The sequence below is a fragment of the Bos indicus x Bos taurus genome, chromosome 1 (assembly GCF_003369695.1).
Source record: "Bos indicus x Bos taurus breed Angus x Brahman F1 hybrid chromosome 1, Bos_hybrid_MaternalHap_v2.0, whole genome shotgun sequence".
In the NCBI taxonomy this organism is placed as follows: Eukaryota; Metazoa; Chordata; class Mammalia; order Artiodactyla; family Bovidae; genus Bos; species Bos indicus x Bos taurus.
In genome coordinates, this window is record NC_040076.1 from 82,286,259 (window position 1) to 82,356,456 (window position 70,198).

The 70,198-nt window shown below is 53.0% G+C and overlaps 1 protein-coding gene and 1 long non-coding RNA gene across 3 annotated transcripts; one reads left to right on the forward strand and one right to left on the reverse strand.

Annotated features, from left to right (window-relative positions):
• Positions 1–27,123: 27,123 nt before the first annotated feature.
• On the forward strand, positions 27,124–40,226 carry LOC113891292. 2 transcript variants are annotated; one of them, XR_003510715.1, is made up of 4 exons: positions 27,124–27,223; positions 29,135–29,261; positions 39,201–39,284; positions 39,985–40,226. It is a non-coding gene; the product is annotated as an uncharacterized LOC113891292 (long non-coding RNA). The 2 variants fall into 2 exon arrangements; XR_003510717.1 differs by lacking the exon at positions 27,124–27,223 and adding an exon at positions 28,127–28,216.
• Positions 40,227–48,531: 8,305 nt separating this feature from the next.
• On the reverse strand, positions 48,532–69,568 carry EPHB3 (EPH receptor B3). Its single transcript, XM_027539154.1, has 16 exons — positions 68,997–69,568; positions 59,622–59,686; positions 57,855–58,527; positions 55,166–55,321; positions 54,043–54,384; positions 53,754–53,878; positions 53,435–53,594; positions 53,245–53,353; positions 52,822–52,874; positions 51,350–51,472; positions 50,989–51,236; positions 50,308–50,523; positions 50,047–50,196; positions 49,762–49,955; positions 49,516–49,671; positions 48,532–49,411 (listed from the first exon to the last, which is right to left on the reverse strand). Exons 1-16 carry the CDS (start codon positions 69,109–69,111, stop codon positions 49,303–49,305), a joined length of 2,994 nt encoding a protein of 997 aa, XP_027394955.1. The 5' UTR covers positions 69,112–69,568; the 3' UTR covers positions 48,532–49,302.
• Between the last annotated feature and the right edge of the window lie 630 nt (positions 69,569–70,198).

Genomic DNA, 70,198 nt, shown 5'->3' on the forward strand with positions numbered 1-70,198 from the left:
CCTACCCGCTTCCTGTCCTCTCTGCCTCCCTCCCTTTTTGTCTCTCTGTTTGTCTGTCTCTGACTCTCTTTCTATGACCCCATTTCTCTATTAGAATCTGTCTGCCTCTCTTGTGGTGTCTGCCTCTCTGTCCCTCTTCTATCGCTGTGTCTCTCTCTCACTCCCAGAGGCCTCTCAGTGTCTGTCTCTGGTTCTCTCCTGCGGCTCTCTCAGCCCTTCCTGCTCTGAACCTCTCTCTCCTGCATGCTCACAGGCCAGTGTCAGAGCCGGAGGCTACCCAGTGGCCCCTGCCTCCGACACCACTGCTGGGGACAGGCTCTGCCCACGGCTGCCAGGCGAGCACAGGCCTTGCCTCGTGTCCCCAGCCCTGCTCCTGAGCCAGAGTTCCAGGGGGATGCAGCCAACACTCACCCAGCACCTGCTGAGACCCTTTCCCCATCTTCCCACCCCCCCACTTTTCTCCCAGACTCAAACAGTCCTTGAGTGCTAACTGTGAGCCCAGCACCACTCAGAGCTCCCCGGGGCCCCCTGGCAGGAACTCTACCCCACACCCTGCAGGAGCTCACAGGCCAGCAGGGTGACCCCACACCCACACGTGGAAAGCAGTGTGGACAACACGGGGCAGAAAAGTCTGGGACCAACCATAGGCCACAGGATGGAAAATCCCAAAGGAAGGGAGAGGTGAGGCTGCAGATGGAGAGGGCACGAGACGACGCTCAGATGAAAGGACCTGAACTGGCAAAGGCCTCGAGGGAGAAATAATTAAGGGACCTTGAGGGGCAATGGTTTAAGGGCTAAAATTAAGGCTTGTGTAAGTGCTGGGGAGAGAGAGAAGATGAAAGCTAGCCATGTGATGGTAGGTGAGGGGAGACAGATATTTTCAAAGCAGATGATGACATCCGAGTTGGATTCTCATTCACCCAAGGTGACGAGGAGGGACAAGTCTCCACGGGCTGAGGAACCAGCGTGTGCCGAGACAGAAGGCACGGGCTGGCCCGCATACTGGGGAGGAGCTGGCTCCAGACGGTGTGATGGATGGTGCAAGGGGCCTGCTGTGCCATCCTCGGACTCTCTGCCCCTCCTGTGGGCTGCCAGGGAAGGGCTGGGAGCAGGAGAGTGACGTCGTCAGAGCTTATTGATTTTTACTTTTTATTAAATCACCAGCAGCTGTTTGGAGGATGGACTGGCAGAAGAGGAGACTGAGGGTTAGGAGACCAGCAAAGACCTGGCAAGAGCGTAGGACAGGCCAGTCAGGGCTGCGGTGCGACGGTGGGCACCAGAGGATGCTCGGTGGGTGCGGGGCAGCACCTTCTGCCCACCATCCAGAAAAGGAAGAAGTAGTGTGACCTCTGAAGTTTCCAGCTTCGGAAACACAAGGGAAGAAGGAGACATTTAGAGGATAAGACCAAACGTTGCGGGTGTGTCTGTGGGACCTCCTAGGGGTAGGACGCCCTCCCCCCAGCTCTTGGCAGGTGTGAAGGCCTAAAGGCCCAGAGCCGGCAGCCCTGGGGTTAAGCAGAAGCTGAGCTGGGTCTCATCTATTTATGGCTGGTTGCCGCCCCCAAAGCAAGAAAGGGGGAAGAAATGACTCAGGAGAGACACTGCCTGGTGTTCCCTCATGAGTCCTGCTTCCTTGGTGTCTTCTCACCCACACCTCCTACTGTGCCTGCACCCTACACACACACAGAGACACACACACACACCCCGAACTGGATCAGCAATGGCGCCAAATGTTTCAGGCCAACCAACAAGTATTTTCAAATGCAAATTCCCTCCCTTCCACCAGGTCCCTCACACAACTGCTCTCTGAGCAGCTGGAGGCAGAGTCGGGTAGGGGGGTGCAGCAAAAATAAATCCCATTTTCTGCTCCTTTTCAGTATTGGGCTGCAATCCCCTACTGCCGCCCCGCCCTCTCCACAGATGGGGGATTAGCTGGGCCTCAGGTTCGGCTCTGTCTCGAGGGGAGGGTGACGGGCAGGGCAGGGACTGAGTTGGGGGGGTCGCGGTGGAAGGCTTCAGTGACAGGGCTAAGAATAACAGCTTCCATCAGGCCTGACACCCTCTCCCACTTGCCATCGCTCAAGTTGTTCCGGGTGTGCGGGAGACAGACAGACAGATACAGCGTGTCTGCATGGGGCTGTGTGTATTTATGCATGAGACAAAGACCGAAGCTGGGGTGGGGGGTCAGGGGGAGCTGACAGGAGAATGGCGTGGATGTGATGGGGAGAGGCTGGAGACAGAGCAGCCCTGTGTGACAGTGAGGCGGTGAGGGAGAGAGGAGAGACCAGGGGAGACTACGTTCCATGTGCTTGAGAGAGAGAGACAGTGTGCGTGTGTGTGTGTGTGTTAGAGGTTGTAGGGGGGACATACTGTGGTGAGAGAGGCTGCTGATGTGTGGGAGAGAAGCCCAGACAGGCGGTGGGGGCGGGGGGCGCTGGGCCCAAGCGTGCGGTCATTGTCAGGCCGCACCTTAGTGGCCTGGGTGGGGCTGCAGAGGGCTTGGCACGAGGCCTCACTCTCCCTGGGGCCACCAGGCCCTCTCCCTTCAGAGGGACAACTGCAAAGGGATCGTGTGTGCGTACAGGGGTGTGTCTGAGGCTGTGGAGTCTGTGCATTGCATGTAAAGGTGTGTCACACGTTAGTGTCTGTGCAGCTGTATGTCTGCATATGACAGTGTGTGTTAGAATGTGTGTCTCTGGGTATAAGTGTATGGTCTACTTTTGGCTGTATGTATGGTCTGTTTATGAGTCTGTGAACGAATATGTCTGTGAGTGAGCATGTATATATGTGTGCCAGAATGCATCTGTGTGAGTGTGTGTCTATGTGAGTGTTTCTCTGTGTGTCTGTGTGGGTGTCTATATGAGTGTGTCTGTGTGTCTGAGTGTGTGTCTGTGTCTCTGTGAGTGTGTCTGTGTCTGCACATCTGAATGTGTGTGTCTGTGTAAGTGTGTTTGTGTGTGTGTCTGTATGTGTGTGTCTGTGTGAGTGTGTTTGTGTGAGTGTGTGTCTGTATATGTGTGTCTGTGTGAGTGTGTGTAGACAGATGATGGGATCCATAGGCCCTCAGCCTGCCCTGCTGCCCTTGTTGCCTCCAGCTCCCAGCAGATGTTAAGGGAATCCTGCATGTCGGTCTTTAAATGTCTCCAGGTTTCCGTGTGGAGTGAACTAAAGATCAGGCTGGGTTGGGTGGGGGGTGCGGTAAGAGACTGCGGCACTCCTCGCCCTGCCTAGGAAGGGGCAGGAAGGACCAGCACTGGTATTCGCCTTATCACAATGCTTACGCCCATTCACCTCCACCCTAGCTGGCAGTTGGCAGGGCAGCGATGCCTCAGTTCACCAAAAGTACGTGTTGGGGGAGGGGGACATCTAATCTGAATTTCTGTATATGAATCCCAAATGCCATGAGAGGTGCTCAGAACAGACTAACGGTGCATTCCTTGTCAGGCTGGCACTTCACATGGCATGTGGCACCCCAGCCCAGTCCCGGCAGCTGTCTGAGCCCCAGACCTTGACTTTAACAGCTGGGAGGGTCCATGTGGCACAGGTACCCATCCATCTAGCACATCACCTAGAGGGGTTCTTTAATTCAGAACTTTATGAAGCCAACGAAATGGTTCATTGAAAATGACTAAACTCAACCTTGGAAAGAAAATCATAAACATTTTACTACCTAGCTAAGCCAAGCATGATTGCATATGGAAACTATGGACGCTACTCAGCGGGATTTTGATATTAATTTCCAATTTCCTCTTCACCGAGGAACTGATGAAAACCCAGTCTCTGCTGCTCTCCAGGCTAGAATCAACATCTTCGTTCACTGTCCATCCCAACTTTGCTGCTTCTCACCCCAACTGTTTGTCACTGCCCCTCCCCAGTACCACACTGGCTACACCAGAGTTTTGCCTTGACCATTAGTTTCCAAGATACATACACTCAGAGTCCATTTAAGTGCAACTTCTGTCGGTTGTATCAAGGACAGCTGCCTCTTCTCTCTGATCAGGCAAGGTCTGCTGTCTCCGGGGAGGGCCTCCCTCCACGGGCACCATGCTGGTCCTCCGCTCTTCATCCTGTGCCCGGCGCCATATGTCTGCTTGTTCTGGCCTGTCCCTCCTGCTCCACACTGGGGCGTCACCTTCTGCCCCAGTGGGATAAAGGGAACTGAGTATTATTCCCTGCTTTGAGCAGGAAGCCGAGAACAGCTTCCCCCATCAGGCAGGTACAAGACACCTCAAGGCTTCCTGCATCGTACCCTTGCCATCCCTGCTGGCAGAAGGAGCTGTCACTCCACGTGCAATGTCATGGCGATGCCACTTAACCCCCACATTGCATGGAACAAGTAGCTTCAAGTGGGAAATAACTCTGGGGAGGGGCCCAGAACAGAGCTTGGAGACAGGCCAACTCAGTTTGACTCTCATCCCTGGCCCCATGTGACTGGGCAAGTCAGTTATTCTCTCTGTAACTAGGGTACATTCATAGGGTTCTCACAGGTATGAGAATGTAAATGAAATCATGTATTCATTCAGAAAGCCGTGGTACCCAGCAGGCATTCTGTAAATGATACTTATCACTATTAAGCACTCCATGGACCGAGGGGATCTTGAAGAACATCCAACCTTTCTGCATCAGTCACCTGGGAAGCTACATAAAAATGCAGATCCCGGGGCCCAGGGCCTTTGCCTCAGTGGGCCAGGCCTCAGGGCCTGCATCTGCCCCAGATTCAGAGTGCCAGGCGGTCTGTGGAAAAGGCTGAGCTATTCCAGCCTCCCACTCTACTTGCATTTCAGAGCTCCCGTGGCCCCAACGTGCGCCGGCTCCAGGGGTCACCTTGCCAGGTGAGGCCCCAATTGAGTCTGACATTGTCTTCACCTGAGAGCACCCTGGCGGCCACTTTGGTTTTGATCACAGGCAGCCCGGCACAGGGCAGCCGCGGCCTATTCACCTGAACTGCCAGCCTGCGGCCCAGATGCTAACAACACAGGTAAGTACTTACAGATTTCCCAGGAACAACAGAGATAATTTGTCTGCTGCATGGTTTGTTAGGAGGGAAACTAGGCTCTGGTGACTGGGTGGCTTGTAGACTAGGCCCATGGCCTTTCACCTCATCCTGCTCTTGCCTGCTGGTTCTCCCAGCCATGCCGATTAGAAGCGGGAGAAATTAAGATCTCCCCCTCGCCGCCCACCGCCATAGGCTGCAGGAGGTGAGGCGAGGGATGGGGACCCGGCTGCAAGGCTAGGCAAGGCTGAGGACATCCACAGAGTGGGGGTACCGGCCACCTAGCCTGGCACATGTGGAGACAGGGCGGAGAGTGGGCAGGAAGCAGGGTGTCTCTCTGCATCTCCATCTCCTCTAGGGTCACGCCGAGCACTGAGGCCATTGTGACATGCAGTGTCAATAAGCCACCTGAGCAAGCAGGGGAGGGATGAGGGGGTTCACAAGCAAGGGCTGTGAGAGCTGGAGATGGAGCTTCCTGGGGTTCCACAAGGAGTGGCAAGAGGGTGAGACACCCCTGATGTTGGTCTTGACTGTTACAGAGTATGAGAGAGTGTCCTATCCAGCTAAGAACAGGGTCTCGCCAGGACCCTGGGCCTGAACAGATTTATGTAAGAAGAAAGGCAACGTAGATTTGGCAGAGCCAGTCTCCCTAACAGCAATGTGAGTGGTCCCTGATCAATCAGGCTTTGGGGCTGAAAGGGCCTCTCTCCTTGCTTCCTTCTGCCTGGGGGGATGAGAAGAAGGGGATAATTACTATGATTATTATGAACGTCGGTATCCCTTATACTTTTGTGTGTTGTAAAGGCACTAACAGTTACCATTTATCAGTGGCCTACTGTGCACCAGACAATGAAATAGGTGCTCTGTGTATTTGATCAGGCCTATAAGAGAGGCCGTGAGGTCCAGATTACAGATGAGGAAACTGACACTCATTCCCTTGACTAAGGCCACATAGTAAGATGCAGAACAAGGATTTGCGCCCAGGGCCCCACGTCGTTCCCTGGGCGCAGGTGACAAGCTGTCCCTCAAGGGGCTCCTCCCATGGTCGCTCCTTTACCACAGAAGCAGGATGCAGGCCTTGCCTACCCAGGCATGTTATTTTCTCAGAGAGCCTTGTGCCTGGGGCAGTCTGGGGGGATGAGCTGTGTGTCCCCTAAGACAAGTGTGAGCAGACCTACAGGGGATTCCAACCTTATTCTGGACCAGTGCAAACTCCATCAGGATAACATTGCTGCACACCCTGGGCCACCCACCCCTCCCTCCATTCCCTCCCCCCATTCCCTCCCCCGGCCCTCTCCCTCTGTCCAGTAGGTTGCAGGCAACTTTGAAGGTAGGCGGAAACTGTCCATGAGGGGATGGGAACCTAGTCTCCCCCTAGCGCGGAGGCCAGCCTGGCGTGGGTGATCACACAGGTGAGTCTGCAGTGGGGCTGGAACAGGAGCTGCTTGGCTGGCAAGTTGTGTGTGCGGTGGGGGGTGGGGAGTGGGGAGCTGGGTAGGGGGTGCAGTTGATGAGTAAAATGACAATGCCACCCCTTTGATCACCTGCTCTCTGATCCCTGGATTTGCTCACACTGCATCCATTTACATCTTTTCATTCCAGTTTCACTAATCATCATCTCTTTTCATCCCCTTTAAAATTTGTTGAAAAGCTGCTAGTTTGGAAGAATTTGTTCAAAGCAAGGAACTTCTGCCCACAGTCATCCCTTCCATCTCTCCACTTCTACCCTTGGGCCTAAGACTTCACTGCCTCAGCTGTTGAGGAGTAGACTTCTCTTGACATCATTAATGTGCCCAAGATGCCCTGTTTGCACATATTTGTGTGCCTTCCAATTAAAATGATTCATTAAACCTCTGGTGGAGTTCATTTTTATTCTGCAATAAGAACACTCAAATAAATACATTCAGCCATGGAAAGAATCCTTTGAGCAAGCCCATGTCCTAATTTTGGTTTGGGGAATCTAGTCCTGAAGTTGTCATCTGGGAATGTGCTGAAGAGACTGGAGGCCAGTTTTGCAAGGGAGCTGAGCAGGCCGACCTGACTCTGGCTACTTGGAGTGGGGCTGAGCAGCTTGGCTCTGTCCGGCCCTGGGGACAGCATGGCAGCTCCTGAGGACTCCGCAGGCCCTGCAGCCCTGTGGCCCAGAAGCAGGGGCTCCCTCTCTCCTTTGGGAGATCGTTGTGGAATGTAGTTAACATCAGCCTCAGCAAACACCACACTCCGCATACCGTGATGCTGCCTGGGGACAACCCGCAGCTATAGTTTCCATCCTGAGTGACTGGGAAGTAGCATGTGTCACTCCCAACCGTGGGTCTCCACAGAGGAGGCCAAGTGGCTACTGGATGCACCTGGATGGGGCTCACGCCCAGTCTGTTCCGGGCTCTGTGACCTGATGATTTGGGGGTCCTTGATGCCCCTCTGAGTTGCAGTTGTTTTCCAGTGGAAGACATCTCTCAGAAACCTACCATGCTACCCAATTTGTATTTCTAAATCTTGCCAGCAATCCCACTCATTCCTGTTTTACAGACAAGGAGATTGTTGCTCAGAGAGATTCATTGACTTGACCAAGAGCACATGACTGGTAAGGGAAAGTGTCCAGAAACAAATCTAGGACCCATGACTTGGGATTCTCCTGAGACCTCAAAGGCAGCCAATGATCGATGTACCCTGAACCCAAGGTCCTGGCTGCTCCTGAGAAAACAGACAGGGTTTAGGGACTATAGGAGCTGGGCTTAGACTTTGAGGTCAGCTAGGAGTACAGAGCCTAGAGAAAGAAATGGCAACCCACTCCAGTATTCTTGCCTGGAGAATCGCAAGGACAGAGGAGCCTGGCGGGCTACAGTCCCTGAGGTCACAAGATACAGACCCGACTTAGTGACTAAAACCATCCCCAACCAGGGATTAAACCCAAGTCCCCTGCATTCGAAGGCAGATTCTTAACCACTGGACAACAGGGAAGTCTTCTCAATTAGTTTTAGATGGTCATCTTCTAAGCCTATTAGGTAGAAAGTGCAGCCAAACCAAAGGGAAAAACCAAACCACACTCTACCTTTGGACACTGAGTTTCTAATGCTACACTGTAGACACAATGCCAATATTTTTTAAGTTAATCCTGTCCACAGCCCTTTAAGAAAGCTTTATTATCTACATTTTATATTTAGATTAGGATACCAAGGGACAAACATTTTAAATAACTAGTTTGAGATTGTAAAGCTGACTATGTAAAACTGCTACGTAAATCTGTAACTGTGTAATCTACCAAAGAATTCTACGTTGTGGTCATATTGTGGCCTTCGAGGGATAAATCACAGAAGTCTGTACTGGTCAATGCTCCTTCACACATGCTGCTTCCTGGAATTGGGACCCCCATCCCACTCCTACACCTCTCATATTTGCCTAACAAAGCCTTCAGTGTATTCTGGAACTATACTTTTTTAGAAGCAATTTGGCAACATGTTTCAAGGGCCATAAAAGTGTTCATAAATTTTGACCCAGTATTTCCACTTCTAAGAATGCATTTGTTCCAAGGAAATAACCCAAAAGGGGGGAGAAAAACCCTATACGCTCAAGGATGTTCATTACAGCTTTAAAAATAAGAAACAACCTAAAAATCCAACAATAGGGGAACAGGTAATTAAATCGTGGTCTACTCACTGAATGACGTATCGCACAACCATTAACAGTAGTAATGTGAAAAACGGCTATGATATAATACTATATTAAAACAACAAAATATATCAAACACATTATTAGATTGCATACTTGTGTTAGACTTCTCAGGTTGTCATAACAAAATACTATAGACAGGGTGGCTTCAACAACTGAAATTTATCCCTCACAGATCAAGGTGCCAGCAGGGTCCACGTGAGGGCTTTCTTCAGCTTGCAGATAGCTGACCTCTCATTGTGCTCTTGCATGATCTTAGTGCATGCACAAAGAGAATGTGCTCCAGTGGCTCAACCTTCTCATTAGAGCACTGATCCTACCATGAGAGCCCCACCTTCACAACCTCATCTAAACCGGCCGCTGCTGCTGCTGCTGCTAAGTCGCTTCAGTCGTGTCTGATTATCTTCCAAAGGCCTCTATCTCCAGATACTATGACATTCAGTTAGCACTTCAACGTAAGAATTTTGGTAGAACACAATTCAGTTCATAGCAATATTTAAATATATATGTGCCTTGGGGAAAAGACTTGAAGGGAATTTGCAAAAGTTATTGGCTTAGGGTGATGGATTATGCAGGTGGTTTGTCCCTGGTATCCAAATTTTCTCTAATGGTGTTATGCAATTTTCAACAGAATTTGGGGTGAGATTAGAATAAAAATGATCCATCTTTCAAGACTCAACTCAAATGCCACCTCCTCTAGGAAGCCTTCCTTGGTTTTTCCAACCACATCTTTTCTGAAGTTCTTATTTTACTGGATCATGTGCTCTTCTGGAGCTAAGGCTATGAGCAATTCTCCTTTGTTCCTGAATTATAGGCAAGTGTCACAGATCGAGAACTGACGAGGAGCCCAGTGCAGTAGAGGTGATGAACACTGGGGGATGTGTGCGGTCGGGACTCAGGGATGCGATCTAAGCAACAGGTCCAGGGCACCAGCAGATGCAGGGCTTGGAAAGTAGGGGCATAAATTGCTGGCCATTGAGTAAGAGCTGGTCTTTCTAGTTATTTTCAATGTGTTGTTATTATATAGGTAATACATGCATACACACTCATTATAAAAGAAACTTAAATAGCTCAGTTAAAGCCCTCCTTGGCTCCTACACAGGCCCACTCCCCTCCCCAGGGATTGTCAGTTTGATAGGTATACTTTCAGAATATTCTTCCTCATGCACATAATTTCAAAGCCTGCATCCCTGTTTATAAAAATAAAGCCAGAATATCCTGTGTCTTATCACCAGGCCTCTCTGGTAATGAGGCCTTGTCACTTCAGGATGCAGATGTCTACCTCGTTTGTTTGAGCCTCAGAAAACCTGTGGGTTTCCCAGGTGGCGCTAGTGGTAAAGAACCCACCTGTCAATGCAGGAGACAGAAGAGATGCAGGTTCGATCCCTGGGTCATGAAGATCCCCTGGAGGAGGCACGGCAACCCGCTGCAGTGTTCTTGCCTGGAGAATCCCATGGACAGAGGAGCCTGGCGAGCTACAGTCCATAGGGTTGCAAAGAGTCAGAAACGACTGAAGCGACTTAGCACGAACACACCCAGAAAACCATTACTGATGTGGATATTCAAAAATGTGTTTAGCCCTTTGTCTACTAATGGACACTTGGGTTGTGTCTGATTGTCTCATTTCCACTGCTGTCACCAACGCTCCCTGTGGTCGAGCTTTGTGCACTTGGAGCATTTCTCCAGCCAGAGATGTGGACTCACTGTGGTGGACAGTCTGGGCCCTTCGCTTTCCACAAGCACTGCCAGATCAAGTTCTACAAACACCACAACACACTCCATTCTCGCCAACAGTGGAAAAGGTGTTTGTGCCCTTAAATTGCTGCCAACAGTAGCTATCATGAATCTTTTTAAAATTTTACAAATCTGATGAGTAAAAAATGTTAGCTTGGTTTATATGGCTTGCATTATTTTGCTGACTAGCAAGGCTGAGCTGTCTTCATTGTTATCAGCCATCTGCAGTTCCGAACTATTACTTGATTTTTCTTTTGAGTGGTTTATCTTTTACTTACTATTTGTAGCCATTCGTTATATATCCTGAATACTAATCCTTTCCGTTTGCATATGTTGCAGATAACTTCTTCCAGGCTGTCACTTGTCTTTTAACAGTATTTATGGTGTCTTTTTTTTCTTTTAGATTTGAATGTAATCAAATTTAGCAATCTTTTCCTTTATGGTTTCTGTGTTTTATGTCTTGCTAAAGAAAGCCTTTCCTCCTCCAAGGTTATAAACAAATTCTCCTATATTTTCTTTTAATAGTTTCATAGCTTTGTTTTTTTTTTTTTTTTTACACTTAGCTCTCTAATCCATCTGGAATGTATTTTGTGAATGGTGTGAAGCAGGAATCAACTTTGTTTTTTCACAAGGAGAGCCAATTGTCTCTACACTATTTTTTGAAGAGTTCATCCTTTCCATACTGTTTCTACTGAAATCCTCTTTATTCAAGAATCCTCTTTAAACTCCCTGTTCTGTGACCTTGATCCATTCATTCGTCCTGTCCCGTGCCAGCACACCGCCATTTTAATTAGCGCAGCTTGGCAGTGTTTTGTTATCTGATAGGCAAGTCGTCCCTCGTCATTCTTCTTCAAATATTTCTTGGCAATTCTGACATAGTTACTCTTCCAGCTTAGCTTTAGAATTGGCTTGTTAAATTTCACACACACACACACACACACACACATCTTGTTGTCATTTTGATTGGCATTACGTTGAATTTATAGAATTCTTGGGGCAAAACTAACATCTTCACTGTATCAAGTATTCTAACCCAAGCGGCTCTGTGTATTTACCTAGGGCTTCTCCTGTGTCTCAGGCCTGACTCTGAAGCCAACTCCACTGCTTACCAGCTCTAGGGTGATCTAGGGTGGGGCTCAGCCTCTTGGAGCCCGGGTTTCTCTGTCATTTTTGATGTAGGAATAGCATGTCCTTTCCCAGAGCTGATGGAACAAATGTGTGGAAGCCCTGGATGCTGAGCTCCTAGAGGGCAGGCCTTAGCCTCACTTAATCTGCCAACCCAGGACAGTCAGCTCTCTGTCGAAAGAGCAGAGTGCAGTGCTTTCATTTAGGGAGATTCAGGGGGTTGGCCCATCACTGTGTTAGGTATTTTGCATGTATTATCTCATTTGCCCTCAAAACAAGCCAGTGAGGTACCTTCTATCATTTCCTTTCTATAGCTGAGAAAAATGAGACTCAGGGACCTGTCTGTACTCAGATGCAGGGCTCTAATGAGCCACAACCCACACCCTCTGTCCTGCTTAGTTTGGGAGCCAGGGCGGGCCTCTCTTGCTCATAAAGCTAAAGCTTCTAGATGATCTGCTGCTCTCCTGTCTGAGGTCTAATGAGCCTAGGCAGACCTGGCCCCAAATATCCACTTGAGCATTCAACTCTCAGCACAAGGTCTAGCACATACTAGGAGCTTGTTGAATCAGATCGGAACCAAGTCCAAACATCACACTATGAATGCCCCAGATAGTACAGAAAGTGTTAGAAAAGCTCAGAGGAAGAAAGGGGCTCTGTGGACTGGGGAAATCACGGAAGGCTTCCAGGTGGTGGTGAGACATGGAGAGGATTTAGACAAACATAACACAGCATTCCAGAAGCAGAGTTAGCAGGGCCAAGCAGGTGAACTAATTGGCTGGATAAGCAGTGAGTTTGAACAGAGAAAGGCATTTCTCCATGACCAAGAGCTTGGCTGAGCTGGGCAGCATCTCCAGGCTGGAGCAAGACTGGAAGGCTGGAAGGTCTGGTATCTTCTAGACCCTTCTAGCTTAGCTCCCCACAATGTCCTAAGGTTAAACTTTACTTTTTACGAGCAGCCTGTTGCCATGGCACCAAAACACACAGACCAGCCGTGGGAAGTTGGCTGGGAGGGGCAGGAAGGGGCTGCTTTCCTCATGCCCTCTGCCTGCCCCGCACCGCGTCCTGACCCTGTCTCTTCACTCTGACTTTGTCTCCCCACTCCGTGCATAGCATGTAGATGTGTGGGCACTTGGGCATGAGCTGTATGCCCTTAGGTGAGTGCCTCAGCTTCTCTGAACTCAGGAGATAATAATTTCCAGGTATGCACATATTCTCCAGGGGAGTCTACCTTGCTCCCATTAGAATAGTGGCAGAGCCACAGTTAAGACCTTCACACACTCTGAAAGGAAAAGAGAAGAGAGCAACAGTGCAGGCCAGGTGTCCTGTACACAGGAAGCCAGACTGACTTTGGGGGTTTAACAAACCAAAGCACATTGGTTCAGGTCCTCTGAGAAGCCATACCCCAGATGGGATTAGATTTGCAAGAGAGTTATTTGCCGAAGCATCTGTGAGAGAAAAAGGAAGCGAACCAGAACTGTCAGACGGTGTTGTGGGTCTGAGCCCTGTGAGGGACAGAGGGAAGGATGGAGCTGGGATGGGTACAGTCTCAGACAGCAGTGTAGTGGGGTGTTTTTTTTTGGTAATATTATTTATTAATATTTACTTATTTATTTGGCTGCACCAGGTCTTAGTTTGGAGAAGGAAATGGCAACCCATTCCAGTGTTCTTGCCAGGAGAATCTCAGGGATGGCAGAGCCTGGTGGGCTGCCATCTATGGGGTTGCACAGAGTCAGACACGACTGAAGCAACTTAGCAGCAGCAGCAGCAGCAGCAGGTCTTAGCTACAGGGATCTTTAGCTGTGGCAAGTGGGATCTAGTTCCCTGATCAGGGATTGAACCCAGACCCCCTGCATTGGGAGTATAGAGTCTTAGCCACTAGACCATCAGGGAAGTCCCTGAAGTGTAGTTCTTAGGAGGGTTCAGCCAAGCCAATAGGAAGTTTGTGAGCTAAAGAGAACTCTCGGGAATAGGCTTGTCTTAGGAACCCTGTCGTGCTCAGCGTTGGGCAAAAGGAGCAGCCCTCGGGAAGTGAGTCCTGAGCAACAACGCACAGCAGCTGGGGCCCTGGGTCAGTCACACTCCCCGAAGTAGGAGATCTAATCAGTGCATTTTCACAGCCACCACCCAAAGCAACGTGGAACTACCACCTACTTCATAGCCCAAGAAAGTCTAGGGTTTGAGGTAAAGACAATGAGTTTGGGCAGAGTTCACTGTGAGGCTCCTTCACTTACTATGTGATGCCAATTAGGTTTCTCACTAGCTTGATTTTCAACTTTTCCCAAAAAATAAGGTAACAACATTTTTCTTGGGTTGTTACAAAGATAATCTAGGACCCAAAACCCTCCCTCCCCAGCTCCAGTCGGGGGAAAACTAGATGGAACTGACTGGCTGAGAGTCTCGGTCAGAAGTCCAGAGGAGGAAAAACATGGAGAGAAAAGAAAGTCACCCTGAGGCCCACTCAAGGTAGACGTGGCACAGTCCCTTGAGGGGAAGCACAGACTGTTCTGCACCGTCTAGACGAGAAGTGCTTCATAATCTCGTAAAAAATGTATAGGTTCTACAAGTATCTCCAAAAGTTTGTGGATAAAAAGTGTATTCACAAAATTTATCCGTTAAGAATGTCTTTAGTTGCAGAACACCCAACTAATTGTGTCGTAAGGGAATTCCCTGGCAGTCCAGTGGTTAGGACTTGCTGCTTTTACTGCTATGGCCCAGGTTCAATCCCCGGTCCAGAACTAAGATTACCCCCAAGCCATTATTTATTTAATAATAAATAATTTTGTCTTAAGCAGTAAAGTCATTGAATTACCTCACACAATAAGAAGTTTGAAAGTAGAGAGATCTGGGGTTAGTTTAACGCCAGTTGCTGGATCCCTGTCTCTGTTGTCTTGGCCCTTGCCTTGTGGTCACAAGGTGGATGCCATATCTCCAAATATCACACCCTCATACAAAAGTGTCCCAAAGAAGAAAGAGGAATATATAAAAGTGGGTATTTACCTCTCATTTTTTTCTTTTCAGGGAGAAAAACCTTTCCCAGAAGCCCCCTGAAATGAGTCCTTTAAGTCTCATTGGCCAGAACTAGACCACTCCCCAAGCAGTCACTGCCAGAATGATCTCTGGACACATAGATGCTTGAAAAAGAGCAAGATCTGTTAGCAAAACAGACTGAAGGAATGTCTCTTGAGAAGGCAACAAGAGCATCTTCCGTAGGAAAAATTTCTGGGAAGAGAATGAATCTTTCCATATTTCTGAGCATAGCTAAGGAGTTACACAAGCCCATAAATACATACAGTGTAATGGGAACAATGATAAATAATGTACAAGACACAGGAATCAGGCTAAGAAAGACATGTATTCAATCAATGAAGGGTGGGGACTCAGGGGTGCCTAGATAGTGGACACAGTCCATTATAGTGGAGATGACAGACTCTTTGTCCTGGGGGTGGGAACAGGTCAGAGAAACTGTCACAGAATCTACGTCTGAACGAGTGCTGCCAGATGAGTAGGAGTTCACAGCTAAACTGTTTTGGAGATGAGCAGACTCACCCACGAAGAGCTATGTTTGTGCAGGTGAACAAACGGTTCAGTATTCTGAAAGGCTAAGGTCAAAGGATGGGGAGTATTGGAGAGGAGGTCAGATCACGCCGGGGCCAGGAATTGGATAATGGGTAGCTGTTGAAAAGTTGTAAGCAGGAGACTCAATTAAATAAGTGTTCACTATTGAATGATTACAACATGGAAAGAATTTCAAAAACATGTTGCCAAGCAAAAGAGTACAAACTATATGATTTCACTGATGTGAAGTTTTATAGAATAGGCAGAACTAATCTACGATGCACAGTATCAGAGCAGTACTTCCCCAGGGGAACAGGGATTGACCGAAATGGATCACGAGGAACATTAAGGGATGATGGAAAACGTCTCTCTCTTCATTGGAGTGGTGGTTATGTTTATTAAATGTAATATGTTCATTAAAATTGTAATATTTTATTAAAATTTGTCAGATTGCATACTTAAAATATGTGCTTTCACTATACGCAAACTGTATCTCAAATTTTTACAAAGTATTGGTAAGAAGTATCCTGACGGGTGGACTATGGGAGAATCTGAAGGCGGGGAACCAGTGAGAATGCTGCAGGCACAGTCTAGGAGGAGCATCCCACGGCCTGACCTGGGGCAGGTGCGGAAACAGAGGAGGGATGGGGCTGAAGAAGGGACAAGGCTGGCTTTGGGAAGGAAGGTGAGAGACAGGGAAGACTCAAGATGACTTCTGGCTGGGGTGAATGACATGGGTCACTGAGACAGGAACTCTGAGAGGAGGTATGAGTTGGGAGGAAGGAGAAATGAGCTCAGATGTGGAAACACTGAGTTTGTGATGGAGATGTTTCTTGGGCTATTGAACATGTGGATCTAGATGTCAGGAGAGGGAAAGATGGGCCGGAGAGAGCTTAGTCCTCAAAATATGGAACTAGATGGGTCATCCAAAAGGAACAAACCGAGTGAGAAGAGGTAGGCAGAGGCAGGAGGGGAGAGGGCCCTGGGGGGTTTCAACAACTAAGTGCTGGTCAGAAGAAAAGGCGCCTGCTCAGGAAACTACGAAGGAAAGATAAGACGAGAGAAGAGCCAGGATGTAGGGTGTCCTCACAGGGGACAGAGGAAAGAAAGAGGGCAAGAAGGGGAAAGTGGGGACTTCGCTGATGGTCCAGTGTTGGAGACTCTGTGCTTCCACTTCAGGCAGCATGGGTTCCATCCCTGGTCAAGGAACCGAGATCCCGCATGCCATGCAGTGTGGCCAAAAATAAATCAATGAATGAATAAAAACTAACCAAAAAGAAAAAAATGAGAAAATTCTGAACAGAAAATATTAAAAAGAAGAAGAAAGGATCATGGAGTTCCTACTGTTAGAGACATTAGGAAAGGGAAGGGGTGAGGCCCCAAGCCTCCTGCCAGGGGTGCAGGGACACAGAGAAGCCAGGCTGGATGGAGAAAGTCTTCACTGTGAAGGCAAGTTTAGAGATGATAACACATGACTGGGAGCGCTGGGGCCTCTTGGAGAGGTCTTGAAAAAGGCCTTGGCAGGGCTGCCTGGACATGATTCAACCAGACCAGAGGAGGGTTGGGGAAACCACAGGCTTCATGGAGTCTGGGGGTTCAGCTTGTCCCACGTAGCCCTCTCTGCCCCGAATGCCCTACAACGCTCTTCCTGGCAAATACCTGCCTAACTTTGAACACCCTCAGATATGGCTTTCTTGGAGAAGCCTCCCCTAGCACAGAGGCAGAGCACATCACACACACGCTATTGTCTTCATGCCTTGCAACTGCTACCTTCTATGTCATTAACCTGATTTCAGGTCTGTGTACCTTACCAACTGGTGTGTTCCTCCAGGCCATTATCAACCTGACTGTCAGGAAGACTCACCCGCCCTGTGAGCCCACAGCTGGCAGGGCCCCAAACAAAGAGATTCTAGAGGAGATGAAGGCGTCCAAGAACAGCAAATGGGTCTGTGCATGAAGAGATCCCCACACAATAACCAAACACTCCAGTGAGGACTCCCCTCAGTCCAGTGTGGGCACCAGTGACCAGACCCAGGTGCTAGATGCCTCCCTAGGTGGTCACCCCAGCATGTGTCCGGGGGACCAGGTGCCAACTAGGTGTGACAGTCACACACTAAAAGCCCTGGAGAAGGAAGGGTTTTGAGAAAGGGGACCACCACCTGAGAGAAAGGAAGAAAAGCAGGAACTTAAACAAGATTCCGAAATTGGCCTTTCTGAAAGCTTTCTGCACCAAGCTTTGAGAACCAAGATGAAAAGCACAAAAACTGAATTTAAGAATGAAAAGCACCCTCTAAGGAGAATGGGCCATTTCCACATAAGGCAACAAAATTAGGAGAAGAGAATGAAACTCTCCTGATGCATAAAACAGCTCAAAGGGACCCAGAGATTACTCATTAGTTATGCAGAAAGCTTCTCAGAGAACTAAAATGACTACTACGGCCGTGCCAAAGAAAGTGGAAATCAGGCCAGGTTACAAAGGAGGGGTACATACAAAGAAATAACAAAAGGCTGTGGAGATAAAATCAGAAGAGTCGTTCAGAAAAAGAAATGAGATATAACTTGTACAAGGCAGCAAAAGAATGAGAAAAACATTTTCTAACTCTAACAGGCCAACAAAAGGGGATAAGGGGATTGCTGGCTCATTTTGAGTTGGGGAGAGAAAGCCTATAAGCAATGACACTAAAAACGCAGAGGCTTTTAATTTTTTCTTAGCTTAAAAAGGTCAGCTGTGATCTAAAAGCTAAAAGAGGCACCGCATGGGATCATGAGAAGGCAGAAAGCCAAGGGGGAATGAGGGAAGAACTTGTGTATTCACATCCACGGTCCTGATGACTTACATGCTTAGGTACTTAAAGAATTGGCCCAAGGTGGAATCAGATCACTAGCTCTCACTCTAAGGGGATTTATGGGGAACTGGTGAGGGGCCTGGAGACAAGAGGGAGACCCAGGCAGCCTGTTCCTGCCTCTCTTTAAACCTGGGGGAAAGCAGATGCCTCTGCAAGTGCTGGGCCCATCAACCAAGCTGCTATAATAGAAAACTACTGGGACACGTCGTCAAAAAATCAATCTGCAAACACTAGGTCATAAGGAATTAGGTAATAACCAGCACTGCTTTCCAAAGAACACATTTTGTCAGAGTAATCCAATTTCCTTCCAGGACAGAATGATGGGCCTGGTAAATCAGGAACGGCAAGAGACACATAATCTTCCTTAACTTAAAGAGCACGGCATTTAGTTTCACCTTCCATGAGAAGTCTCAAAGGAAAAACTGGGGAAATGGGGTCTATGGTTGGCCTTTCCAAGGTTGGCCAAACGGAAAGAAGCTGAAGGGTTAACCCAAATAGCAGTTCTTTATGGTCTAAGTAGAAGGCAATGGCACCCCACTCCAGTACTCTTGCCTGGAAAATCCCATGGACGGAGGAGCGTGGTAGGCTCCAGTCCATGAGGTCGCTAAGAGTCAGACATGACTGAGCGACTTCACTTTCACTTTTCACTTTTCTACATTGGAGAAAGAAATAGCAACCCACTCCAGTGTTCTTGCCTGGAGAATCCCAGGGATGGGGGAGCCTGGTGGGCTGCCATCTATGGGGTCGCACAGAGTCGGACACGACTGAAGCGACTTCACTTTCACTTTTTACTTTCATGCATTGGAGAAAGAAATGGCAACCCACTCCAGTGTTCTTGCCTGGAGAATCCCAGGGACGGCAGGGCCCGGTGGGCTGCTGTCTATGGGGTCGCACAGAGTCGGACACGACTGAAGCGACTTAGCAGCAGCAGCAGCAGTGTGGATGGTTGAAAATGGGCAGAGGTAGGCATGGGTGGGGTAACTGCACTGGTGGTAACAAGTAACAGAAGAGTTAGGAGAGATGAGAGAGGCGGTGAAGATGGTACTAGTGACAAAGGCAGTGATATTAGTGGAGCCGAGGACGGCAACTATGGAGAAACTGCCAGTGAGGATGGAAGTGGAGCTGGAGGTCCTGGCTGAAATGACGATGACATGGATAACAGTGGCGCAGGTGGAGTTGGTGGTGAGAGTGGAGATGATGGTAAGCAGTGATGGAGATGCTGCTGAGGTGAATGTGAAGGTGTCTGTGGTTATGGGCATGAAGACGGGCGTGGTGCCTGTGGTGGAGATGGAAACAGTGATAATGCTGGAGACGGAAGTGGTGGCACAGGCGGCGGTGGAGATGCTAGCGGCGATAGTGCTGGTGATACTAGCAGAGGGGGTGATGGCAGAAGCGATGTTGCCACCACGGTTGACGTGGAGATAATAGTGATAAGACTGACAGAGATACTGACACTGGTGGGTGTAGAGGTGGTGAAGACAGAGCTGGTGGAGACAGAGGAGACGGTGGTGGAGATGGAGGAGACTGTGGTGGTGCTGGAGATGGAGGCAGTGGTGGCACGGCGGTCATAGACTAGACCTGGTAAATCTGGCTTTCACAGCTGTCCCTTGTGATGGACACCCTCACTAGCGTGTTCTTTCCTCATCTTTCCTGAGAGAAGTGAGCACAGACTTTGGGTCGTTTGGGGCCCATCCTGATTCTGACCACCTCAGCACTGCCCTGTTAGTCCTTGGGCTAACAAACTGCTTCTCTGTCCAGATAGACTGGACGGCAGCAGACCCCAAGAAGTCTGTGGGATGGGAGGATTTCCTCCAACCCAAAAGGGGTAGGCATGGCATGAGAGCCCTCCCTGGCCAAGGAGAGGGAAAAGCTCCCAGGGCCAAGTGGAGAGACCGGCTGTCTGCGCCCTGTTGACTGAAGGCTATTCCCAGCTCGGGAAGTTTTGCAAGCTGGGGTCTGGGAAGGCCTTTTGCGGGTTCTGGTTTTTACACCTATTTCCAGCCTGAATGACTGCAGCCCATGGACTAGGGTTTCAGAAGGGTGAACTAAAGACTTCCCTCCACCTTGGTTTCCGCCAGGATGTGGCTGTTTTTTTGAGTGGAAATAAAATTAAAATGCCCCCCAGGTGTATGGGCCAGTGTGTCTCAGAAGCCCTGAGGTTGGGAGAGAGGTGGGTCATTGGAGCCTCTGGCAGGCTTCATGGGGTGTGTAGTAGACAAGGGGGCTGCCAGCGTGGGCTGGACTCCCGGAAAACATTCTTGAGACTGGGAACTCAGCTTCAGATTGAAAAATTCTTGCTCAGTTCCTCGCTATCTGCACAGTCCAACTGGCTGTGTGATTGGGGGGAGGTTCTTGAACCAATTTGGGCCTCATGATGTTGCCTTGTGCCCTAGAGAGTTGGATGAGATGATCTCTGAGATCTTGTCCCCTAAACCTGCTTCACACCCCAGCAATGTCCACAAGCCCATCCAACCCAGCCCATTTCACTCATCCTCTCTGCCCATAGGGCCAGGGCCCTTACCCACTGGTCCTGACCAAAGGTCCAGCTCAAAGCCAGTTTACCTACAAAGACCACCTAAGCTGGGCAAGAGGAAGCAACTTCTTCATCTGCTAGATCCCCATGGCCTTTGTCTACCCTTTGAATTGAACTATCAGACAGGAGGGGGCCAGACTCTGCCTTCACCAGTTTGCCTGGACCTCACAGACTTGAACATCATTCACATCCTATCCTTCTTGGCAACCAGCACATGCCTGGCAGAGAGAATGCTAGAAAAGTGGTGAAGAGTGTGTGAATTTTATACCTGGAGGAACCGAGGCCCCAAGTAGTTACGTAATCAAGACTAGAACCCAGATCTCTGGGCTCCCAGTGCATCGGTAGATACGGTCCAGGGCTGGAAGACCTGTCATAACAGAGCTTCCACCTGTCTAATCCTTGCTTCTTCTTCTTGCTGTTTAGTCACTAAGTTGTGTCCGAATCTCTGTGACCCCATGGACTATAGCCTGCCAGGCTGCTCTGTCCATGGGATTTTCCAGGGAAGAATACTGGAGTGGGTTACCATTTCCTCCTCCAGGGGATCTTCCTGACCCAGGGATCGAACCTGTGTCTCCTGCATTGGCAGGTGGATTCTTAAGTCTTCCAAATGCGTATGAACATACCTCTCAATAGGAATTCTCATAGATCCCGTCTATGAGCTCCCAGCAGTTCACAGACCCTGTTTGTGCCATCCCAACTTAAGGAACAGAAGTCCTAGACCATAAAAATGTTTAACTGCAAAGAGTTCTATCTTTATAACTGCTAAATTATTTTCATATATTAATGAAATTTAAATCCAAATTTAAAAAACATTCAGAGAACTTAGGGATTCTGAGAATCATTCACAGGAAGGTGTGAATGACTGACATGTCCTTTTTACTGTGTTGCTAGGTCCCAGGATAATCTGCATTTTCAAACATACCCTTGGAAAGGACAATGCGTTAACTTATCAGGGAGCCTTATAAGGTGAAGTGACTGTCTTTGGGTCAACCAAGATGGTGAGAGGCTCTAGATAGCCTTCAAAATAAGCTCCATCCAAGGATACCAGCTCATGCTGTGCTTAAGTTGGGGGTAGATATGTGTGTGTGTGTGTGTGTGTGTATGTGCTAAGAGGAGAATGTACGGGAGAAGAGGTTCCAGGGAAAGGATGACTCTGCTTCCCAGTCAGTCCTGCTGACAAGGGAGGGATTGGCAGACAGCCCCTTTGTCTGCCCTACCCACATACACACATACATACAGCTTCTCCCTTCTGGCTGCACTCACATGCAGAGATGAGGCAAAAATTTCACTCCCTCTAGAACAGCAGGAGCCTGGAAAAGTGCCTGGTTCTGAGATTCACTGAGTAACCTTGGACACGTAACAACTCTGTACCTCTCTTTCTCCATCTAAACGACTTGTTTTTGTTTCGTTTTTTTTTTTTTTTTTTTTTGAGCCCAGGCCCCAGCATTTGAAGTGCCAAGTCCTAACCATTGGACCAACAGGGAACGCCCCCTTTCTATGTCTATAATGAAAGAGAATTTGGATTAGATGGTTTCAGAGGTCCCTTCCAGTCCTGACCACTCTGTGCTGCGTCATTTCTCCTCTCCTTATGTCATGAAGGTCCTGTGGTGACATGGAAGAGGCTGGGGCTTCAGATTCATATGCAAATTCTTCAGATACAGTGCAAATTCTGACTCTGGTTCTTTTTTAGCTGGGTGATCTTAGCCAAGGTACTCAGCTTCTCTGAACTTCACTTTTCTCATCTTTAGATTAAGGATAACACCTTCTTTTACATAGACTTGTTGTAAGTATTAGAGACAAAAATATAGTGTTCTTGGTTTACTCTCAGTTGCTGCTGCTGCTGTCACTTCAGTCATGTCCGACTCTGTGAGACCCCATAGACGGCAGCCCACCAGGCTCCCCCATCCCTGGGATTCTCCAGGCAAGAACACTGGAGTGGGTTGCCATTTCCTTCTTCAATGCATGAAAGTGAAAAGTGAAAGTGAAGTCGCTCAGTCGTGTCCGACTCTTAGCGACTTCATGGACTGCAGCCTACCAGGCTCCTCTGTCCGTGGGATTTTCCAGGCAAGAGTACTGGAGTGGGGTGTCATTGCCTTCTCCATACTCTCAGTTAATGGTAGTTATTATTATTATACTGGCTGAGGAAGGCTGTGAAAAGCCACGTGTATAATGGCTGGAAGCTTGGCCTCTGAAGCCCCATAACCTGAGTCTGAATTATAGCTTAGCCACTTTTGAGCATCACAACCTTGGGTAAACTCTATGCCTCCATGTCTTCATCTCTAAAATGGGGATAATAATTATACCTATCTCATAGAATTATTGCAGGAAAAAATCATTCAATAAATGGAAACACAAGTCAATGTCATATAATTAGTACTCAAAAATATCAACTATGTTATGAATACCCTAGGGATAGGTATGTACATAGGTGTATGTGTCTGGGGTGGAGGGGTGGTCCCACCATTCCCCACCTCCTCCTGCCCCCACTTTGGCTAAGTCAAGAATCTGAAGTCCTATTCTCTTTCCATCATTCACCTCTTCAGCCTATGGACCTCCCAGTTTCCATTGAGCACTCAGAACCTGGTGACCCTCATCTTCCCTGGCTCCTTCAGGAAGCTGAACTCATTCCTGGGCCTTTCCTGAAACCTGCCTTCCTCTGCCCGTGCAGCCTATTAGCTTGTTCCTGTAGCCTGGGCCCTGGTAGCCAGCCCTCAGGCTTCCTAGGTGGCCCAGTGGTAAAGAATCTACCTGCAATGCAGGAGATGCAGGCTTGATCCCTAGGTCAGGAAGAAACCCTGGAGGAAGGAAATGGCAACCCACTCCAGTATTCTTGCCTGGGAAATCCCACGGACAGAGGAGCTTAGTGGACTACAGTGCATGGGGTCGCAATGAGTCGACATGACTGAACGACTAAACAACACCAAGCCAGCCCTCACTCAGTGCTCAGGAGGCATCTGATCCACCCAGAGTACAGGAATGTGCTCAGAGAAAGGAACTGAGCTGCCTCCCTCATCTGGGTCCTGACAGCATTCACTGACGTTAAGCTCTTCTTCAGCGCTGCCCTACATCTCTGCTACTCATTCTTGAGCTTGTCTTCAGGTTTTCACAAACAATGCCTCCTTCAGCTAAGGGCCTCTGACTGAGCTGCAGAGAGTCAGGGAAACAGACATGAAAACAAAAGTGAAAGACTCTATTTTGCTCATTAGATTGGCAAATATGTATTATATTATATGATACTCAGTGGCAAGCCTGTGAAGGAATGCGGAGGCTCATACTTTGATGGAGAGACTGTAAATTGATACAGCCTCTTTGGAGGGATGTTTAGTACTATTCATAAGAACTTAAAACAAGCATATACCTGATCCACTGATGCCACTTCTAGGAATCTATCCTGTGGAAAAAACTCTTTCTGCTCAAAGATATTCTTACAAAGATGGCTGTGCACTAAGCACTCTGATTGCAAAACTGTGGAAACAATAGAAACGTTCAATGGTAAGAAAAAAGTAAATAATAAACCGAATAACCATACAAAGGAGGAGTACACAACTTTAAAACAGGTGTATATACGGAAATACTAAGATAAAATGGCATTTTGCAGAAAAATATACATGGTTCAGTCTCATGTAGGGGGAAAAAAGCCCACTCTCCCCCCCCCCACCCCACCCACCCCCCCATCTCAGCGGGGTGGAAGTTTCCTGCAAATTCAGCCAGTCTCAGGACAGACCTCACGAGTCGAAAGCCCAGCCCTTCCTTCCAGCCAAATGGGTCAGTGCCCCAGGATGGCCACACCTGGGGAAGGAAGGACCGCCGAGGCCTCAGGGTCAGAACTCCTGCCCAGTGGAGCAAAATGGAAGCAGCTTCCGGTCTGAGGCAGAAAGACCAGGGTTCAAATCAGGCCTTCATCTCTTACCAGCTATGTGACCCTGGGCAAAGATCCTCATCACTCTCAGCCTCCATTTCCCCGTCTATAAAAGGGGATTAATAACACCTACTGCTCTGTGTGGTAGGGAATTAAATGAAACAATGAACGGAAGGACATAAGGCGATCTCAGGAAACGCCAGTGCTCTCCTCTCTCCTCAAAGATTTACTTTGCTTTCAAATCCTTGTACTCTAACCTCAGCAGCATCCTTGCTCATTAGCCCTTCCACCCTGCCCACTCTACTCCCAATTCTGTCTCCAAGGTAAATTCTTCCCGTGTCCACGCTTACTCCTCACTAGATGACCACATTGAGGCCTCCTCCACCGATGAGCTGAGTAAGGCCAATGAAGCGTGTTCCCTCCAGGTCAAACAGCCTCTCCTCCTCCCACCACCTACCACCCCAAAGTGTCTCCAGTTCCTTCCCACTTGTGGTCTAGCTCCCACCCTTCCACCTGCTTCAGGACACGACCCCATCAGTCAACTCCCCTTTCTCTCCTTGGCATCTTCAATCCATCTCTCCCTTCCACCCCAACCTTGTATTTAAGCTCCAGCGGGTCCTACCATAAAACACCCACTTCTCCCTCCTGCCCAGCCCCCTCTCCCATCTTCTTTTACCACCGACACTCCTCCTTCTGACCTGCTGCCATCAATCCGGGGACCCTTGTTTAGTTTCCTTCCCCGAGGCCTGTCACTTTGACTTGTGAGCACGTTTGACAAGTGGCTAACAGTGGGGACAGTCAGCCACAGGCCCTTGGAAATATGTCTCTGGTTTTTATGACTCCGGATGCTCTGCAACGCCCAAGATTCTGCCCTCTGCCATGTACCTCACACGTCCCGAAACTCGTCCCCTCTCCAGCCTCCACAGCAACCTGAGGGCTGAACTTGTTGCTGAGAATGACCAGCCTGGGAAGAAATTTGACCCATATCCCTTTTTTCAGAAAAGAAAACTGAAGCCCAATAGCATCTTCAAGTCACTTCCCCGAGGCCACTCAGCCGGGTGAGTAGAGCCTTGGAGCCTTTTATCATGGAATCAAGTGCTTCCGGAATTTTCCTCTCTCCGGAACTTCTTCCCTTCTACACTACCTACTTTCTCCGCCCTAGAAAAGCTTAGCCAGGTGCATATTAGCATAAAAACGTCTCTAATTAGACTCCGTTTCCGCCTGAGGGGGTCAGACCCCGCAGCCTGGGTCCCAGCCTCTGGCCCGCGCACCACAACTCCATCCTCCCTTGGGTTGGGAAGCCAGAGTACCTGCCCCGAGAAGGGGCGGGAAGCGTCCATCCAGGCCGGGCCCCAGCCCCACCCTGACCCCCACCTCCGGCCCTTCGCCCCTCGCCGCCCGGCGCATTCAGCGCGAGCCTCCCGAGCCGGGGACGGCTTGATTGACCTTGGCAAGAGGCAGCCAGGCCCTCCAAGGCCCCAGCCCCTCGCGGCCGCCCCGGCGCCGCGGCTCCAGTTTCTTTTACCGCCAGCTCTGTTTCTCGCCCAGCCGGGGCCCGGGGGAGGGGTGCTGAGAGGAGCCCCGTCCGACCCCCGGCAGCAGCGCTCCGCTGCCGGAGACGAGATCTGATGAGAATGTCTTCCTGCAAATTAAGCCTTCTCGGGACTCTCCATCCGGTGCCGGCAGCGAGCCCGGCGCGCGGGCAGCCAGTCCAGCGTCGGCGGCCGGGGCTCAACACTCTTCCCAGCGTCTCCCCCTCCCCGCTGCACCCAGGGCCCGGCGGCTCCGGGTCGGAGGGTGGAGCCCACCTACCAGTGCTTCCCAGAAAGAGTGCCAGCTGTGCCCCTCTGCCCCGCGCGGCCTGCCCAAAGTGTCCCCGCACCTTTCCCTCTTCTGCCGGTGGGGAGACCTCCTCCTGGGCTCTAGAGGATAGACCCCTGGGATCCGGTCTAGTTTCTACTCCGAGATAGCAGTGGTACTTAGAAAATTGCTTCTCTGTCTCCCCGGGTGTAAAAGAGGCTAACAGCACCCTTTTCGGTTGGTTTTCGTGGAGATTCATGATCCTGTAGGCGAGGCACCCGGCTCTGCATCCAGGATTCTGTAAGCCGAGGGTCCTACCCAGAGTCAACCCTAGGGCTCAGGAACTCCTCCCACCCGGGTGTTTGCAAACGCTAACCACCTGAGCTCTTCCCTGAAAAGGATCTGAAGCCTTCTCTCTTATATAGAGGTGTCAGCAAGGGGTGCGAGAGTTTCAAGTGTATTTATAAAAGGAAGTAGAATTCCTGGAAAATGTTATTCTCTTGGAAAAACCATAGACTGCAAGATTTTCTCCAAGAAAATAAAAAGCAAATGTCCTAAAGAAAGAACTTCGCCTTACACTGACTATAGGCAGTTTTATAGGCAAAAAATTTCATTATTGTTTAATAATTATTATTATCCCCATTTTACAGGTGAGGGAACTGAGGCTCAAGTGATTCGCCCAGGATTACAGATTTGTTTAAACAATGGAGTTCCGAGTTGAATCTAGCCTAATTCCAAACCTTATTCTCTTCTTTGCTACCCTACTGCTGTCTCTGGACAGGACTCTTTTGTGCTATTTTTAGTTTCTGCACTTACCACCTTTTTTCCTTAGTGTTGGTGAATTATTTTAAAAGATTCCTGCTTGTTTTAACTGTTCTGAAGGAACACAAAGAGGAAAGTGTGTGTATGCACTTGCATCTGAATTCAAAATACCAACTGTGTTGAGGGTGTTGGGGTTGGGTGGCATTGAGCAAGTGGCAGGGAGGGTGAGATTCCAGAAGCTGGAGTGGCCAGGCATCTTGGGAAGCCCCTAGGGATTCCTCTGGCTCCAACCAAGAAGAGCTAGTGCCTTAAAAAACGGTCCTCCCACACTCCCCACACCCGGGATCCAGGTAAGTCAGCAAGCGCCCAGCCCTAGGCCTGCGCAGCTCTGCAGTCGGAAAGATGCTTGGCCCAGAGCGGGCCCAGCACCAGGCCGGCTCCCCTCAGGAGTGTCTGCCTGGCAGCCAGGGCAGGACGCACCTCTTGGAGGACAGAGAGGCATTCAGCGATTGAGACAGGGACAGACAAAGGTGGGGAGGAAGCAGCAGAATAAGAGAGAGACAGGAACCCAGAGGGGAACAAGGGAGCTATTCAGAGTTAGAAAGAGTGGGAAAGCCGCTGGGGGGAGAGAGAAAAGACAGAGAAAGAGGGGCGAAAAGAGAGACAACCAGGCAAGGGGGTGGTGGACACGAAAAGGGAGAGAGAGTGGAGGAGTGAGGAAATGGGCAGAAGCGGCAAAGCACGGAGATTCGATGAGGCCGGAGGAAGAAGGCGGAGGCAGAGACCAGAGCTGCGAGTGGGAAGACAAGAGAGCCAGCGGCGACGAGGACTGCAGGGTGGTGGGCGGGACCGTGCGCTAAGCCTTTTCTTTCTCTTTTTTTGGGGTGGGCGGCGGATCTCCGCCGAGATAACCCAGCCAAGCCCCCTGCCCCGCGTCCCAGCGAGGGGCCGCAGCTGTATAAATACCAGGGGTGGGGGAGCGGGGCTGCTGCAGAGGGGTCAGCGACACCGGAGAAGGCTTTGCTGTCATTAGCTAATTGAGCCCCAGATGTTAAGAAAAGGTTACGTCCTCCTCCGGAGAGTTTTTCTTTTTAAACACTTTACTCCGATTCCCCGGCCAAAATGGCCGGGAGGCGCCGCGGCCCTTACCCACCCGGTCCCCAGCCCCCTCCCCTCGTCCCGCCCCCCCAGGGCCCCAGCACCCCCCTACCCCAGAGCTCCCGGAAGCCGCTCGCCGCGGCCGCTGCCCCTGTAATCCCAGTGGCCTGCCCGGAGGCGCGGCAGGCAGGAGCGGGGACCACCGGCGGCGGAGCCAGCCCCTAGCCCGGGCCGCCGACTGGGAGGTCAGCCCGGAGGGAGGGCGGCGGCGGGGAGTGGGGGACCCCGGGGAGAGGGGCTCTCAGGCTCTTAATCCCCCTGAAGGTTGCAGATCAAAGACGCTAGCACGGAGGCAGAGGCGGTGCGGGTGGGGGTTGGGGGGCCGGCTCTGGCCGCAGCCTACCCCCTTGAGCTGCGGGCTGGGGCTCCCCGGCCCCGGACCCCAGGCTGGCAGCCCAGGGGGAGGGGGCTCAGCCTGCGGGGTGAGGTCCGCAGGCCCACTGGAAAGTCGCCCCAGCGCCCGCATATGCCTTCAAGAAACTTCCCCCTCCCCAGGGGCTGAGGAAAGGATGTGTGAGCCTTCCACACCCCCACCCCCGAGAACAAAACTCCAGAATACCAGTCACTTGACATGTATTCTTATTTAATCTCACAGCAATCCAATGGGGTTGTAGAAATTGTTATTATTATTGGTTCATAAATGAGGAAACAGGCTTCTGAGAAGTTACAGCCAATTGCCCAAGGACCCACACGACTAGAAAGTGGCGGCGCTGGAATGAACTCCACAGGGTTCAAGGCCCTGCCCTAGCCCTCACTACATTCCTCCAGCCAGGTTACCCTTCCCTCTTCTCTCCCGTCCTCTTCCTCTGTCCTCCTGGGCTCCTACCATCCGCCAGCAATGGAGCCACCCACCTGTGGCCTTGGCAAGGAGGGCGGGGTCGGGGAACAGCCTGGTGCCAAGGGCGCGGCCAACGTGGCAACAGCTCCAGGCTAAATGTGCGGGATGGGGCTGGGCAGGCATGTGCCTGGGTTGAATCTGAGCTGAAAGAATGTTCCTGTTGCCCCTGCCCCAGAGGTGGGGCTCCCTGCTCAGAATAGAACCAAGCAAGTTAGAGCTGGAAGGGGCCTTCCAGATGATCTGATCCAACCCTCCCGTTTGACAGATGCAGCTGAGCACGAGAGGTGGTGTGTCCTCCCCAAGATCACATGGCTCGTTGGTGGCAGAGCAAGAATGAGAGTCTGGAAATTGCCCTTCACGGAGTGCCTCCTTGGTGTCGCACACTGGAATAGGTCTGTACACACGATCTTCAGCAACACTTATAGTGGAGATTATCACCTCCCTTCTGGAGATGGGGAAGCTAAGGGTGCTCGAGGTCTCCCATCTAGAACTTGCCAGAGCTGGTTTTGAACCCAGATCTTCCTAAAAACTTCCCCTTCCACACTCCCAGAATATTGGGGCTAAGGAGTGGGGATTGAGGGCTAGAGAGGGTGTTATGAGCTCAACATTTCTAGGGACACAGGGGAATGGGACACAGGCTGGGAAAAGTCCCTTCCTGTGACTTTAGTCTTGATTGGCACTCCATACCTCCCTGAGTGGCCCAAATACTGAGGTCCTTCAAGAATTCCCTTTTGAGTGTCCGTGGAAGGGGGGGAAACTTTGGCTGGTGGCCTTTCTGGGTTCTGAGGGTCTGGAGATGTAAGACAGGCTTGCATCCACAGATTCCCCCTGATTTCCTGCCCCAGGAGGAGGGGGTCAGGGGACACACAGTTTGAGTACAGGCAAGTGATGATGCCCCAGAGTTTAGCCACCACATGCCAGAGCCACACCTGGCTTCTCAGGGGCCAATAATGCCATCCCACCCAGCTCCATAGACAGACTGCAAAGCTTCATCCTCATACCTCTCTCCCTTCCTAGCCTCCTTCTGTGGCCTGCCTTACCTATTCTTAGCTTTCCACTGCCTCCAATTCACTCATTCGTCCATAAATATCTTCAACAAAAATTTGTCAAGTGTGGACTATGTGCCAGCATTGTGCCGGGCACTGGGGCGAAAGCAGAAAGCAGACTACCCTTTGGAGCTTGCAGTCTAGCCGGAAGACAGAATTAACCAAAGAGACATGTAAATAAATTTAAAATTACAAATTGGTGTTAGGAAGGAAAGTACAGGGTGTTTTGAGAAGTTATAACAATAAGAGGTATGGGAAGATTATTGAGACAATAGAAACTCAATGATTATTACTAATAACTATCCAAACAGGAGGGCTGAGGTAGTATCATGCCCCCAGAGCACCTGCAGTCCTAGGGTGGGTCTCCAGTCCTCCCCCAGCAATGACTACCCAGTCTGTCCCTGAGGGCCCAGCTAATGTGGGCGGAAGTGGAATGATTACACGGTGGTCCCAATACTGAGCGTCCCCTCTGCCGCCCAGCTTACACTGAGGGAGTGCCCAGTCCAGAGGTGAGGGGGTGAGGCAGCTGGGGGCAGGGGTGGGCTGAGTCTGGACAAGGGGACAGTGTGCCCAGCTGATGGGGGTGTAAGCTTCTGGCATCACTCCAGGGAAAAGTCCCTGCACTACCTTCTAACCTGGTTCCAAATAGGAAAAGGAGTACGTCAAGGCTGTATATTGTCACTCTGCTTATTTAACTTATATGCAGAGTACATCATGAGAAACACTGGGCTGAATGAAGCACAAGCTGGAATCAAGATTGCTGGGAGAAATATCAATAACCTCAGATATGCAGATGACACCACCTTTATGGCAGAAAGCGAAGAACTAAAGAGCCTCTTGGTGAAAGAGGAGAGTGAAAAAGTTGGCTTAAAGCTCAACATTCAGAAAACTAAGGTCATGGCATCTGGTCCCATAACTTCATGGAAAATAGATGGGGAAACTGGAAACAGTGGCAGACTTTATTTGGGGGGGCTCCAAAATCACTGCAGATGGTGATTGCAGCCATGAAATTAAAAGCCGGTTACTCCTTGGAAGGAAAGTTATGACCAACCTAGACAGCATATTACAAAGCAGAGACATTACTTTGCCAACAAAGGTACATCTAGTCAAAGCTATGGTTTTTCCAGTAGTCAGTATGGATGTGAGAGTTGGACTATAAAGAAAGCTGAGTGCCAAAGAATTGATGCTTTTGAACTGTGGTGTTGAAGAAGACTCTTGAGAGTCCCTTGGACTGCAAGGAGATCCAACCAGTCCATCCTAAAGGAAATCAGTCCTGAGTGTTCATTGGAAGGACTGACGTTGAGGCTGAAACTCCAATACTTTGGCCACCTGATGTTGAGAGCTGACTCATTAGAAAAGACCCTGATGCTGGGAAAGATTGAGGGCAGGAGGAGAAGGGGACGACAGGATGAGATGGTTGGATGGGATCACCGACTCAATGTACATGAGTTTGGGTGGACTCTGGGAGTTGGTGATGGACAGGGAGCCCTGGCGTGCTGTGGTCCATGAGGTCACAAAGAGTTGGACATGACTGAGCGACTGAACTGAACTGAACTGAACCTTCTAACCAGGTCCTGCCTACACACGTCCTGCATATACACTTACGCTTGTGCACTCTTGCACTCTCCCTGACACTTTAGGGACAGACTGGACCAGCCTGTGAAAAGTATGGTAGAGTGGGATGGGCCTTGCCTTCAGGTCAGACAGCCTTGGTATCAAACCAAACTTCAGCAGGTTCCTGATCAAGTGATCTTCAGGCAAGGCTCTTGGGACCCTTGAGCCTCCTGTCCCTTCTTTGTTCCAGGAGAAAACAAGAGCCTAGACATGTATTGAAAGCTCAAAGCCGTGCTTGAGCTCATGCATGGAAAGCACTGAATATAGTGCCTGGCCCCATGGTTCACCATTAATAAATAACAACTGTCACTCTGATTATATAACATGATGATTAATATATAATGGTAATAAAAGAAACCTCACTCCTGCCCCCTGGGCTCCCACCTGGTTCCCTGAGCCTCTCTGGGAGGTCACTCCCATGGTTGACCTCTTGTGAGAAGGAGTTTTACAGGTCTGTGAAAGTCATCTCGACAACCCCAGAACCTCTTGAAGTCAAGGCCAGACTCACCTGAGGTGCTCAGCATTGACTGGGGCAGTGGAGGGGGGGCGCTGGGGGGCACTGGGGAGAGGTGGTGGAGCAGTCTGGGAGACGCCCATGTGTGCACCTCCTGGCTCTGAACTCTAGGCTCCTGAGCACAAGGTGGGCTGTCCCACCATACTGGGTAGCCCTGACCCCACTCTACATTCTTCACAGGCTGGAGGGTCAGGTTGGAAAGGTCTGGCCCGGTTGAACCCCCAGCCAGCCGGGCAGAGTCACAGCCGCAGCCACCGTAGCTGCTTCAGCGGCTGCAGGGCACACTGCACACCTGGAACCCATTAGGTCCGGCCAGGAGCTTGTTCCCTTTCTGCATAAATTGAGTGAAGGGTTTGTTTTGACTACTTTAAATTGTACAGATTTTAGGGCCTGAGAATTGGAAGCCCTCAGTGCTCTGATGGACAAACAGACCATGAGACAGAGGGCTGAGGCAGTGGGAAGCGAGTCCAATCTGGTTCTGGTTCCTTGTCACTGTCTCCAATCAGCTGGGATTCCAGTAAGGATACAGCCACATTCTATGGATGGGTGTGATGCTTGCTCAGGTGTCTTATCTCCCCAGCAACCTCCAAAGTAGCATAAGCGGCCCTTACTTGTAGATGAGGAGGGGCAGTGAATTGCCCAAGGTCACTGGGCCAGTAAGTGACAGGCCTGGATTCCATACCAAGCTTCTCTGACGCCAAGACCAGTGGAGGTCTTTCCAAGGACCACCAAGATTGCCATGGGGGTGGGGTGGAGCTCTGGGTAGGTGTCAGGAACTCCAGACACATAGAACTACAGTTGCTCAGACCCTCAGCCCAGCCAGAGGACAGGAGTCTGGACCTCTGCACTGGCCTTCTTCTCCCAAGTCACCAACTCCTGACCTCAACTGCCCCAGGCAATGGTGCCCCCCAGGTCAGGGTCAGGTTGACCTTGGCGGGAGAGAGAGTCTGTGGGCTCTGGGCTGCTGCCAAGGCCTCACGAAATGAAAGGGAACCTTGTCCAGACCCACACAAGGCCCATTCTCTGAGCATCTCGCACCAGCCCAGCCCCCATGGACCAAGACCTGATCCCTCTTCGCCAACTATTCATAGACTTGTGGAAGAGCATCCGTTGCCAGGGGCAGAGCCCTTAGAAGTCCCCAGGCCCAGCCCATAAAGTTTGCATTTAGGGAAACTGAGGCCCCGGGAAAAGGACTCCCTCATTAGTTAATGGTGAGCAAAGACTCAAATCCTGTCCCTTACTTCCCAGGCCTAAACATTTTCCCCAGGATTCACCCTAAACAAGCAGCCTGCCTTATCTCCCTCCCTCACAGAGACATCCCAGCTGTGCTCCCCAACCCCTCTTCACTTCCACAGAGGGACCAGCCTTGAAGGCTTGTCAGACGCTCCATTTCTAATTTCTCAATCATCTCAACCACCCAACCTGGAAGGGGCTACCTTGTGAGTTGCCCAGTCCTTGGGAATGGTCAAGCAGAGCCTGGTTGCCTGCTTGTTATGCAGGTTGCAGAGTGGGGACCCTGCTGTCTGAAAAACGGTCTCTCGAGACATTCCTAGCTGAGCTGGCTAGACTCCTTAGAGCTCAGGGGCAACTCATGTGAAAATGAGGCCTCTTAAGGGCAGCGGCCCCAGCAGGCCAAGGTGCTCCCACAGCATGCCTGTACTGACCCCATCCTCCAGCGGAGAAGACAGATTTGTCAAGGTTCTCTCTGAGAGCCTGTAAGCCAGCCCCTCACCTCCAGGCTTCCTTCACCATGGAGAGTCCACACCTTCCGATATCAGAGGTCTGGTCCCTACAAGAGCCATTCAGTGAAGTCCAGGCCTTCTTAGGCCTCTGATTCCATCATGGTTCTCCTATCTTGGGGCGTGGACCCTTGGGGCTGAATTAGGGTATGAAATCCCAGAGGAAGGCAGGGCCTCCTGGGAAAGGGGAACCCCCTCCCCTCCCAATTCTCCCCAAGCTGAGCCCTTGGCTTGGCCCAGTCTAGTGTGTCTGTTCAGACTCAAGAGTAGAGACCTGGAGTGGCCTGGACCATTGTCTCCCCACTCCCTAACCATCCAAAAACACACTTTGTGGGTTTCCCTTGATGAAAGGGTCTTGCCACCTGGAGAAGAAGGTGAGCCTGGGAGTGAGGAGGGGAGCTGAGGGTAGAAGACAGGTTGGCCAAAATGATTTTCCTGGGGAATAATCATATAATATAGTCGCAAAGAAAATACTACTTTCTAAGATATAAACATACTGCTGTCCCTCGGCATTCTCACAGAGGCACATACTGTACGTCAAAAGTCGGCCCGTTTTGCTGGTTGCAATGTCTCCATGTACCATATCAGGGATCTAGTTGAACCGGGTAAGGCCTAGGTCCAGTTGGGACTGGAGGGCAGCCCAAAGAGATCCCCAGGGGCTCTGACAGTAACCAGAGGGGGGACTTCCCTGGTGATCCAGTGGCTCAGAAACTGCATTCCCCAAGCAGGGGGCCCAGGTTCAATCCCTGGTCAGGGAACTAGATCCCACATGCCGCAACTAAGAGTTCACATGCTGCAACTAAAGACCCAGTGCAGTCAAATAAATATTTAAAAAAAACACAGGGATCTGAATGGGGATGGAGTAAGGACCAGAAACAGGATATTGAGAGGAGTACCTAGAGAGGAAGGACTGAGAAAATGGCATTGTTTCTTTGCAGGAATAGGCCAATGACCAGCAGGACTAAAGCTTAGGACAGCAGCTGATGCTCAAGGGCACGTGCTTGGCTGCACCGTGCTGGCGGCATCATCCTGCCAAAGCCAAGACCTTTGGTGATGGCCCATGAGGCACAGCCCTGAGTCCCTGTGTCCTGAGTGCAGCAACGAGTCAGGAGGGCACCAGCCAAGTCAGGATGGCAGGGGAAGTGCAGAAATCTCAGGAGTCCTTGGAAATACTGAGGGAGGCAGGTTGCAAGGGTTTCTGTGTCACAGGTTTGGAGCTGGGGCCTCTTGATAGTTATCGTTGGAAGGCTAAAACTTGCAGACACTCGAGGTGGACACAAAATAAACAACAGCCTTTAACGAACAAGCTGCCATCCCAAGCACTTAACATGCATTGTTTCACTCACTGGTGTTAACGGCCCCTGCCAGGGAGGCATTATTAGGCCCATCTGACAGATACAGAAACTGAGGCTCTGAGAGGTTATGTGTCCAGCCCAAGATCACAGCTATCAAACAGCAGCACCTTGACTATTGTCTATTGTCGTGCCAGCTCCCGAGCAATATTCTTTGCTCCACACAACAGTACCGAGAAGAGCTGGGGTGCAGTGTCAGGGCTTGGCAGAGTGGAGCCAGACCACTTCCCACGCCCATCACACACTCTCTCACATCTGAGGAGACTGAGGGGCCTGGAGAGGTCAAACGCTTGTCTGAAATCACACCGTTCCTCGGGAGCTGAACCAGGCCAGAACTCAAGGCAATAAAAATGTTCTGAATAGCTGACCAGAGGGAAACCCCCATACCCATCAATCTGTCACAGCCACCCTGGTTCAGCTCCTGTACTTGTAACTTGTTTTCTCAGACTCCCTCCTTCACACACACACAAACACATACACACACACACACACACCTGTTGTTTTGGGGGGCCTGAGGCAGGGCCTCTGAGCAGGATGCTACCCCTCATTTCGGCCTTTTCTCCTTCACAGCCCCTCAGATGGCTTGCACCCCCTCCCCTCTCTGCCCCAGCCCCCAAAGGACCCTGGGTCTCTGGTTTTTGTCAGGCCTGAGAGCTGATGGGATTGATTTATGAGAGGAGCCCCTGCCCCCACCTCACCCTGAGCCCCTTGTCCTCCTCCCCCCTTCTCCTCCTCTTCCTCTTCCAACTCCTCCTCCCCTGCCTGACTGCCTGCTCAGTTTTCCACAGAGTCAGGATTTCCCTGGGGTGGGGGGCTCCAAGCCAAGAACAACACAAGACCGGTTCCCCCACCTCCCCTGCCCCTCCCATCCCCCTCCAGCTCACACACCCGCCACAGCAGCCCCCTTAGTCGAGAGGAGGGGTTGAGAAGAGAGGTCTGGGCCCAGCCTGATTCCCCAAAGGAGGAGCCAGAAGCCGAGGCCCCTCCCATCCTGAGCCATGACTCCCCAGCCCCACCCCGTCCTCCCCAGTTCCCTCAGAAGTACCTTTCTTCAAGGACTCCTGTTGGAGAGTTCATGGAGGAGGACTCTGGGAGTCTGCACTGGGCTGAGGGGGAAACAGAGAATTCTGAGAGCTCGCTGAGATGGGGGGGTACCCACACTTTGAGGGGGCAGGTCAGTGAAGACCCCCAGAATCTACACTGAGGGCAAAACAGGAAGGCATCCGGTGCCTCTTGTTGGCTCTGGGAGGGGGCGGGCAGGGCAGAGAGGCCTCCAAGACCCCACACTGGAGGTGATGGGGAGCAAGGTCTCTAGAAGGTGAGTGGGCTCAGGTAGGAACGGGGACAGGGATCTCCATCAGTCTCTGGTTCCCTCTCCACAGCTTGGGACTTGAGTCACAGGGAGGAAGGAGACAGGGACAGAAAGTTCGACAAAAGCAGAGGCCGGCCTAATGGGGGTAGTGTCAGAGTAGCAGCCAGCAGACAGACCCCAGGGTGGGGATCAGGCTAGCGGAGAGTCAGGGCAGAAAGGGGGCCAGATCAGGGCTTGAGTCCAAGTCCTCCTTCCATCCCGTTCTCAGACTTGATTTTGGCCCTTGACTCTGGACCAGGAGGTATGGGAGTTGGGGGTTGAGGAACCTTGCTTCCTCCTGGAGAAGGGGTCCAGACACCCAGACCTCTCCCGAGAAGAGCGCTCCCTGTGGGACAGGAAGCTGGCGCTGGAAGAGCAACCTACTGTCCCGCCAGCCAGCCGCTCCCTCCCTCAGCCCATCCTCTAGCCGCTCCCCTACCCCGCCCCCATCAGACGAGGCCTTCATGCCTCTCCAGGCGGCGTGAACCCGGGTGACCCCTCGAAGGTTGCCTCTTTCACACAGCAGCTCTTTGATGGGTCTCTGAAGGCCTTGGTTTTTCCTCACTGTGTGCCCCCGCCTGGCCCCGCAGTGAACCCCCCGTTGCCCACCCCTCCCCTTCTTTCCGACCCATGCCTGGTCCTGGCTCTGACTGGAGAGGAAAGGCCCTTCCCCAGACCTCCCAGGGCAGCTCTGCTCTGTGAGGGGCACCCCCAAGACACCTCCCCAGTTAGGACAAGGAATGAGAATCTGTTTTTTAAGTCACACCTCAAAGCCTTAAGCAATCCACTCCTTTGCGCTGGGCTGAGGGCTCAGCCAAGTTCATCCGTGTACCCTCAGGCTTAGAACAGAGCAGGAGGCTTAAAAAGGGAAACAGAAATTTTGAATGAATACTTGGTAAGACGGGGAGTCACAGGGGCTCCTCTGCTTCAGAAGTAGAACAGGAGCAGGGACGGGGCAGGGAGGCGGCAGAGTCACAGCTGCGCAGTGCTAGAGAGTGGCAATGGTGGCCTAGCCTTGTCCCCTTCAGGACAGGCGCAGGGGTGGCTGGGGCACCTGGCTTCTCCCTCCTGTGTCACAGCAAGCCGCCCAGGGGACGGCTGCCCCTTCTCCCCATCACAGCTCAGGCCTGGGCTCCTCCTGGGAACACACATCCGAATCCTGTCCAGCCCCTCCCCCCTCATTCGGGGCCCAACCTCCTCCCCTCCCCTGGTAACCCCCCTTCCCCTCAGGCCAAATCTGGCCAATTTGTTCTGAGACAGGGTTCTGGTTTCATAGCCTCATTTGAATGATTTCCAACCAGAATTCCTGCCTCCTCCTTTGCAAAGCTCTGCCCTCCCCTCCCCCAGTCTCCCTTCTGCCTGAGCGGCTGGCTCAGCCAAGGCCTGTGTGGAAGAAGGAATGACCCCCCCACACACACACTGACCCCTGAAGCCTAACACCCCTTCTCTGGGCACTCCCAGCCTCCACACAACTTGTGGCCCCCAGAAGGAGGCTGGTCGCTCAGACCTCTGCCTCAGGCCTGAGAATGTGGGCCTGAGAATGTGGGCGCTGGGGCTCTGCCAGCTGTCCTTCCTGGGGCCTGGTTCACCCCACCTGTGCTGGGAGCAGAGGGTGTTCTAGAGCTGAGCCCAGAGCCCAGCCCTGCCCTCGGTAGAACTTAGCTGCCAAACTAGATGCAAATCTCCACCTTACTAGCCACCCCTGCCTGCCTCAAACACCTTCTCTAGTCCCCTGGAGCAGAAAAGCTCTATGTTTCGGGTAGTGCAGCAGGGGTATCAAGAGGAAGCTGGCCCTGTGCACAGCTAGCCTTGTGAAAAAAATCATAGGCAGACCCCCCGGGGTGCTGGTTCATGCTCCCTAACTGTCTTCACCAGCAGAAAGGTCAGGCGGAGAACCTCTTCAACTCCCACCATTCCCAAGACTTTGCTCTGGCCCAGAGTCAGACCCCCACAGCGTAGAAGGTCTCTTCCTCCAGGCCCTATACCCAGAAGGTAGGCAGAAAAGGTTTTCTTCCTTTGTTTATAAAAAAAGGAGTTTGAGGCCCAGAAATATTTAGTAATGTGTCTAAGATCACAGCAGGACTTGAGCCCTGGCCACCGCCGAGGCTGAGTTGTCCACCACCCTGCACTGCTGGGTCTGGGTCAGCCTGGAGGCCACTCTTCAGCCCAGGACACCTGGCCCTCATAGGGGCTGCTGATCAGCCATCTGCAAACCCCTATCCTGGGAGATGATCCTGGAGATGGGTCCAACAATCTGTTCTGCCGTTCAGGTGTGTCATTTCCTGAGCCCTCGGGTGGGGGCTGGTTTGGGTACGGCCCTGTTGGCACTGATTCAGCATCTTCATTTTGCATATGCAGAACTAGGCTCCTAGCACAGAGAGGCACGTCAAGCCGCAGCCCTGGTGCTAAGCCAAACGGAAAAACACGCCAGTATTCCCTGTGCCGCTGGAGCCTCCTGCCTCCTCTCCCAACCCCTGTTTCAAGGGCCCCTTTCTAAGTACCACTCTTGTCAACTGTCAGGTACCCCAGGGTTCAAATACAGGCTCTAACCTTCAGTGGGCATGTGACCTTGGGTGAGTTACTTCCCCGAGACTGTAAAATGGGGTAATAACGTGTTCCTCATAACCTCATAGGGTTGCAGTGGGTGTGAAAATACATCAAGTCTAGCACAAGATGTAATCATTTGCTTTTCCTCCCTTCATATATTCTGCCCAGTACAAGCCTAGTTTAGGAGGAGAAAGTGCCCCCAGCTGAGTCGAGTTCAACTATTCAATATGAGAGCTCTCTGTGAAACCTAAGGTAAGATGCCCAGCCTCTGTTCTTCCACCTGAAAACATGTCAACCTGGTGGAGATAAGATGAGACAAGAGAGGGGAAAGGAAGAACAGTGGGAAAGGAAAAAGGTATAAATCTCAGTTTCTCGCTTCCTTTGATCAACATGCTCCCCACACACTCACAGGCTGTGGGAGAAGGCCCATTCCTGGATCGGAGGGGGAATCCTCTCCCCTTCCTTCTTCCCAGGCCATTCTAGGGCCCCCATGACTCATCCTCCACAACAAGCAGCTCTTTTTCATTCAGCATGGAGCAGGGTGCCCTGCCTGCTGGCCCCTGGCCCAGAGAGGGAGGCTCGGGGTCTGTGGGGCTGGTCTGGCTTCCTCAGGGGTTCCATATCTGGATCCACTCCCACCTGTACCCCGATGCCACTGCTCAAGCCTTGAAGATTCCCAAGGAACTGAGCTAGTGGGGGCAGAAAGCAGGAGAAGGCTTCACCAGGAGGTTCCCATGACGCTATGCTGGTTCTCCGAGGCCACAGGGACCTTATACCCATGACGTCAATTATCCCCCCAAACCTATACTTCTTCCTAAACAGACACAGAGCAGGGAGTCCTTAGCTTATCTTCCCCAGAAAAACTGAAACCATCACACATTATTACTTCTAGGAAGCATCTGTTACTGTGTGCTACACATTTTCTTTGCATCATCTTGTTTCATTTTCTCAGCGACCATGTGAAGCGGCTGCCATTAATTCCCCTGTGATAGAGCTAAGGACTTCTAATTGAATGTCTTCAGAGATGGAGCCTGCCTCATTCCTTCTAGCCTGCCTGACCTGACTGCTATTCTGAAAACGCCTTCTCTACTTAAGAATAGATGTGGCTGTCCTGCCAGCCCCAGAGAACACTCCTTTCTCCCTAACACTGTGCCCCTAACACCTTCTGAGATGCCTGTTGGTTTCCCACTTTAATCTCAGCCTTCCATCCTGGCATCTGCTTGTGTCCTGGGGCTCTGGGTTGGGCCTATTAAAGAGACCACACAGGGGATGGAGCGGGGAGCACCCATCACCCCCATCCTCCCCCTCAACCACCACTCGCCTTCTTTCTAGGCTGGTTATTTGGAAGGTGCTTTCCCTGGACATCAAGGCAGAAGACCAGGAAATGAATCAGGATTGCTGGAATCCATTCCAGGATGTCTCTGTACTGGGGGCTGTGGGGAGGTGTTTAGGACCAAACTTTGGTGCTTGGCTGTGGGTTTGCAGAGGGTGGGTAAGGACAAGATATACTCCATACACCAATGTGGAAGAAATGGCTAAGAGAAGTCATAGCTACATGGAGGGAAAAGGATAAAGGCTATAATTTGTGGGTTTTCTTATTCTCTTTTATAGCCCCAAATATAAGAATTCATTCCTTTATCCAGCCAACCATCTAAACATCCACTCATCCATCCAACCTTCCAATCATCCAGCCATCTAATCATCTAATTATCTGTCCATTCATGTATCCTTTCATCCATAGGCCCATTGTCTTATCCATTCATGCTACCATTAATCCGTCTTTCCATTCATCCATTCATTTATCCACTCATCCATCCATTCACCCATTCATCTGCCTAACAATCTTCTCATCTATGCTTTTGTATCCATTCATCTTTCCATTTCTCCTTCTATCCTTCTATCCACTCACCAACTCACCTATTTTTTCATCTCTTCACAGTCATTCATCCATCCATCCATCCATGCATTCTCTCATCCATACACCTGCTGCCTATCCTTTCATTCATCCTACTATTAATCCATCCATATATCCATTTATCCATTCACCTACCTGTCATCCATTTATTCAACAATTCATTCATACAGACATTTACTTATCTATCCATCTATCCATCCTGCCACTTATTTTCCACTTATTTTTTCCTTTACTCATTGATTCATTAATCCATAATTCATCCACTTGTTTCATGTATGTGTATATATATATGTACTACGTATTTTACTCCATCCACTGAAACATTTATCTATTCATTCATTTAAATAGAAATAAATTAAATAACCTAATAATGTTCTTAGCACAGTGCCTGGCACAGTAAGCATTCAGTAATGGCAATCAAGACTAGGTGATTTTATTACAAGATTTTATTTGAGAAGCAGAATAGTGTGGGAGTAAAATGCATCAACTTTGGACTTAGACTACCTGGATTCACATCTTAACTCTTACTTCCACTTGATCTCGAACAAGTTAGTTAACTTTTCTTAGTCAAGTTTTCCCATGTGTAATATGGAAATGACAAGAGTACATTTCCATTGAGAGTTGGAAATGTTAAGTTGTCCTGAAGATTAAATGAATTACTAAATGTAGAGCACTTAGAAAGGTGCCTGGCACATAGTAAGCCCTCTGCATACTACTCGGAGAAGGCACTGGTGACCCACTCCAGTACTCTTGCCTGGAAAATCCCATGAACGGAAGAGCCTGGTAGGCTGCAGTTCATGGGGTCGAGTCAGACACGACTGAGCGACTTCACTTTCACTTTTCACTTTCATGCATTGGAGAAGGAAATGGCAACCCACTCCAGTGTTCTTGCCTAGAGAATCCCAGGGACAGAGGAGCCTGGTGGGCTGCTGTCTATGGGGTCGCACAGAGTCGGACATGACTGATGCGACTTAGCAGCAGCAGCAACGTACTACTATAATCATTCTTCCATCCTTCAGGCATTAATGAGCTTCTGTCTTGTGCCAGACCCATGTATATCTTCCTGGGAAATATGCGTTGTAAGGATGTGTTGCCTCCTTCAAGGAGCCCACATCCAGGGAGAAAAGACAAACAGATAATTCATGTGATAAGAGCTCTCAGAGAGGCATGAAGGATGCCTAGGAGCAGTGAGGGGGCATTCCCCACATACCCACCTCAACCTCTTTTCTCTTCTCTGTACAACTCTCTTGGGCAATCCTGCCCACGATCTGAACTTCATCCCTGGACTCCACGCTGTGCCTGGTACTCCAATTCAGACCTCTCTCCTGAGCTCCAGATCCATATATTCAATGGCTTACTGGGCACCTCTCTTTGAAAGCTTCAACCTGAGCCCATTGTTCTCCTTCTCATATCCTGTTCTTCTTCCTGTACTCCTGAATCCTTAAATGGTACCAAAGAATGCCTGATTGCCCAGTCCTCAGAATCTCCCAGGCTCAGACATCTACTGTATCTCCCCTTCCACACCCAGTCACTAAGCGTGTTGCTACTTACCTTTGCACCTATCCCTCACACCTATCTTCTCCTCATCATCTCTGCAGCACCTCCTCACCCCATCTCCATCGAGGACTTACTATCCTCCACCTAGACTGTGGCCTCCTCCCCTGTCTATCTGCCACCATCTCTGTGTCCTCCAATACATCCCACACTGGCCTCACTTCACTTCCCAGACACTGTGCTCATGATGTCATTCTCCCCTTCAAATTCCATCAGTGACACCTGGAATATCCCTATATCACTCTGTCACTTGCCTTTATATTCCCCTGCTGGAGGCTTCTTGAAGGCAGCACATTTATCTCCATTGCCTGCAACTCAGTGCCTGGCAAGAATGCATTATTTTAGTCAAGTAGGAGGGAAGAAGGGAAGAAGGTGCAAGTGTGGGCTCAAGTAGCATAGAAAAGTCTACACAGCCGCTGCAGAGGGAATTTTATTGGAAATAAGCAAAACAAGAAAAACGTTGCTCAGAAAGATCATGGTGGGATTGTTTGGGAGTGGGAATAGTCCAGGTTGGGCTGGGAGAGAAGTTTATACCAGAAGGCCCCCAAGTTGGGAGAAGGGGTTTGGGGACCAAAGATTTTGAAACTAGGCAGAACAGGAGGAAGTGGTGGGAGCCCAGGGTATCAGACTTGCAGTCTGGAGGAGATGGCTAAGTGATATAACCAGGATCATAGCATAGTCCAGTGTGCTGTACTAAGTGGAGGCCAAGTAGGAAGGAGGAGGAGGTCACTGTAGGTGAGAGGTCAGCATCTGGGTGTGAAAGCCAAGAGGCTGGAGCCAAGAAGAGTCTGGTTGGCCAGGTACCAAGACTGAGAAGAAGCCTAACTGTGAACCTGAGGCTCAGAAAGGTCAAGGGGGGTGAGGTTGGGAGGAAGGTGGGACAAGGGAAGAGTGCAGTGGTGACTTCAAAAGTAGGTGGAGAGGATGTGGGAGGACCATGCCTGGGAGCGGTGCTGGGGTGGCTGAGTGGAAGGAGTGGTAGGCTTGTGGGAATCAGGGGCTTCAGGGGACAGCAGCCTCCTGTACACCCCCCACGGTCCTGCAGACACACCCTTCCTGGTCCCCTCAGGCAAATGCCACCTCTTTGATTCACATGCCCCAAGTTCAATGCCCAGGGAAGGGAGAGGGGTTCAGGCAGGGTTGTCTCCTGCCTTTCTCCTTCTCCCTGTCAGGCCAAGACAAAGTGGGGAAGGGGGTCTTCCCCAGCCTCCAATAGTCAGGGTCAGGGCAGCCACCTCGGGGCTGATGTCACAGCAGGCCTCCAGCCAGATCTCGAGTCTGTTTTCATTCCTGCTCCATGAGACAGGAATAATTAATGAGAAACAGAGAGGGGCAGGGAGGCAAAGTGTAGGGACAGAGCTGCTTGCCTGTCAGACCCACCCCCCAAGGTGGAACCCTATCCCACTCTTGGACTGTACTCCTGACAAGGGCCTTCAGCACCTGGGGGCCTAGCTCTCCTCCTCTTTCTTTCCCTCCCTTCTCTGAAGAAGGAATACTGAGGCAGCCCTTGTTCATGAGTGCAGACCCCCCTCCAGGGTAGGGTAAAGGGGAAAGAGTGTCACTCTAAAGTGGTCCAAGTGCGTTTCTAGGTTCCCTCAGGCCCCCTTCCAAGGGATCTTGATGTAGTGGGAAGAACACAGAATCGTGGATGGGTTAAGTCTGATTCAGATCCAGGCTTTGCCATTGACTGACTCTGCGACTTCACCCAAGCCACATCATCTCTCCTGTAGAATGGGGATAGAAGACAACAGGTGCTCAGAAATGCTGTAGACAGATGTGCTGTGTGTAGCAGGGAACAGGCAGAGCAGAGGGCTACAGAAGTAGGAGAGGAGAGGATGCTTGAGTTGTAGACCTGCTGGAACCACATGCCCAAGACTAGCCAGCCCTCGGGGCTGTGAGAAATGGATGGTCTGATGGAGAAGGAATCATGGCAAAGGGGAAGTCTTGGTCAGTGTCATCTTTCCATGGCCCTGTTCCTTCCTCATCCTGACTTGGAATGGCCTCTGTGCCCTGCTCTTACCTAGCCTGGGACCTTTGTATATACTGCTCCCTGCTCCCCTCTTGCTAACTGCAAACAGCCTTCAAGGCTTAATTCAAGCCTGGGTCCCTTCCTCCAACCCCGGGTGCTTACACAGCTGTGGTACTTACACACCACATTGTATTAGTTGGTTTATATATCAGTGTCCCCCTGTGAGCTGTGTCCCCCACACCTTAAGGGAGTGGGAGCTGCACCAGTTCATCCCCACACCCTCAGCTCCATACACTCAGGCTGGCATATGGAAGGGACCAGTGAAGGTATGTTGAATAAATGAAGTGAGGCAGGGACAGAGTGAATGAAGATATACTCAGAGTCAGATACCAAAAGGCTAAATAAAGGGACCTGGAGAGTCATGAGGGCCCCGGCTTCCTCTGCGGGGCATTAGAGGACGTTCGGCTTTGCACTATACTAGTTCAGGTCACTAGAGCTGGGATTTGATCCTGCACCAGTAACATTTACCTTGACTTGTAATTATATACATTTTTTTTTTTGCATTATTATTTGAAGAGCATCTATACCCCTATTAGACTAAGCTCTTTGAAGCAGCATCTGTCTTTGTTCGTGTTCATCACGGTATCTTAGTGCCCAGCACAGTGCCTGACACACAACAAATATCCAGTAAATGTTTGAAGAATGAATGAATTATTGGAGGGTAAGAATCCCCTCCCCACCCCAAACACACCCAGGATCAGTGCACTAAGGGGTCACATGCAGAAACCACGGTCCCTCAGCCACTTGCTACATTCTCTACCCCTTAGTGAGCTTCAGCACCCTCACTCTCATTCCTTTCAAACCACTCGGGCCCCAGTAGAACTATCCCAGGAAGTGGTCCAGCCTGGGCTAAGCCTGCAGCAAAATGCCAATCATTCCCGTGGCTAGAATGGGGTTGGTGGATTTCCCCACCCCGTGCCTTAGTTTACTGGATCCCAGCTATGCACCAAACACTACTCGGCATTTTCCTATCTGTTCTTATATTTTATTCAAACGTCATACTAATAAAAATAGTAGCTGACATTTTTGAGTACTTGCTATGATCCTGGCACACACTTTACATGTATTAACTGATTTCATGTTTGCAACAATCTCATGAGGTAGAAATGATCACTACACCTTTTTATAGATGAGGACATGGAGGCACAGAGAAGTCAACCTGTCCAAGGTCAAAGAGCAAAAAGCTGGGCTCTGAACCCAGGTCTGCCTGTACTCTAAATCTGCAGCTGCCCTGCCCCAGGCGCCCCAGATCTCCGGATTAGAATTCAGGGTCTAGCCACCCAGGCTTAGATCTAATAGTTCCTTGTCCAGGACCCTCTCCCTGGGGCCACTGTGGAGGAGGGGGATACTGTGGGGGGCCGAGTACAGCCTAGAGTAGCTTACTGTCTTTACCTGTCCCTACTCTCTGGACTCAGGCACAGAGGGGGGCATGACATGGGTCATTTGGGGCTGCAACTGCCTCTCTGGGGCAGATGGGATGAGGGAGGTGAGGGGAAGCAGCCCCAACTCTAGGCTCAACACTCTCCCCCACCCCAGCCCTCTGGCTTCCCTTTTCAAGCACTAGCTTGGGAGATCAAATGTTCTGCCCCCAGGAGTGTGTAATTAATTAAGGAAGACTCTAACCAGATCAAGACCTCACTACATCTCATTCCTTCCCTGCCCCCAGGAAAGCCAGACTCCTCCTGAGTATCCTCATACTTCCTTTGCCCTAACCACGCCCCATCCCTCTACATCACTTCTCAAGGACTGAGAACTCTTCTCAGACCCCAGTGAGACACAGGTTGTTAGTAGGGTTATGAGGCCCAGGTAGGAATGCACTGGGGGAGGAGCCTTCAATGAAGGGGATGGCTTTTGTTCTCCCTTCTTTGCATCCCTTCCCCCACCTCTTCTCTATCGTGGGAAGCTCTTAGGGTGTGTGGGCTGGGAGGTGGGGCCAGGCAGAGTATTGTAAGGGGACGTAAGAACACGGGTAAGGACGTGACTTGGGGACACGGTGTGCTTGCAGAGGAATAACAAATCCGGACACAAGTGAAGGGAGGTGTGTGTCCCGTGCTGCACAAGGCACATTCAACAGAGTACTTTATGCCCCCTTGAAATCTTCGTCCTGGAGCGCACCCACCAAGTGCCCCCTCACTGAGCGGCTCCCAGACCGCACCCCTCCCTTGGCGTTCAAAGCCCACGGTCCCGCCCTCTCTGCCTACCCACTGCGGCGACGCCCTACCTCTTCGGGCCGAACCCTCATCCCAGAGTCCCGCTAAAATGATAGAGTGAAGGAATAAGTGAGGGGGTCACTCCAGGAGACGCGGGCCACGGACCTTCCCCCATCCCGGGGCCTCAAGAGTAGGAAGGGGACACTTGAGCAGGAGCTTGGAACACCCCCTCCCTTTTATCTGAGCCCTCAGCCCGGGAATGCGGCGCAGGACAGGATGCGCAGGACGCCACTCAACACCGCCTCCCCTCCTCTGGCCGCCCGCCACACCTCGCGCCGATGACAGCGGCGGCGCCTGGGTCCCCCACCTTGTCCCCTCTAGCCCCCGCCTTCGGCAGAGTTTCCAGCTAGGGAAGAGAGGAGGGCTCTGTCCCAACGGGTCTCGGATCCCCGAGGCTTCCCGTCCCACCTCCCCCGCCCCCACCGCCCGGGGCCCGAGCCTCGCGGGGCGCTCCTCCCCCGGGCAGCCTCTGCAGCGCCGCTGGGCTCCGTGGGGGGAATACTAAGGAGCCGCGCTACGGGTGCAGCCCCAGCGCGGGAGCGCGCGGCGAGGGGCGGAGCGGCCCCTGCCCCTCTCCCTGTCAGGCTTTGGGCTCGCGGGTCGAATGCCTCCGCTTTGGACCAACTCTACTCTCGCCGGCCTGGTCTGCCTCCCAGGGTCTGGCCCCTGCACCTGAAATAGCCGCCCGTTGCCTCCAGCCCTTCAGCATCGCCAAATCCTAGCTACCGCCTACACTTAGAATTCCGCTACGGAGCTCTGCCCTGCTTGGAAAGAAGTGCGGGACTGCTCCGTGTGAACCAGGAGATCCACAAGGCTTTGCCTACACTCCCTACCAGGGCCAGCCAGACTCTAATTTGGGATCGACAGGTTCCTTGGAAACCTGTTCCATGCGCCACAAAGGTTTACTGCCCAAGGTTCCCTCCTTCTGACACTGGGAAAGTCACTGCGTATGCACCGCCCCCCCCCCCCACCCCCCACAACACACACACGTTTCTGCATCTAATGAGTCCTCATTCCCACTCCACCCCCTTTTTCCTTTGACATTTATTTCCAGAAGCTGTTTTCCTAACCCTCTCCCTGGTTCTGGTTATTTATCCTCTGAACCTTTCGAGTGTGCAGGCAGTCTCAGGGTGGGAATCCCAGCCTCGGGCCTCACTTACTGGCTCAGCGACTTTGGGCAAGTTACTTAACCTCTCCCCTTCCTCCTCTGTAAAAAAGAGATAAAAATACTTCCTTCCCTGGCTCAGTTGTTGTGAGATTAAATAAGATCCATGTATAAATGGAGCATTTTAGCCCAGTGCCAGCAATATGGGAATTGTTCAGTAAAGAGTAGCCTTACTTCTCCACTGACACTTGCTGAAAAGGACTGCCCTCTGCATCTGAACACCAGTGGGGTCCCATCCTCTTTGTCCTGGGCCCTGTGACCCTGGGGGCTGATCAACGCCCTCTACCCCCAGCTCCTTCTAGACAATGAGTGTGAAAGGGCTCAGTCTATGAAATTGAGAAGCGAGTGTCTGCCCACTTGCCGTTCTGCCATCCAGAAGCGAGTGTCTGCCCAGACAGCCCCTGGAATGGGAATGGCTGGGCCTTAGAAGGAAGGAGCTCTGGGGGAGTTTGCTCTATACTGTTATCACCCCACTTCCAAGAAGTTAGGTGCAACAAGGCTGAAACAGAAAAAAGAAGTTGAGCCTGGGGAAGCCTGGATTTGGCCTCCCAATGACTCCTGGGAATTCTGAAGGGCCAGGGCTGAGGGGCCATGAATTTGGGGTGGAATGAGGAGGGGCAAGAGAATCATCTTATTGCCTTTATTCCGCTGACGGCCCAACTGGCCCCACGGCAGGGCACAGGGCCAAGCCTTTACACACTCACCCATGCTCTCTGACATACGCTCACACACACACTCTCACACACACACACACACACACACACATCCGACCTCTGGCTCTGAGAGTCAGTCTCTGGGGGGCAAGGGGCTGCTCCTCAGCTGGCCCCTGCTTGCCCTTTTATGACAGCACCAAGGGCGGGGGTGGGGCAGGGCCCTCAGCCCCCAGAACAAGTCCCTGTGCAAACTGGAGGTGCCAGCTGGCTTCGGGTGGGGGGGGGGGGGGCTTACATTTCCCCATTCCCAGGGTTCCCTCCTCCAGTTCCTGAGGGAGGGACTGCTCTCTGCCTACCTGGGGGGCCGGACCCCTGCCAGGGCTGGGCCCTGGAACCCAGGCTTATTCCCCACCTGACCATGCCAGGACCTCCAGCACTGATGAACAGCCAAGTCTGAGGTGGTGGGGATCCCCCCACCGGCGAGCAGGAAGGCCTGGGCCCCGAGGGGCTGGGGAGGGGTCGTCACCCCCTCTCCTAATCCATCTTCAATATGAAGAGGTTTGGGGCACACTTCCTGGGGAGGGAGCACAGGCCTGGAGGAGAAGTCCCAGCTTGGGCCCTTCCCAGTCTTCCATCTTCTGGGCCACAGCCTAAGGCTGAGCAACCAAAAGTCCAAAAGTCCAGTCGGCTGGTCGGAGTTCCTGCACGGTCCTTGGTGAGCACACACCCAGTGGGAGTCGGGTGTCAGACCTGCACAGGCAGCGTCTGGTTCATCTGCAGCCGCATGTCCTGGATACTGCTGAGGATCTTCTTCTGGTGGCCCGCCAAGGTGACCCCAATCCGGAGCAGGTCTCTGCAGAGGGGCCAAGGGCAGCGTCAGTGCCTCCCCTCCTGCCCACCACTTGGGCCCAGCTCAGAATCCCCAGCCCCAGCCCTCCAAATGTGAGGCACACTCACTCTGCAGTCATCTGGGCCACCAGGTCAAAGGATGCAAACCCCGCGCTGACAAAGCTCTCCTTGTACCGCCCCATCTTGATGGCATCTAGCCAGTCACCAACTGTCGTGAAGGTGGTGTAGTCGGGGACCGTGCGGTCCAGGAGGGGTTGTGACATGCTGTGGGAAGAAGAGGGGAACTGATGAGTCCTGATGTCGGGGGAAGCAGGGTAGGGCTGCTGGCTCGGGAGCAGAGGCTGAGGTACTGACCCAGACTGGGCACTGGCGATGACTTTAAGGCTGGCAGCATTACGAATGAGCTTGTCCAGGGTGTTGACGATCTGGGAGAATTTGGGCCTGAGGTTCCGGTCCCGCACCCAGCAGTCCAGCATAAGCTGGTGCAGTGCTGTGGGGCAGTCCATGGGTGGGGGCAGCCGGTAATCCTGCTCCACGGCATTGATGACCTGAGCCAAGAGCCAGGAACCCTGGAGTGAGCCACCACTTGGCTCCCCAGCAGCTCCCACCCACCCAAGCACTCTGGCAGGTCCAACTCACATCCTGGTTGCTCATGTCCCAGTAGGGTCGCTCGCCGTAGCTCATGACCTCCCACATGACAATGCCATAGCTCCAGACGTCACTAGCAGAGGTGAACTTCCGATAGGCTATGGCCTCTGGGGCGGTCCAGCGGATGGGGATCTTCCCGCCCTGGTGGGGGGGGCACACGCCCTTCACCCTATGTCTCGGGGCTGGTCCCCAGCCCTGAGCCCCTGCCTGGTTGGCCCCGCCCCCAGTCTCCCTCCCAGCTGGTTCCTGTACCAGGGAGCTGGTGTAGGTGGGATCAGAGGGGTCATCCTCCAAGAAGCGGGAGAGGCCGAAGTCTGAGACTTTGCAGACCAGGTTGCTGTTGACGAGGATGTTGCGGGCAGCCAGGTCTCGATGCACATAGTTCATCTCAGACAGGTACTTCATGCCAGCAGCAATGCCTCGCAACATGCCCACCAGCTGGATGACCGTGAACTGTCCATCGTTGAGCTGGAGACAGTGAGGAGGCTCAGGAGGCAGCCCATCCCCTGCTGCCCGGCCCTGGCTCTGTTCAGGACCTGCCTGCCTGCCCACCTTCCCAGGTCCTTCAAGACCACGCCTCATCTACCCCCTCTGACCATATCTACCGTGCACTGAGAGTAAGAAGCTGCCCTCCTGTGTGGCCAGCATCTGTATATATCACCCGATGAACCCCTGTGAGGACCCAAAGAGCTCTTCCACTTCTATTTTACAACCAAGGCAGCTGAGACTCAGAGAGGTTAAGTAAAGCCTGAAGTCATATAGGCAGCAGGGGGCAGTCAGGGTGAGAACTCTGGTCTTCCTGGCTCTGAAGGTCCAGCTCTCTCCCTGCACTGTGCCACCTCAGCAAATATTTGGGCTTGTATAGGGTCTAACTTGTGGGACCAGGTGGTTTACCTAACCTAGCTGTCTTAGGGAGTGGAAGGGGGTTCTTACCCGAAGGAAGGAGTCCAGGGCGCAGTTCTCCATGAACTCCGTGAGGATCATGACTGGCCGACTTTTGGTGACCACGCCCTCCAGCCGGATTATGTTGGGGTGGTCAAACTGACCCATGATGGAGGCCTCGCTGAGGAAGTCCCGCCGCTGCCTCTCCGTGTAACCCACCTTCAGGGTCTTGATGGCCACAAACACCTCCCGGCGGCCAGGCTGTTTCAGCCGACCCCGGCACACTTCTCCAAACTCCCCTGCACAGCACAGGGCACAGGTACTAAGCTATTTCTGTACCTAACTGGCCTCCACCCTCCCCCAGGAGTAACCCTCAGCCTCTCCTCCCCACTGTGTACCCCAACAGACTCACCAGCTCCAATCACCTCCTCAATCTTGACGCAGGACACATCAATCTCCTTAGCAAATTCCCGCACGGCCTCATTAGGGTCTTCATAGGTAAAGGGGTCGATATAAACCTTCATTCCAGGAGCAACTAGAGGAAGAAAAGGTGGGCATGAGAGGGAGCCAGATCCTTGGGCTGAGGACAGTGAGGGAACTCTGCCACCCGGATCCTGCCCTAGTCTTCCTCCCTATCCCCCACCCCCATAGGAGCACATTCCCAATCTCCCTGCTAAGCCTGCTCTGTATTCCTTTCTGAAGAAGCTAGAGCTCCCCCGTTCCCACCCCACCACTGTCCCCTTGGTGAGAACTAGCAACCATAAAGGCTAGACACCTAGTATTCTTCTCCTTCCTCCCTCATCTCTCATCACGTCAAAGCCTGTTTCAGACCCATCCCTCCCCTCATTCCCTCAGCCCCTGACCTTGCCAGGCCATCAACACCCAGACTACTGCAACAGCCGCCCAGCTGGGCTCTCTACCTCTGGACTTTTCTCACCTATCTAGCCTGCATACCTGTCTTCCTACAACAATGCTTTCATTGTATTGCTCCTCAGCTTGAGAGCCTTTCAGATTACCTATGGTGCAGTCAAGTCCAAACTCCTCTGCCTGCCTTTCACGACCCTCCAAGGACTGGCCGCAACTACCGGCCTGGCTTCCCAGCAGCTGTCAAACCAGTCTTCTCACTGCCCCCACAGTTGGGCACTCTCTCCACCCCACCCACTACCTTCCAAAGGCTCCTCTAGCCCAGAATGCTCCCCCTTCCACCTCTCTGCTGCTGCTACTGCTGCTAAGTCACTTCAGTCGTGTCCGCCTCTGTGCGACCCCATAGATGGCAGCCCACCAGGCTCCCACATCCCTGGGATTCTCCAGGCAAGAACACTGGAGTGGGCTGCCATTTCCTTCTCCAATGCATGAAAGTGAAAAGTGAAAGTGAAGTCGCTCAGTCGTGTCTGACTCTTAGCGACCCCATCAACTGCAGTCTACCAGGGTCCTCCATCCATGGGATTTTCCAGGCAATAGTACTGGAGTGGGGTGCCACTGCCTTTTCCTTCCACCTCTCTAAACCCCGCTAAATCTCACCTGGCTCAGCTCAGCCCAAGGCTACCTCCTCCAGGAAGCCTTCCTCTCTTCTGAACGCTCACTGCCCTCTGTAGCAGGAACCCCCGACTTAACTCTGAATTGTTCTCTCATTGTTTCCTGTGTGTACATATGTTGTCCTTCTCACAAGACTAACTACCCCTGAGGACAGGGGTCACATCTCACTCATCTCTGGGGCTAGCAAGAGTGAAGTAGGGGCTCAGGAAATGGCACTTAATTGGAAGCAGGATGGGGCAGCCAGGGGAGGAGTTAAGGGAATGAAGTCCCAGCCAGGGAAGAGGGTATCCCCAAGCCCTGCAGGGACCAAGGGAGCTTTGGGAGGTGGGAATGAATAGACAGACTCACTGTATTGCTGCAGCTTCTCCGTATACTCTGAATCAGAGCTGTGCCGCTGCTTCCTAGGGGGAAGGGGAGAGGGGAGGCCTGAGACAAGTCCAAGCTCCCTCCGTTCAGGGAACCCTTGGACTCATAGGAGGGGCAGAGTGCACAGGGGACAGCCCAGTGCCTGGTCCCATCGTCAGTGGTTACAGCTGCCTCTGGGTCTGTGGGCAAGGGGCTCAGTGGACTTGATCCCGGAGGGAATTTGGAGACAGGGAGGGGATAGAATGAAGACATGGGTGTGGATTGGAAAGGGCCTCTCCAGCAATGACACCCTGGGCCTAGGAAGGCTGTGGTTCCAGGTCTGATGTGGGTGATGGTCACCTATGTGCTGAGAGGGCTCAAGGGCACTAAAGGAATGCTCCAGTGGGCCCCTGAGCCCATCAGTACCTGAGGCAGACGACAGCAATGACCACCACAGCCACTACGAAGACCAGCCCAGCCGTGGCTGAGCCCACGATGAGGGGGAGTTGCTCCTGGAGCTGCTGGGCACCGGAGCCTAGAGACGATGGGGAGGCACAGGTGAGTGGAGGGGTGGCAAGTGTGGGCGGGGCGGGGACAGGTGTGGGGGGACATGTACCTCTCTCGCTTGTGGTCTCAAACTCAGCTGGGTGGCTGTATTGCCCATAGCCAGCTACCGTGCGGGCTCGGACCTGGACCACATAGCGGGCATCGGGCCGCAGCCCGTCCAGCTGCACGGAGTTCTTCTGGCTGGTCACGGTGGAGGCGATGCCCTCACTCTGCAACACCAGGAGGACACTGAGTCTCAGTGGGTCCTGACGTCCCTTGGCCCCTGCCCACCCTCCTCAGTACCCAAAGCTTCCCTCCCAGGGGCCCCCAACACTATCTGGGGTGATCTTCTTGCCCCAGGGCTTCTTCCTGCCCTGTGAGACTCTGACCTTCTCAAAGTACTTCATCTCGTAGTCCAGGATGACTCCATTGGGCCGCTCTGGGGGTGCCCAGGACAGGGTCAGGCTGCTCCCGGAGCTGCTGTGCAGGCGTAGTGTCGGCACTTCGGAGGGGGCTAGGGAAGGGGTGGGGCTCAGCACAGGCTTCTCAGCCTCTGGCATCCTCCCCAAGGACCCAGGTCCCAGGGGCCCCCCGGTGGTCCATGGGCAGGCCCCAGGCAACTCCGCTCTGGGTGGGGGAAGATGAACCAGGCCCTACCCTCCCATGTGCCCTCCTCACCAGCCTGGTTGGTGGTGATATTCACAGCTGCGTAGCGGGGGGGCAGAGGGCTCTTGCCCGAAACACCATTGACCGCCTGCACCTCGAAGGTGTAGCGCGTGTGGGCCAGCAGGTGGCTGACGTGCACCCGTCGCTCGGTCAGGCCCAGCTGCCGAGGCACAAACTCCACGTTGTCATCACAGCGTGAGCAGGTCATGGTCCCGGGGCCCCCGTGGCACTTCTTGCAGATGACATTGTAGAGGAGGTCGTCCCGGCCACCCAGGTCCCGGGGCTCACTCCACTCAAGGATCAGTGAGGTCTCATTCACATTAGAGATCACACCCCGGGGCGGAGATGGCACCGCTGTGGGGAAGACGAGGGGGAGAGCAATGAGCTGGGGTCCGGGGACCACCCTCTGCCCGGAGCGCCTGTGTTCTCCAAGCTGCTTCCTACCTCTGCTTTTGTCTTTGCTTTCATATGCAGAATACCCTTCCTATGCCTCTTTACACTCCTATTTGGGCACACTCCTATTTGGCCTTTAAGGCTCAACTTGAGAGGTCATCTCCTCTTGGAAACCTTCCTTGATTCCTCCTCTTCCCATCCTCTGTACTCCCATAACCATTCCTGGGCATTCCTCCAGCCTTGCATTTAGCACATTATACGGTTGTTATCTATTTCCACATCTGTTTCTCCCACCAGGTTGCAAGTTCCTAGGACAGTTGACTGCATCATTCCTGGTGCCTGGCAATGCCTGGCACCAAAGGCCAGAGTAGAGAAAAAGCAGAATACCAGGCTGCCCCAGGGATGTGAGGCCCCCTCTCTGGTTAGAGCTGGACCAAAAGAATAGCAGTCCTAGACAAAAGCAGCAGCAGTAAACTGGAGGGTCCTAGACAGTTCCTGATACCCAGCTAGGCTTATTAAGTATTAGTGGAGGGCTAAGCCTTTCAGTTCACCTGGATTCTGGCTCAGGGGCTGGTCACTTCCTACCTGCGCTGTGGTTGAGTACAACATCTAACCCCCACCCTGAGCCTCAGTGTCCCCATCTGCAAAGTGGAGATATTCATAGAGACTGTTTAGGCATCCCCAGCCTGGCCTGCAGAGGGAAGGCCTGGAGTAGAGAACATGAAGACGCGCCACCACTCACTGGTACAGGCACTGTCTGCGGAGTCGGAGTCTGCGCGGTAGAAGTTGTTATGGCAGGTGCAGATGCCAGCGGCTGGTGAAGTGGTGCGGCTATTGGGTGGACAGGGCAGGCAGGGCCCTTCTCCCTGCTTTGCCTTGTAGCTCCCGGGGGGACAGGCTGTGGGGGAGAAGAGGATGGAAGTCTCAGCTCCCTTCCCTGCAGACACAACCCTCCACACCTCCATGGGAATCTGGCCCTTCCCCAGCACAGGTCTTGGCCCCTCCACCTCCCAGAATGTGCGGGCCATGCTAGTATTGCCTAACTCTGGCTGCAGCTACAAAAGGCCCTTCTGCCTCGTGGAAACCCCATGTCAGCGGATTCCTCCCCACCCCTCCCCCTCCCCCACCCCTGGGGCCTGATAGAAGAAGACGTCAGCTCCATCACCTGGACAGCCTGGACTTGTCGAGGCAGGGAAGAGAGAGGGAGGAGGAGGAGGGGGATGGGAAGAGACCACTAGCAGGCTGGCAGCACCCTCTACTCTGCTGGGATGCCCCCACCCCTCCTTGAAACTCAAGGACAATTACTCCTGAAGAGCCTCAAGAACACTCCAGAATAACCAGCGGTGGGGACTCTGAGGACTCTGAGTTTCACGGCCCACCTCTCTCCCCGCCCACCAGGAGCAGGGCAGCAGCTCCTTTCTGCCCTGGGGCAGGGGTGGGGGCTGAGAAGGGGTGAGAAAAGGAGAGAAAGAAACCAGGCAGGAAGGCTGAGGTCACCTGGAGTTCAGAGGCCTCAAAGTGTCCACGAGGGGAACCCCAATCCCAAGAGGGAGCCCAGAGCTCGGTGCCTGAACACCTGGCACCTCTATCTGGACTTGGGTTTCTGGAGATCCCCTATATCTATGATGGCCGTATGATTTATTACTCAAACTGGACTGTTTTGAGAGTGAAAGGGGTCACAAGTAATAATCACGATAGCTTGATGGGCATAAACCAGGGCTGCCCTAGACACACTAACACATATGGTCACCCTGTCCATACACAACTGCTTTCTAGAAGGTTATCCTGAGTGTGGGATGCCCGGAGTTGGGGCTATGCCTTCTCTGGGGTTTAATCTCCCCTGACTAAGGTGATATTCCATCCAAGCTCTTTTGAGCCAGTGGGAGAGGGGGCAGGGGCCAGGCCAGCCTGGTTGTCATGGGAACCAGCATGCATTTCCTGCCAGGGACCTGCAGAGTGTTAGCCCCTCTTCAGGCTGTCAGGCTCATCACCCCCACCCCCTTTCTCCACTTAGGAGGAGGAAGTCTGGGGGCAGGTTCCCATAGTGAAGTGGAGAGGCGCCGGGCAAGGCACTGTTCACCTTCCCATGACAGCACAGACATGAAGTCTCACAGCCAGGTTGGGCCACCAGCCCCCCACACTGAGGGCTGTGCTAAGAGCTGGCTCCCACCCTTTGGGCGCTTCAGGCTGCAAGCCCCAGGAGGGCAGACAAGGCCCTTAGCACCTTGACACGCATGGAACAGCAGCTGAATGAGGCTGTGGTCCCAGTGCCCACATTTCGCACCATGAGACCTGGAGAGCAGAACCTCTCTGAGCCTCCTTATTGGCTAAACAGAGGAGGTAACTGGAATCTACCATACAAGATTGTGGTGAGGCTCAGATGAGAGAACCTCTCGTGAATGGGGATTATAGCTGGAAAGTCTAGTACTCTGTGAGGTCTTATTGAGTCTTGGCAAGCTACCAGAGGCAGGCCCCTACCCTCCTTGTATGCCTGCATCTGCATGTGCTTAGCTGCTCAGTCGTATCTGACTCTGCGACTCCATGGACTGTAGCCCTCCAGGCTCCTCTGTCCATGGGATTTCCCCAACAAGAATACTGGAGTGAGTTGGCATTTCCAAGGGATCTTCCCAACCCAGGGATCGAACCCACATCTTCTGCATTGGCAGGTGGATACTTTACTACTGTGCCACCTGGGAAACCTGCTCTTGTGTATGAATCAAGGACAAAACAATCCCTGTCCCCTTCATCCCAGGACTCCTGCAAGTCACAGCAGACACTTACATGGTGCTCTGCTTCCCCATGTGCCAGGCACTGTTCCAAGGGCGCCCATGCATTGACTCAGTTCAGCCCCATTACAGCTCCATGAAGGAATCACCACTAATGCCCCCATTTTGCATATAATAAGGAAACCAGGGTTCAGAGTTCAGTGACCTGCCCAAGGTCTCACAGGTGGTAAGTGGCAGAGTCAGAACTCAGGAGTTCAGAGACTGGGCCTCTGATCTCTGTACTATAAATGTAGCGTCTTAAGATGCAGACGAGACCCCCAGGTTAAAGGGCCAAGCATGAGGTGCCTGGAGCTCCAAGGCCCACCTAATATTTCCAGGTGACACATACACTTGGGCCTGGACAAGCGGGCATCTCTGCTGGCCTCACGAGGCTCTGAGCACGTTCTCCAGGTGCCTCTTTGTCAAGGATTCCCCATGGCTTCCTTCCTCTCTCTTTAGTTTCATTATTTCTCTTACGATCCTGGTGTCTCTCCTCATTTTCTCTCATCTCCCTTCTTGTACAACATTTTTGGCACCTGATACCCCTCTTCCCTTTCCTCCCTCTGCCCCAAATCTGGCAGGCAAGAAAGTGGTGGTTAGGGGGCAGTGGGCAGTGGTGGCCCAGGCACGTCCTCCATCCCTTCCCCCAGGCCAGTCCTCACTCACGGCGGCACTGGGACTCCTTGGCGGCTGGCTCGTGGCCGGTGGCACAGGTACAGGCGCCAACAGGCACCATCCACTCCCCGTCACCGTTGCAGTAGAGCTTGAGGGGCACAGACACCTCCACGGCATTGGCAATGCAGGTGCCAGGGGCGATGACCAGTGAGGTGGGCTCAGCCCCAGTGAGGGTCTCAGGGAAGAGTGCAAAGCCTGCGGTGGTGGACGCACACTTCTTGTAGAATGCGCGCACGGAGATGAGCGACATGCAGGCGCCCTGGTCCTGGAAGGCCAAGTAGAAGCCAGCCTTGGAGAGCGGCCCAAAGCTGCGCACCTTGGTGTTGACACGGCCAGCATCGAGCCGGGAGAAGCTCTCATCCGGTGCGATGGTGTCCACCTTCACATAGGGGTTCTCCATCCAGAAGGGGGAGGAGGCTGAGGCCACGTCACTGTCAGCCTCATAGTAGAAGAGGTTGAAGGTCTCCTTGCAGGAGCCAGGGATGTTGGGAATGCTATTGCAGTCCCGCACAGTGAACTTGAGCTCCACGTAGACCCGCTGCACATCTCGCCGCCAGATGAACCCTGTGCGAAGCCAGTTGTTCTGGCTGGACTCCCGCACGTTACACACCTGGTACGTACGGATGGGGTTCATGGCTTCATCATAGCCGCTCACCTCTTCCCACTGTGCAAGTGAGAAAGACGGACAGTGAGACCAGCATTTGCCGGGTGTTGATCACAAGCCCAGATCTGACCTGTTATATTTACTTCACAGAGATGCTTCCGTGGTGCCGTGGTTGAGCATATAGACTAGTGGGCTCCAGTCTCAGTTCTCTGCTGTGTGACTACAGGTAAGTCATTTAACCTCCCTGGCCTCCCTTTCCCCATCTGGAACATGGTAAGAATAAAGATATTTAAGGAATAAATGACTTTAACTGAATAAAGCACTTAGAATGGGGCACCTGATAAGTACTTTGTAATTATCAGATATATTACTTATTATCATTATGCCTCAGTTTCATTGTCTATAAAATGGGACTGATTGAAAGTAAATGAGGCTGTGAGGAATTAAATAGGTCCAATAAACACTGATTACTACTATTACCATCACATTTAACCTTCACAGTTCCTTGGAAGATACATCTGTTGTTCCCACTCCAGAGAAGAGGAAGCCAAGACTCACAAAGGCAGGGACTTGCCCAAGGTCACAGAATCAGGTCTGGTGACTTGAGGGTCTGTAACGTCACCCAAACCCAGTGTTCCAGAACTTAGTACAGTTGTGAAGGCCATGGAGGGAGGTCAGTTAGAACACTTTAGAGATGTCAAGGACTATAGGAATATAACATTCAAGAAACAGAGGCCCAGAAAGGTAAACTGTCTTGCTCAAAGTCACAGCAAGTCAGAGATCTGGAACCAAAGCTTCCTTGTTCCCAAGCCAGTGCTCTTCCCAAGGACCCAGGAAGGAGGGAGATGACAGACATGCAAAGGGCTGCCAGGTAGAAAGGGATGGGAACAGGTTGAAGACAGGCTGAGGGGCGGGCAGAGGGAGAATGGGACAAAGATGGTGTGTATGTGGGAGGAAGGACAGAGGCAGGCTGAAGGGTCAGAGAGGAAAGCATTTTCAGAGATGGACCAGCAGGTAAGGAGGAAGGTGACAGGTGCAGACGATGTGGATGCCACAGGTGGGGAAACTGACAAGTAGGGCACAGAGGCGGCCTTGCTGAGGCAAGGGGGCTAACTGGCAAGCAGCACTCAGGAGAAATGGAGAGGAGGTCTTACCCCACTTTCCGGATGAGAGGTCCATGCCAACTCAGATGTCACCCATTTTGTATCCATGAGGGTCTCTGTGGAAGCAACAAGAGAAAAAAGGCCAGGGGCCAAGCTTAGGATACGGAGAAAGAGGAGGCTGCCCAGGAAAGTCCAGGATGCCAGACATCAGTTCCCACCAGGTACTCCCAGGTTCCCAAAGCTCTCAGCTCCCCAGGCCCAGAGGAGACCCTGCAGCCACTCCCAGAGATGTCACAGCCTCAAAGATGTCTTGTCAGGCCAGCTGGGAGTGGGTGTTAGTTGCTGACCCCAGGTCTGGGTTAATGAGGCAGGATCCAGGGCCGGTTCACACACCTACAGGCTCTGCTAATCTCCACACAAAGGGGCTGGCAGGTCCTTTATCCTGGAACAAAGGGCCGTGTGCTTCAGACCCTGTTGCCCAGGCCTCCCCTGACTCCATTCCCAACACAAAGGCGCAGCCCCACACACGCCCAGGGGAATGGGAGAACAGTCACAGGCCAGAGCCCACACCCACCCAGCCTCCTACACAACCAGCTCTGGTGGACAGGACAGGAATGCTCTTTGAGAATGGGGTAAGGACCACCAAGGCCCAGCCAGCTCCTCTAGAGCTAGTTCAGTTGTTCCTGAAATCCTTGGATAAAAGTACTGTTGGTGTATCCCTTTTACAGATGAGAAAACTGATGCCTGGATACAGTATGTGAAAAAAGTGAAAGTATTAGTCACTCAGTTGTGCCCGACTCTGCCATCCCACGGACTGTAGCCCACCCAGCTCCTCTGTCCATGGGACTCTCCAAGCAAGAATACTGGAGTGGGTAGCTATTCCCTTTTCCAGGTGTTCTTCCCAACCCAGGGATCGAATTCAGGTCTCCTGCATAGCAGGCAGATTCTATATAGTCTAAGCCACCAGGGAAGCCCAAGTACAATATATATAGGACCTAAGAAAGCTGAGTGCCGAAGAATTGATGCTCTTGAACTGTGGTGTTGGAGAAGACTCTTGAGAGTCCCTTGGACTACAAGGAGATCCAACCAGTCCATTCTAAAGATCAGCCCTGGGTGTTCTTTGAAAGGAATGATGCTAAAGCTGAAACTCCAGTACTTTGGCCACTTCATGCGAAGAGTTGACTCATTGGAAAAGACTCTGATGCTGGGAGGGATTGGGGGCAGGAGGAGAAGGGGAAGACAGAGGATGAGATGGCTGGATGGCATCACCAACTCGATGGACGTGAGTTTGAGTAAATTCTGGGAGTTGGTGATGGACAGGGAGGCCTGGCGTGCTGCGATTCATGGGGTCGCAAAGAGTTGGACACGACTGAGCGACTGAACTGAACTGAAGGTAAAACTGCTAGAATTTGAGGTGAAAAGTTTCGAAACGTGTCTCAAATTCAAGTCTGACTCCACAACCAATCTCTTAACCAGGGTACTGTGACTGCAATACGCCCTTCTGTAAAGGGAAAACAGAAAGCCTGGAAAGCTCCTGTGTATACTTTGTCTCAACCAAGCTGTCACCTCCTCCAAGAAGCCTACCCTGAACCCCCAAGTCAGTGTTAGATGCCTTTCTCTGTGTATCCAGGGTCAGGGGCTTTGTTGCAGCACCAATCCCATTCTAAGCTTCGGGGTTTTTGTCTGTTTCCTTTAGCTTGGCCATAGGATGGGTCTATTAATGCTTCTGACAAACTTGCTCCCCTAGGAACTGGATCTGGGTTCTGGCTTAATAACTCTTCTCTCAGCAGTGTAATCCCAACATTACACCTAGGAGTGGGAAAGAGGTCCTGAGTCTTTTCTCATAGCCTGGAAGACAGCCAGTGGTTCTCCCCTCAACCCCAAGCTGGAATGGGGCAGGATTGCCCCAGAAGTCCTGGGGGCCTCTACATCAACAGTGGGGGCAGGCTGGAGGTACTTGGAGAAGGGAAAGACCCAAACCCTACAGACTCCCGGCTTATGGTCTTCGCCAGTTTCCTGCAGTCTGGCTCTGAGCTGGGGATGGTGGACGAGGCAGCTGTGGGCCCAGGCCCTCACGTGAGGCAAAGGGCCCCCCCCATCGCCAGCAGCAGCCATTCACTTGGGAAGCGCGGCTCACTCCTCCTTTCTGCAGCAGCAGCTGGCCCCTGGAGGCCAGGCTGAGGGGTGAGCCATCCCAGCTTCGTCGTCGGTGGCCTGACAGGCCCCTCTGGCAGACAGACAGACAGACACCACGTTCAGCGCAGGGGGTGGAGGGGTTGGGGAGAGAAGAGGGGGTGGGCAGAAGCAGGGGCCCAGAGACAGGCAGGGAGGGGCGGAGCGGGCGGATGGTGGGCGGCACCCAAGCTGGAGGGATGTGCGGGGCGGCGGGCTAGGGCCAGACAGCCCGGATGGCCGGCGGTGGACTACAAAAGACAGCGAGATGGAGAGACAAGGAGGCCCAAGGAGACAGACACGGAGAGGGAGTTGCCAAGTAGCCTCTTCCACAGCCAGCAGCCCAGAGTGCTGCGGTCCCTGGGAGCCCCTGCGAGCCGCGAGCCAAGTGCACCCCCTCCCCCCAGCCAGTCCGCCTGCTGGTCTGCCCGCTGCCCGCTGCCCGCTGCCCGCCACCGAGCCGGCCAGGGCTCCCACCGCTCCCTCGAGCTGCCTCCCTCCTCCCTCTCCCTCACTTCCTTCTGCTCAGCCTGTGCCAAACCCATCTGGAACTGTTTAAACCCAAATATTCAGCCCCCTCCCCCCTCCAAGCCAGATTCCTCCACAGTTTAAAACAAGCCCTGCGCTGGCTCTGAGAGGCGGGAGGGAGGGGGCGCTGGGGAGGGGGGCGGGGGGAGGCTGGTGAGGGGAGGCTCTTCATTTCTGTTTAATTTCTGGGGAGCGAGAGAGGGAGGGGGCGGGGGGATCGGCCCTTGGCCATCGCTCAGCCTTGGCCATCGCTCAATCTCGGCACATTTTTCCCATTAATGAGGAGAGGACTTAGATTTCGAGTCATGTGTGCCTGAGGAAGGGCTCGGTCACCCTGGTGGGGAGGGGCTTGCTCTCTGGGGGAGGGGAAGGGCCTACTCCCTTCTGCAGGAGGGAGACCCTGAGGTGCCCGTGTCCCAGCCTCAGGAAGAAGGTGGGGTGGGGGTGGGGGTGGGGTGAATCTATCTGTGGTGTTGAGGGGGAGAGACTCACCTCTCCAGAGCCCACATTTCCTATGTGTAGGGTGTGTGTGTGTGTAAGTACACACTTGCTGGAGTAAAGGATACAGGTACAGGGGACAAGGACAAAAGAGGAATGAAGGCGCAGTCTCCAAACTCCCCAGCTGCCCACCTCACGCCCACCCCCTTCTGTCCCACCATGGCTGCTGGAGGGAAACCAGAGGGCGGTGGACACTTGCAGATACAGGCTCTGTTGGGCAGGGAACCCCGCCACCACTCCCGCCCCCCCCACCCCCACAAGAAAGCAGAGGAAGTGGCCACCAGGCCTTTCTGGAACTCTCTGGGACTGGGGCTTCAGTGCTCAGAAGGAAAGCAGCACCCCTTTCAGGTTTCACAGGGCCAACGGGAATGGCCACGTGGCAGCAGCTGTGTGGCTCTCGCTTGTGCACACAGAGGCACACACTTCACCAAGTTCTCAGTGGCTGGGCTCCTTCCCACCACTGGGGCTAAAGAGCGACCAGTCCCACATATGGTGGACAAAAACACACAAGGCCACAGCCACCCGCAGACACACACGCTTTCACACAGTCTGCCTTTCACAGACACACGGATGCATCTGGTCCAAACAGATCAGTCTTCCTGAGACATCCATATACAATGAATCTTTCCTACACACAGATTCGGCATGCCTTAGGCAAAGACTCAGTCTCTCAGCCTTCATATGTGCGGATTTCCTGAGACATATGCATCCGCGAGGGCGTGTGCAGCCAACAGTGCGTTCTCCCTACACACCCAGCCGCACGCTATTGCCAACCACACGTCACAGTCTTAAGTGTAGTCAAGTGCAAACACAAACACCAGTTTGCCTGTACAGACGCTGTGACATGCTCTTACACAGTCACACACAACTAGCATCAGCTGCACACGCGCAGATGCCCACTTGCACTGAAACATTCCACAGGAGCATGCAGACATAGTATACTATCAACATCTAGAGGTGGCGTAAAGCCTCAGAGTTGCATTCTCGATGCACATGCCACACGCACACATTCTGCAAGCCCGTTCTTTCTGAGATGAGTTTTCAAGCGAAATGGAGAAGAGTTGGGAGAGGGCACTCTTCTGCTGAGAAAGCAGAGAGACTGGGGCAGCCTTGACCAGAGGCACAGGGAAGGAACAAGCCCCAGACTGGCTTCCTGTGGCCCTGGCCCAGGCAGGAGCTGTCACAGGTCACGAGGCTGGGGTTGGGGCCCGGGCATGAAGATGCTTCTGGGTGTGGCAGGGTGCAGCCTCCCCAGGTATAGCCCTTCACCAAGCAGCAGGCCACTTCCCTGCTAGCACAATGGTACCATCCCCAGCTCTGGGGCTGTGGTAGGGTGGGGGCGCTAGGATGAAGGCAGGTAGCCTCAGGAGCTTCAGGCAACACGTCCACGCATAAGTTGGGGGCCCAGGAGGAAAACATCATCGGCAACCAGCATGTGTCTGAGGGTCTCACTGGGCCATACTGGTGTGCGGGGGGGAGGAGCCTGGCACCTGCCCTAGTGAAGGGCCAGGGGCACATGACTTTATGGAGCTACTAAATCCCACAGCATCCCCAAGCCCCAAGTCATACAAAGCACCCCACCCTGCAAGCAGGTGTGCCAGTGAGACCCAGAGAATAAGAAACAATCTAGAGAACAGGAGCAAGAAACAACCAGCCCAAACTCCAGACCACAGACTGTGAGGCGGCAGGAAAGGTCACACTCCTGGACCGGGCCAACAGAGTGTGCAGGGGCAGGAGGACAGAGACACAGGGTCTGAGCAAGGAGGCACGCCCTGGGACCCTGCCTACAAAAAGAGGGGGAAGACTCCTCCAGAGTCGGTCCCCCTCTTCCGCCTGGGATCCCTACCTCAGCCAATCCACCTGAGTGATCTGTCCTGTCTTCCCCCCTCCCGCCCCTCCCCTGCGTCTCAGCGTGTGCACATGCGTGTACCAACCTGCACACCCAGGGTGGTCAGCCCAAGGAGGAAGGGATCTGAAGCAGACCCTGCCACAGGACCTGGAGGACCTCCTCTCCCTCCCCCTGCCACGGCCCCAAGGCCCTCAGGTCTGGGTCAGAGGGGAGGGGAACATCTCAGAACAGGGAACACATTTTGTTTTTCATTCTTCCCCTCAGATCACGGGGATTTATAATTAAATAAACCTGAGAGGGAGGAGAAGGGAGGAGGAAGCAAGGGGCAGGAGCCCAAATGCCTCGTGCTCATCCATGGCCCCCACCCTGCAATGCAAGAGACCCGGGTTCGATCCTTGGGTTGGGACGATCCCCTGGACAGAGGAGCCTGGTGGGCTATACAGCCCATGGGGTTGCAAAGAGTCGGACACGACTAAAGCGACGGACACTAAGAGGACTAATGGCCCCCACCCCAGTTGAGGCCCTGCCAGCCAGCCAGAAGGCTGATGCACAGCTCGCCTTTAAAGGCTTCCCTGGGATCCTGGCCACAGCTGGTCTGACCAGGAGTCTAAGGGCAGAGAGGCAACAGGAGACCGGGTGCCAGGGCCAGCCCTCGGGGCAGGGGGACTCTCCCACCCCATCAGGTGCCCAGCTGTACCCAGTCTCCCTCCCCACCACCCCCAGCTGCCCAATCCCGACAAACCAGTTTGACTCAGCACAACAGGCAGGGCTACAATTTTCAAACTATGCAGGCCTGGTGATTCAGCCTCTTCATGCTGTTTAATTAGTGGAAGGCCGGGTGGCAGAGGCCTTGCCCATGGCAGCTTTGGGCTAGCTCGCTGCCGCTGAGGCCAAAGTGGTGGTGGCGGCGGCAGTTCTGGTTAAAGGGAAGACGGTGATGGGCAAGCTGGTTCCCTCGAGTACCTGCCACTGTCCCTCGTCACAGCTCTGATGTGCCAGCTCAAGACAGACGGGTGGGGGGCACCAGAGGCCACAGAAACCCCAGCCCGCTGTCACTTTTCAGCTGCCACCTCCTCAGTGGTCACTGCCGCTGAGAAAGAGGTGGACTCACACACGCCTCTCTCCCCAGGGAGAGTCTGCCACTGCAGCAACAGGGCTTGCCTGGGAGAAGGCCGACCAGCCCCCACCTCTTATATCTGGTAACTGTTTCTCTTTTCTCCAAAGGGTCTCTTCCTAGCAGGGACCTCCCCATCCTATCTGAGGTAGAAGGACCCTGTGGTCTGGACATCCTTCTTCATCCCACGCCCCGTTCCTAGTCCGCTCACCTACTGGACTCTGCTCATGATCCCCAAGGGGAGAATGATCTTGGCTTGGGGGACTGGGGAGCATGATACAAAAGAAGAGTGAGCAACCAGGTGGCCCTGTTTCCCTGTGACTGAGGGTAAATTCGAGGGCAATTTGTGTGCATGTTGGGGGTGGGAGAATCAATCAGAGGGCAAGGAAAGGTGTTTCTTTAACCAAGGAGGACAAGCAAGAACTCTGGCTCTATCTTCATGGAAAACTGAAATATTTGGAGGCAGAACCTTGGTGAACCCCAAGTGTGTAGATGGAAGAGCAACTAGGTGCTAGTTGGCATCTAACCAATGAGACCATGAGGGACAGCACCCACAGCTCAAGAACCTGGCCTAAATATAACGACCCCAGAGGCCAAGGGCAAACCAAATACTAGCAAAACCAAAGGGAAGGCTGGAGTAAAGGGGTGAGACCCTCCACCCATAAAGCTTGGGGATGCTGAAGAGCTCTTCGGTGCTGGGTGCCCCACCTAGCCCTGCCCTCTGGCCTAGCCCAGGACCCCCAAATCTACCCATCCCCCATTCAAGTTCCTGAATAAGGATGGGGTACAGGCAGGAGTCAAGGTCAAGTCTCTCCCTACCCCATCCTTTCCCTCCCAAAGCTGGAGAGAAATGGAGGTTGGGGGAGGAGGGGGATAGCAACTTCCCCAGACCAACTTCTCCTCCCCCATCATTGCTTCCTCTAAGCTCCCTCCTGCAGGACAAGTGTACACACCAGTTTCACTTTCTGGAGCTCCCCAAGGAGCAGACCCTAGGGTAATAATAATAACAACAGTTAATCCTTGAATAACAATAGCTATGTGCTAAGCACTTGACACACATGAAGGATTCAATCTTCATAGCACCCCCTAGGAGGTGGGTTCCACTACTATCCCATGTCACAGTGACAGGGGCAGGAGGGTGGGTAGGGGGACCACTGGGCTGGGGTCAGCGCCTGCGGCATCATCTCTCTTCTTTCTTTCATTCTCACACTAACTGAAAACCCTAAATTCTGATATATGGCAAACATGAAGGAATTAATGAAAGCCACACTCGGGAGGCACTGCCACCTTCTTAGGAGCGCCCCACACTGGCCTGGCCTCCCAGCTACCACCCACGCAGTCAGGGAAGAGCCCCAGACCCCACTTCACAGCTGAGGGAGGAAGGGACAGAGGAGGGGCCACAGCCCCACTGCCCTCTCTTTCCTGGGCTGCTGCAGCTCACCAGGCTTCTGCCTCCTGGTCTGCCCCTCACGTCCTGGGCCTGGAAACCCGGATGCCAGCTCCCAGCTAGGGCCTGCCAGCTAGGGTCTAAAGGGACCAGCAGATTGTGAGGAGTGAACAGGAGAAATAAAGGCAGGGAAAGAGGAAGAAGGGACACAGGGAGGGAAGAAGGAAGGAAGAGGGTGAGCCTTTTCAGGTAGCCCTTGCTCACCTGACCCAAACCACCCTGCTTTGCCCCCCTCTCAGCATCAGCACCCACCGCACCCCACAACAAGGGCTCTGGGGCCTGGCACACACAGCCCCGTAAGCGAGTGTGCCGGTGTCGCCTCTCCTAGGCTAAGACACAGACCTGAGAACTCCAGCAGGCTCACACCCTTGAGGCGATCAACAACAAAGCTCCACACTGGTTTCTCACGCCTGTGATCCTATCATACACATGTGGGTGAGTGTGCGCCAAGTGTGGGTGCGACCTCGGTGTGTCTGTCTGGATTTGCATGTGTCCACCCGTGTGAATCAGTCTGTCAGCACCAATGGGCTCAGAGATAAAAGACGATGGGGATTCAGAAGAATGTTTTTTTTTTTTCCTCCTGGAGAAAATGAAAAAGCACCAGAAGATGCCTTTCTCTCGTAACTCTGTTCTTTTTTTCCTTCCGACCTTCAAGTTTACCGACTGTGAACATGCGAACAAACTAAGTCACACAGAATTCATATTTTTGTTCTTAAACTAAGAAAGTGACTAGATCGGTTAAAGATACCGAATAGAAGTACTGCCTGTCATCTCAGTTTCCCCCAGTCTGTGGTGTCCTTCTCTCCACATTCAGGAAGATTTTTATTCCCTCATTTAATGGCTCCAAAAATTTTAGAAAACCGTGTGTGTATGTATGTGTATCTGTCTGTCTGTCTATTGTTTGCCCGGTGTCAGTGCCTCTGTCCCCGCAGGCTTGTGTCAAGTGGATGTATGTATGTGTCAAGTGGATGTATGTGAGCTCTCCCACGGGGGCCAAAACCACTTAGGCTGTTCATCCAGGCACAGTCCTGTGGAAGTTGCAGCAACCCTTCCCCCCCAGCAGCCCTCTCTGCAGGTTTCACACAACCCACGGAGAAGCCTGGCCTTTTCCACTGGATAATGGGTAAGGCATCAGCTCTAGCGCTACCTGAGACAAACCCCACAACCTCTGGAGTTCTGTGGAGACCTCAGCACTGGGGGTGGGGGTCCTGCAAGAAGGCAGAGGGGGAGCGCCAGAGCAGTGTGCAACGGCGGTGCACACAGCACCTTGTGGGTAGTCGGCGCTCGGTAAACCGTCAACAATAACAGGCTCCCGCCTCACCATCCCCGCAGCCATCCCCTGACAAAGCGGAGTGCACGCACTAACACTCTCAGGGTTAACTCCAAGAGGTTCCTCGCCGACGCAGCCCCTCAACCTGGGGAGCCCAGCAGCAGCCTAAGAGCCCCGGCCTTGCCTAGTGGGAGTCGCGCACACTTCCCTGCAACCAGAAGGTGCGGAGGGCCCCGCTCCTCTGTCCTGAGTGCCTGGCACTCCTACAGAAGCTCACCGCCGGGCCGTGACTTTTCAGGGACGCTCACCCAGGTCGTGCTGCCTGCGATCCCATAACCGGCAGACAGCCGGCAGCTGGAACCTACGAGGCGGCGCCCAAGGCGTCTCCGCCACCCCAGCTCCAGCCTTTGGAGAGGGTGCGGGTGGCCGAGCCTCCTCCGAAGTGAGCCTGGACCGCATCGGACCGACACCGCGGACCCACCCCTGGCCCCCACTCGGGCGACCCCGGACACCTTAACCCTTGGACGCACTCCCCCGACGCCGCTTACCTTCCAGCGCCCGGCAGCCGGCGGGCAGCAGCAGGGGCAGCAGCAGCAACGGAGAGAGCAGCGGCAGGAGCCCCGGCGGCAGCGGCGGCAGCGGCGGCGGGCGGGCTCGGGCCATGGCCGGGGCTGGCTCCGGGAGCCGAGCCGGGCCGCGCCGGGCCGCGCCGGCGGGGCTGCGGGCACCCGCAGGAGGATCCGCTCGGCGGGCGCGAGAAGGCTCGCGCACGGTCCCAGGAGATCCAGGCAAGGAGAGGGTGCAATCCAGGCAGGCGGCTCCGGGACCCAGGCGGTGCCCTGAGCCGGGCGATCCTGGGGTAAGCGGGCAGGTCGGTCCTGGGGGAATCTGGACGGACCGGTCCAGGAGGATCCCGGGCGCTTGGAAAGCTCGGAGCCAGAGAACTCGGGGAGGCGGGTCGGGGCGGGAGGAAGCGAGTGGTGGTAGTTCGGTGTGCACAGTAATCCAGCGGTCTCCTGCGGGCCCGACTCGGATCTGAGACTCCGGGTGCGCGCGCCGTCCGGGGTCCGAGCTGGGTTCTTGCTGCGCCGCTCACGTACTCACTTCTGCTGTCCCCAGAGCTGGCGCGGCCGCTCTGGACGAGAGGGGCGGGGCTGTCCGCCTGCCTGTCATCGCGGAGGCCTCGCCCCTAGCCACCCGCCGCCCACTCACAGACCGCCAGGCGCGCTGGTTCGGCCTCAACAGCACTCCGCCGGAGTTTAGTTGGCAGCTGTTCCATCACGCCCACTCTCAGGTTCTCTGAGGCCTGGGGTGGGCAGGGCCAAGGAAAAGATGAATTAGATTGGGCGGAGCGATACTGTCCATCAGAGGGAGAAGCCCGCCTCCTGCCCCCAGTGGAGATTAGTAACCGAACCTGAGTCCGAGGTGCCATTCACGTAAAACGAGCCGGGGGCGCCCCCGTGTGGTCTGTGCGTGCCTGAGGCCGCCCCCATGTGGCTGTCTTTACAGGCATGTCCGGACCCAAGCTAATCGCGGCTTACGCACTACCAGGTGGGCGTCCTCCGCGACACATCCTGTGACCAGGACCTTCTCACTTGTTTATTCATTCATTCATTCGTGTATTTCATCATTCTTTGAGCCAAAGACTGACTAGAGTTTTCTGGCGGTACAGCAATGGATAAGACAGAGGTTTGTGTTCTCTGGGAGCTAACATAGCGGTGGAGGCAGGCATGAAGTCATCACCGCAGAG

Excerpts from the sequence above, each read along its gene's own strand:
- EPHB3 (XM_027539154.1), bottom strand. The coding sequence starts at position 69,111 with ATGGCCCGAGCCCGCCCGCCGCCGCTGCCGCCGCTGCCGCCGGGGCTC. Across the intron at positions 55,322-57,854 it reads CAAGGAGTCCCAGTGCCGCC|CCTGTCCCCCCGGGAGCTAC; the intron begins GTGAGTGAGGAC and ends TCTCCCCCACAG. Across the intron at positions 50,524-50,988 it reads CCCTGGACTCCTTCCTTCGG|CTCAACGATGGACAGTTCAC; the intron begins GTAAGAACCCCC and ends CACTGTCTCCAG.